The sequence below is a fragment of the Astatotilapia calliptera genome, chromosome 20, assembly GCF_900246225.1.
Source record: "Astatotilapia calliptera chromosome 20, fAstCal1.2, whole genome shotgun sequence".
In the NCBI taxonomy this organism is placed as follows: Eukaryota; Metazoa; Chordata; class Actinopteri; order Cichliformes; family Cichlidae; genus Astatotilapia; species Astatotilapia calliptera.
Window position 1 is genome coordinate 2,857,231 of NC_039321.1, and position 72,089 is coordinate 2,929,319.

The 72,089-nt window shown below is 41.9% G+C and overlaps 2 protein-coding genes and 1 long non-coding RNA gene across 3 annotated transcripts; all 3 read right to left on the reverse strand.

Moving 5' to 3' along the window:
• Nucleotides 1–23,363: 23,363 nt before the first annotated feature.
• LOC113013340 (uncharacterized) lies at nucleotides 23,364–27,505 on the reverse strand. Its single transcript, XR_003270815.1, has 3 exons — nucleotides 27,138–27,505; nucleotides 26,595–26,628; nucleotides 23,364–23,701 (listed from the first exon to the last, which is right to left on the reverse strand). It is a non-coding gene; the product is annotated as an uncharacterized LOC113013340 (long non-coding RNA).
• Nucleotides 27,506–44,538: 17,033 nt separating this feature from the next.
• LOC113013370 (uncharacterized) lies at nucleotides 44,539–49,207 on the reverse strand. The gene is made up of 4 exons (XM_026154220.1): nucleotides 48,477–49,207; nucleotides 48,002–48,373; nucleotides 47,664–47,697; nucleotides 44,539–45,152 (listed from the first exon to the last, which is right to left on the reverse strand). The coding sequence occupies exons 1-4, from the start codon at nucleotides 48,891–48,893 to the stop codon at nucleotides 45,112–45,114; spliced, it is 864 nt and encodes a 287-aa protein (XP_026010005.1). The 5' UTR covers nucleotides 48,894–49,207; the 3' UTR covers nucleotides 44,539–45,111.
• A 12,753-nt stretch (nucleotides 49,208–61,960) lies between these two features.
• On the reverse strand, nucleotides 61,961–64,161 carry LOC113013730 (uncharacterized). The gene is made up of 4 exons (XM_026154871.1): nucleotides 64,142–64,161; nucleotides 62,471–63,211; nucleotides 62,189–62,398; nucleotides 61,961–62,105 (listed from the first exon to the last, which is right to left on the reverse strand). Exons 1-4 carry the CDS (start codon nucleotides 64,159–64,161, stop codon nucleotides 61,961–61,963), a joined length of 1,116 nt encoding a protein of 371 aa, XP_026010656.1.
• Between the last annotated feature and the right edge of the window lie 7,928 nt (nucleotides 64,162–72,089).

Genomic DNA, 72,089 nt, shown 5'->3' on the forward strand with positions numbered 1-72,089 from the left:
AGAGCAAGATCATGTAAACTTCTCTAAGCTGGTTGAAGTTTTGAGCCATGGGTGGACATGACTCAAAAAGGGGGGAGAAGATCATAAACAACTTGATCCAATTTCCTTTTAAAAATCTTTTTCTGCAGGGACAACAGGAAAGGAGAAGAGTTGTAAATGCAGATGTTTCACCAGTTGACTCTAACCCCCACAGGATGCCTACAGTGAGAAGATTTGAGGGGTTGATGGGAGTCATAAAAAGGAGTGTTGACCGAGCTACAGCTTTGAAAATAGCTGAAAGCCACATGGACAAACAATAAAATCAACTGATGTGTTTGAATGCCTATGTCTGTATACAGTTGATATGATTTTCAGAATGTTGATTCTTCTTGTTTGACTGTTGACATTCATTTGTTTACTTGCAAGTTGCAGTTTACTGTGTATGAGATCAATGAGAAGCAGGTTAACTACTTACATGTATTAACTGTGAACTTTTGAAGCAATAGGAGGTGAATGACGTGAGGAGCTGTGTATGAATGAAATCTACACTGACACTGTCAAAAACAAGGGTGCATAGGTTGAAATTTAAGTATACAATGACAAAAAGGGGGGAATGTTAAGTCAAATTGTTGAATATGTCATTGTGTTTCTTAAATTTGTACAGTCTTAGTTCAAGCAGTAGGATCAAAGCCATTCCTTTTATCCTGACCACCTCTCCAGCCACTCTGTGCTGGGGGAGGTTTTATTGTAGACACATCCCTTGTGAAGATTCTGTTTGTTGTTTGGTAAACTTCCTGCCCTTTTATGGCTTCACCTGTGTTGTGCATGGTGAACCAATAATAAGTGTCATGGGAATAAATAGCTGCGAGGGAAACTACTCTTTGAAGGATTTGGGCTAGAGACAGGTGATGAGCATTAAGCTCCACCGCCTGGTTCTGACCAAAGCTCTCCCTCGTTAGCGAGTTAACCCTCTTGAGGCAGGCGTTGCTGATTTGCAACAGTTAAAAACTAACAACCTGATTACCCCACATACATATTTTATGAGGTTTTTTTAGTAGTTTTACCACTGCAGGACTTGGTTGTGCATTAGCAACAAAAAGTTAAATTTGAGCCTGAGAGGGTTAACCCTCTGGGGTCGCTGGACGCTGGCGTGTCAAAATCACATGACCAAAAGTGCGGACTTCAAGCTATATACCAGTTTTTGAATTGTGTCGATGGGCCACGTAAAACCAGAGTTATGATAAAAAATACACACAATGTTTTTTTATGAACAAAACAGTGGTGTTTACAGCGGGAAGAACGGTAAAAACGGCATTTTCTACAGACAGTGCTAGCAAACACTCTCCGCTTGCGAGCGAAAAAAGAAAAAGAAAAAAAAAACCTTCCCTATTGGTGTTAGAGTTTATGTCAGAGATTTACAGTTAACAAACAGTCAGATGAATAATCAACACTGAGACACTTAAGATTGACAACGTGCGGCACGGGTGAAAAGCTCAGAGCAAATCACACCGAACTGCAGTATTCGTTTATTTTTATAGGTTACATCGTCAATATGCAAATATAATCACATTTCCTGCTACGCAGGTCCTGATGCTGTCTGTGTGCAAGCTGTGTGTGTGTGTGTCACAAAGTATGTGTGTTGCAAGTCAATTTCTAAGAATAATATAATGCAAGTCAGCTTCTGCGGATATGTATTTCTGTGCTGGTCTCTTGCGGTAAATCCCAGTGTCACAGGGTCAGCTTCCTGTTTCTACAGAAAACTGTGTCTGGTGAAATATGTGTAACATAACTTTTGAAGCATAAGCAAATAAAACAATAAAAACTCCCTAACAGTTTACCATGTCAGCCAATCAAAAAAATGATATGGCAACATGTGACATTTGGTTGTTTAGGCAGAAGGGGAAGTTTTTAGGAGTGACACCTGCGACGGAAAGCAGGCGAGCGAAAGACAGAGAGAGAGAGCGAGTTTTCATATGTGAGACATTTCATGTGTTTGGAGGCTGTAGTTAGTGTGTTGTGTAGTTATTGTTTTGTCTTGTGTGTCAGTTATACTGCTGAATTTCATATTTGCTCTAAAAAAGCCGTCAAAGGCAGATTCCAGTGTAAACGCTGTTCCCACATGGAAAACTGGACTGATGCACCTCCTGCTGTTAGACCTGCAGGGTTTAGGCCTGTGCTGTTCTCCTCTGTCTTATACTGAACACAAACTACAGTTTTTGGACTTGCACAAATAATTTGTGTGCCTTCTTATTTGATGCAGCACAGCTGATTGTTCTGTAAATAGATTTAACTATGATAATAGCAGTAGGTACAAAATTTTTATTTTATTTATTTAACCTTTATTTAACCAGGAATATCCCGTTGAGATCAAAGACCTCTTTTTCAAGGGAGTCCTGGCCAAGAGGCAGCACATTTCAAGACAAATACATACGAACAAACAAAGTTAAAATTACACAAAACAATTACACATTATTGAGGCAGCCTGTAGGCCTTTGAGTTTAGTTTTAAAAACATTTAAAGACAACAATTCAGTTAGTTTCCAGTCTTTCTGTAACATGTTCCATGAAAAAGGCGCAGAGTGGACAAAGGCTTTCTTACCCAGCTCTGTGCGGACAAGGGGAACAGACAACAGCAGCTGATCATTTGAGCGCAAGGAGTAAGAACCACTATTTGTCCTTGTGACCAAAGTACAAATATAAGGAGGCAGCAATCCAAGCATAGCTTTGTAAATAAAAGTGTACCAATGCCCCTGTCTTCTAATGGCCAAAGAAGGCCATTTTACTCTTAAGTACAAATCACAGTGATGGGTCAGGTATTTACAATTGGTAATAAACCTCAAGGAAGCATGATACATCGTGTCCAACATTAGAAGACATGAAGAAGAAGCGTTCATATACAGAATGTCACCATAATCTAACACAGATAAAAAGGTTGCAGTGACAAGACGTTTTTTTTACTGCAAAAGAAAAGCACTGTTTATTACGGAAGAAAAAACGAAGTTTAAGTCTCAGTTTCTTTACTAGTCTCTCTATATGTGGTTTAAAGGTGAAGGAGTCATCAATCCAGACACCAAGGTATTTATATTCATGAACTATCTCTATGACATTTCCTTCAAGGGTGGACACCACTGGAATAGGCTCCGGGACCTTCTTTGACTTGGAAAACAACATTAGCTTAGTCTTGTCAGCATTGAGAACTAATTTTAGCTGAATAAGTGAATGCTGGAAAGCAACAAAGGCTTTCTGTAAAGTTTCAATGGCCTGAGCAAGAGATGATCCATAACAGTAAATAACTGTGTCGTCAGCATAAAAATGCAAATTTGTGTCTGAGACATTTTGACCCAAGTCATTGATATATAAAAGGAACAGAAGGGGACCCAAAACTGAGCCCTGTGGCACCCCCTTGTGGACAGCAACAAATTTAGAACAAAGACCTTCAAGTTTAATGCACTGGGTTCTATTTTTCAGATAATTTGAGAACCACGCTAATGCATGTTCTGACAATCCAAGGCTGAGCAGTCTGTTTTTTAGGACTGCATGATCAACAGTGTCAAAAGCTTTTGAGAGGTCAATAAAGAGTGACGCACAGTACAATTTCTTATCAAGTGCCACAATAATATCATTTATCACTTTCATAGTGGCAGTGTTAGTACTGTGTTTTTTCCTGAAGCCTGACTGAAATTTGGAGACAATATCATTAGAGTACAAAAACTCTTTCAACTGGTCACAAACTAGAGATTCCAGGATTTTGGATAAAACACACAAATTTGATATTGGCCTATAATTAGTCAACACCGATGGATCACCTCCTTTCAATAAAGGCAAAACGAAAGCTGATTTCCAAACCGCTGGAATTTCTTTGGTTTTAATTGAAAAATTAAATAGAATTGAGAGTGGTTCTGCAATAAAATCAGCTGCCAACTTCAAAAAATAAGGTTCCATCAAGTCTGGACCAGGAGGTTTTCTGTGATCCAAAGCCTTTAAAGCTTTATGCACTTCATAAACACTAAAAGGTACAAAGTTAAAACGGTCTCCAGAAAACATAGAGAGTTCTGGGCAAGTATTTGTTAAAAAAGTTTCTGCAGAAGCAAACAAGGAACCCACTGATAGAAAGTGTTCATTAAAACAATTCAAAATTTCAGTTTTATCATTAATTGAGACTGAATCTTTTACAACAATTTAGGAAAGGTTTGAGTCATTTTATTGGCGGAAAAAGACTTGATTACTTTCCAAAATTTCTGTGGATCATTGAGGTTCTCAGTGGTGACAGACAAAAAGTATTCAGATTTGGCCTTTTTAATAAGAGAAGTACATTTATTTCTAAGCTGTTTGAAAACAGACCAATCAGTGGAAGTATCTGTTTGTCTCGCCTTGTCCCATGCTCTATTACGCTTGTGTATGCTATCTGCGAGTGTCTGCGAAAACCAAGGATTTTCTCCACCTTTAATTCTAACTTTCCGTAAGGGGGCATGTTTATTAACAATTCCCATAAAACTTTCCTTAAAATATGTCCAAGCTAGCTCTACATCTGGTAATAGTCCGATTTTTTCCCAATTAACTAATGACAAATCATGATGAAAAGCCTGTTCATTAAATTGTTTAAGATTCCTTTTGCACACTATGCGTGGCTTACATTTTGGAATTTTAGCATTTCTGCAAACAGCAACAACACAGTGATCACTTAGGTCATTACAGAAAACACCAAGTGAAGAGAATTTATGAGGTACATTTGTTAAAACCAAATCAATTAATGTAGACTTTTCAGGGCATTTAAGATTTGGCCTGGTAGGAAGATAGACTAGCTGGGTAAGATTAATTGAATCGCAGAATTCTTTAAATTCACCAGAAGTTGCATTTAGCCAGTCCGAGTTCAAGTCTCCAGCCATTAGTAGTTCGGTATAATTTAGTTTAGCCAAAAGGTGCTTTAATGAAGATAATGCCTCTTTTGAAGCAGATGGGGGCCTGTAACACCCAGCAATGGTTATCGAAAAAGTATTAGCCATATCTACATTCAAGGCCAAAAACTCCATTTGTTTGCATATCGATTGGGACAGAACAATCGAAGCATTAAATCTTGATTTGACATAAATAGCTACACCGCCTCCTTTTTTTGGCCTATCAGTGCGATATACATTGTACCCATATATGTTAATGTCTTCCTTAGTAATAGATTTAATTAACCAAGTTTCAGAAATGATAACAACATCTGCATCTGTAGATTTAACCCAAATTTTGACCATGTCCATCTTCGGTAGTAGGCTGCGCACATTAAGATGAATATATTTGACACCAGACATTATTTTAAAATCAGAAGGAGTCTGGGAATATTGCAGTTCAGGGCCAGGATTTGGTTGCACATTTCCTGACAAAAGTAGAAGCAAGACAATCAACAACCTCTGTTTCGCCTTTGATTTGGGTTCAATGCTTTGATATGTTGAACCCGAGCTGAAACCTCCATTAAATGGGCAAATGAAATAAGTATGCAAGGCCAGAATAGACTGAAGTTTAGGTAAGTCTCTGGGCAAAACATGCATGAAACTAATGTCATGATCCAACTGAGTTGATAACTGCTCTGATTTTTGCAACATTATAGAGCGTGTTCCTTTTTCAAAATTCTCTTGTAGATAAAAATCATTTTCAGAGGTTCCCCTGCTATGTGTCCATAGGCAATTGCTTATCCGAGGGTCCAAAAAGGCCAAGAGGCAAATTAGAATAGTAAATACTGCCATCATCCACAATTTTAGTACTTAACAGAAGTGAACAGTACAGACCTCTGGGTGAAGCAAACCAGTTAGCTCCAGGAAAATGGCACCGGACCAGACCTAAGCCAGTTAACTCCAAAAGGATAGCGCTGGGCCAGGCCTAAGCCGGTTTACTCCTGGAGGACAGTGCAGGGGCAGATCTTAGCCAATTAGCTCCTGAAGGACGGTGCAGGGCCAGGCCTAAGCCAGTTAGCTCATGGGAGATGGTACAAGGCCGGACCTAGGCCAGTTAGCTCCACAAGGATGGCACAGGGCCAGGCCTAAGCCAGTTAGCTCATGGGAGATGGTACAAGGCTGGTCCTTAGCCTGTTAGCTCCACAAGGATGGCACAGGGCCAGGCCTAAGCCTAAGCCAATTGACTCCTGGAGAACGGTGCAGGGCCAGACCCTAGCCAGTTAGCTCCTGGAAGATGGAATAGAGCCGGGTCTAGGCCAAATAACTCCAGGAGGACGATACAGGGCCAGGCTAGGCTTGTTAGCTCCAGGAAGATGCATCCATCAACTTCCAAAGCATCTACCAACCACACGTTTTTCCAAACAATCCATGCAATATTAACTGTCTGGTTAAAAAATACGTTAAAAAAAATTAGTTAAGAAATACGTTAAGAGATAGATTAAAAAATCTTTTAAAAACAACTAATTAGACGGACACGTAACACGTAACAAACAAAGAGCATGCTGCCATCTTGGACAATCTATGTCTCTTTGTCTTCACTGCAGGCACTCTATAATGACAACCTGATGGAAGCAGTTGAAAATCATTAAAGAGACGATGATCTGAACACAACAAGACAGAGGTTGCCTTCCTCAGCACCTGCCTGTTATAAAAGTCCACAAGCTGGACCTGAGACCTCCCTGAAATCTGACCAGCCACTTTAACCAGGTTGCTAAGTCTGGTTTTATTATTCAAGAACATATTACTGTACCAAGCAATGATACAGAAAGTTAAAACAGATTCAATAAAAGTTTTATAAAAAAAGAGTCATCATTTCAGATGAAACATTAAAACCTCTCAACCTCCTTAAAAAGTCTTTGTTGAACCTTTTTCACTGTAGCAGCAAGATGTGACTCAAAGGACAGAGTCTTATCAAGAACAACCCCCAAATATTTATAACTGTCTACTGTCAATGTTTTGGATACTTACTAAAACAATGTATGAAAGTAATTCGAAAGTGGCCACTTTCATGAGTAAATCATGTAAGCCTTATATGATTTACTCATGAAAGTGGCCACTTTCATGAGTAATCACATATAAGTTTTTACTATTTCTTTTCCGTATGGGAGGCCTTAACAGAAAAGTTAGCAATAGTTCTTTTACTATTACAGCTACATCCACTTCTGTCCTGCCTAGGCTGCTCACTAGGGCTGGGTATCATCACTGATTTCTATAATCCATTCGATTCCGGTTTTCTTTTTTTTTTTTTTTTTTCTTTTTTTCTTTTTTTTCCCGCCTGTCCCATTTGGTTCTTTAGCCATCAGAATTGTTGTCTGAAGACCAACAAGGATACCCAATGGATTTATTTTGCCAAATGGATCATCGTGGCATTGCCGTATTGGTCCATTTGGTCGATCTTTGTTTTTATTATTTATTATATTTTATTTTCAGATGTTACAGACGGGACAGACATGAGTGAGAGATAGGAAAGGGAGAAAGAAAGAGGAAGGAAAGGAAAAACAGAAGGGGAGAGGGACAGTGAGAAAGGGGGGGAGAAAAAAAATAAAAAATCTCCTGGATCACCTGTTGAGAGAAGAATAGAAAACAAGCAAAAAAAACCAAAAAACAAAGCAACATACTAAACACAACACCATCGCATTAATCTAGCTAAGTGTAAACAGCAGTAAATACTAAATATTCAATGTTGTTGTGCAGCACGCAGGACAGATGTGCTTCGAAGTAGCAGCCAAGAAAGGTGTAATTTGGGTCTACGAGCAGTGAACACCCGTGTGCATACCTGTGTGGATCAGCGCGCTTGTATTCCAAAGGTTTCTCCATGTAACGATCTGCTAGGGAGTGTGGGGGGGGGGCCACAGCCCCGTCCTCCAGGGTGTGAAGCAGGTGTGGAGGAGATCAAAACTCCAGACATCCAGAGGCCCCCAGAACACAAGAAACCAAGGAAGACCAACAGAGGGGCAGCCGCGCCACTGTTCCAGTAAGAGCTGAGGAGAGTCCCAGATGAGGGTTCACTCAGCAGCCGCGGAGCAGAAGCCAGGGGGAGTTGCAGTGACGCGCCCGTGAGCTCCGCCGGCCGCCAGCTGTGCCTGAGTGACCGAGCCCCAGGCCGAGAGGCCGGGGGCACCCCACCCCCGAAGGGGCCCGAGCGAGCCCCAGGCTCCAGGCCCCGATAAGCGGCCGCCAAGGAGTGAGCCGGTGTGTACCTGGACGCCCACCCCCAGACACAAAGAACCACCAACGCACCGACACCTGAGGGAGTCCGCCACCGGCAGGGGAAGTGGTGGTAGGTGGAGATAGGCCTCCAAACCTTGGAGGGCCTGAGATGTCCCCAGAGAGGTGGCGTCTGATACCCAACCTGACATATAGACACAGACATACAGGCACACACAGACACAAACATCCATTCCCCCCCTCATGCTCTCATATGCACTCACTCCACACTCAACCAACGTGGAGACAGACATAAAGAGACGCTGTACACACGATCACACTCCCCAAGCGTACTCTACAAACCGGGTCTAGGTACCCTTGCTCCTGGAGGGGGGAACTGCACCCAGACCCAGGTGATTCCGGTTTTCAAAGTCCCGATTCGATTCAACTTAGCCTCAGACAGTCAGAAATATTATAATTCTGATCATTTATCAGTACTGACTTCATCAGAATTGTGAACATCACAGCAGATGCCTTTGTGTGAAAGTAACTGAGAATAAAACAGAAAAACATGAAGGAGATTTTCCTGGTCTGGCGTTTTATAGCAGATAACCTTAAAAATATTCTGCAATGTTCTGCATATAAAGTTTAAATTTCTTCAGTATTGAACAACAGAAAAAATAGGCTTTCTTGTCCGAGGTCATTTAAGTGAAAAAAAGAAAAGAAAAGAAAAAGACAGCAGCCACAGCGCTGTAAACAACGGTAGACTGGTGGGTAATAAGCGAATGAATAATACAGAAAACAGAGATTGGAGACGGGAAACTGTTCTTGAAGTACAGAGAGAGAGAGAGAACTAGCTGTGCATGGAGTGTGATTTTAATAGTCGTGGAAGCAAAACAGCAAAATTCATGACGACATTGATCAAATGTGAAGCGCAGTTTGCTGCTTCTTTTGCTGCTGGCTCGGTGAATTTTGGTTGGAGAGACAAAACCTGCAGCTCAGAATCAGCGCAAAAAGAGGTAAACACAGCGCGGACTGGACGCATCAGGATCGCTGAGCTCCGACAGCGTGTCCGTCTACGGGCCGTCGGGTGAGAAAGCCGAGAAAGACAAAGTTGATTCTGATGCGTCGGGTCTGTGTTTACGTCTTTGTGTGGAGTCCGTGTACCTGCTCTCATCTGCTGTTTGGTTGTTGTTGAAATGGTTTTGTGAGCTTTAATCTGAGAATCTGGCGTTTCTGGCCAAACACAGTTATATTTAAAAGTCGATTCAGGATTTAATGAATTGATATCGCTTTATTCAAGCTACTCACCTCCCACTTCCACCTGCACTTTCAACTGGACCACGGCCAATCAGAGAGGTCCCGCCCCTTACTATCTCTGATTGGTTTAGTCCACGATAGGGGCAAAATGTGTCTGTTGTTGACCACAGGGAAGGTTGCAGATTTTATTTTTTATTTTTTTTTTGCTACCTGAACAGTTGGTCGCACAGGTGCAACCAAATATTTTTTTTTTAGTCGCACCACTGAAAAATTTGGTCGCATTTGCGAGTTCAGCTGTTTGGAAAAACAGCCGTTCACTCTCACACACTGAGATCTGTCAGTTAAAAAGTCTAAAATCCAACCAACGAGATTAAAATCAACTGGTTAAGAAGTTTATCAACCAACAGATGTGGCTGGATAGTATTAAAAGCTGAAGAAAAATCAATAAATAAGAGCCGAGCATGAGCTTTGGCGCCATCAAGATGGCGATACAGGAAGTTCAACAGAGTGACCACTGCATCATCAACACCTCTACGAGGCCTGTATGCAAATTGTAGTGGATCCATAAGCTTATCTACTTGCTGCAGGATCTCCTTCCTGACAAGTTTTTCAAAGGACTTCATCACTAAGGATGTTAGAGCGACAGGCCTAAAATCATTTAATGATGTAGGTTTTGTGGTCCTAGCAACTGGAGAAATAATTGATTTTTTTCATACCTCTGGAACCTTCTATTGCTGAAGTGATAAAAAAAAAGATGTAATAAACAATACTGCATAATTGCTCAGCACATGTTCTAAGCACCTGGCCACATATATTATCAGACCTGGACTTTTATTAGTCTTACTCATTTTAAAAAGATTTTCCACCCTTCTTTCATTAAAGACTAAAGCTGGGGGGATACACGGGATTTCTCTATTAAGAAATCACGTGTATTCCTTAAATTATAATTGTCATTAAATCTCAAATAAAATCTATTCAGCTCATTGGCTAACTGAGAGTCTGAACTAAAACCAGGGAGACTTGTCTTATTACAGTCACTGTGACAGTGACCAGTCATGTGTTTCATGCCTGCCCAGGCAACCCTTAAGTTATTGCTACCCATCTCCGCCTCTACCTTATCCTTGTATTTTATTTTGGCTTTTTTAATTTCTGATCTAATCTCCTTCCTAAACTCTCTCACTTTCAAGATATTCCCTTTAATAAAAGCTTTTTTCCTTTCATGAATCAGCCTCATAAGAGCTTTGGAAGACCATGGTTTGTTATTAGGGAAAAATGCACAACCTTTGAGGGGATAATCATGTCTCTGCAAAAGGAGATATAGCTGCAGACAACGTCAGTGAGTTCATTAATATCTCTACATGATTCTAAACACCGACCAGTCTGTACAGTCAAAGCAGATCTGCAGGGATAAAGAGGCGTCGTCACTCCAAACCTTTATGTGGTGTCTCCCCACCTTCTCTCTTCTCAGCACAGTCTTGTAAACTGGCAGAAGATGCACCATGTTGTGATCCGAGGATTCGAGGGCGGGGCCAGCCACAGATGTATACGCACCTTTTATGGAACCGTAACATAGATCCAGAGTCTTATTGAAGCGTGTGGGACAGTTCACATACTGATAAAAACTGCTCAGTGTTTCCTTCAAGTCGTAGCGATTAAAGTCCCCAAGAACAGAAGATCCAGAAGAAACTCCCGTGAGTATGTAATTTTTTGTGAGTAGCTGTCACGGTCCGGGGCAGCGGCCGTGTGGAGAGCGGAAGGAGGACTCAAAACGGTTAGTTATGTCTATAACTTCTGTTCCCTGAAGGAGAGGAACGAGGTACAACACATAAGTATGGGATATCACGCCCTCGCGTGTCCTGGCTGAAGAAACCTTTATTCACGCCTTTACGGCAGATGACGTGTGATGGCACGCGCAAGGCCCCGCCCGCACATATAGCCGCTGCCATCACCGTCATCCCTCAGTTCGATAGCCGCTCTTCACCGAGCCAACTGCTCAGTGGGGCCACCCTGTGTTGTACCTCGTTCCTCTCCTTCAGGGAACAGAAGTTATAGACATAACTAACCGTTCCCTTTCAGTCGATTCACTCGGTACAACACATAAGTATGGGACCTATATACACGCCCCGCAGAGCAGCCACCGAACCGGAACGGGACCACCACATCCTTAGTGAGTGGTAGACCCAGCAGAAAGGACAGCATGAGCCACCGAAGGGGCTGTAACGTCCAACCGATAAAACCGCACAAAAGTGTGCGGCGACGCCCAATTAGCCGCTGCACAAATATCAGCCACAGGCACCCCTCTAAAAAGAGCCCATGAGGTCGCCATCCCCCTGGTGGAATGAGCTCCCACCCCGTGGGGCAACGCAAAACCTCCGGTGCTGTATGCCAGCGAGATAGCTTCTACAATCCAGTGGGACAGCCTCTGTCTGGACAGAGCTCTACCTCTATTCGGATTAGCGAAGCAGACAAACAACTGGTCACACAAACGCACATCCCGAGTGCGCTCAATGTAGGTGCGTAGCGCACGCACCGGACAAAGAGAATGCACCCTCCTCCAGATTCAAAAGGAGGGGAGCAAAAGCTCAGCAACTCAAACTCCATCGAACTATAAGATGCAGGCATGACCTTGGGAAGATAGGCGGCATTCGGACGCAATACGACCTTGCGGCCATCAGGAGAAAACTGTGTGCAGGCAGGATGCACAGACAGCGCATGAAGGTCCCCCACTCGCTTCGCCGAGGCCAAAGCGAGAAGTAATGCGGTCTTATACGAAAGAAGTTTCATATCTACCGACTCAACGGGTTCAAACGGAGGGCCACAAAGGGCCTCCAGCACCAAAGACAAGTCCCAAGCAGGGACACTGGACTTAAGCACGGGCCTCAGCCGGCGAACCCCTTTCAGAAAACGCACGGCGAGGGGATGCGCACCTGGTGTCACCCCGTCAAAACCGATATGACAAGCAGATATAGCCGCTAAATAAACCTTGATCGTCGAAAACGAAAGGCCTTTATCCAACAGCTCCTGCAGGAATGTCAAAACATCCACAATAGAGCACTGAAATGGGAGAGTGTGGCGGTCCTGGCACCATCGCTCGAAGGCTCGCCATTTGTAAGCGTACAAGCCTCTAGTAGACGAGGCCCTGGCGCTCTGAATCGTCGCTACCACACTAGGTGGCAGACCCTTAGCAACCAAGTTTAACCTCTCAGCAGGTAAGCATGAAGGTGCCACAGATCCGGGCGCGGATGAAACACTTCCCCCCCCGCCTGAGAGAGGAGATCCCTGCGGAGAGGAAGCTGCCAAGGACTTGCTGCAAGCAGGCTGATTATTTCTGCATACCACGACTTCGCGGGCCACCAAGGGGCCACCAGGATCAGAGAGAGGGAATGCCGACGCACCCTCTCCAGAATTGGAGATATCATTTCCACTGGGGGAAATGCATACAGGAGCACGTCTGGCCATTGGTGCGCTAGCGCGTCCAAGCCCAAGGGTGCATCGTGGTCGATTATGGAGAAGTACAGGGGGCAGTGAGCATTCACCCTGGAAGCAAAAAGATCTATTTGCGCCTCGCCAAATAGATCCCAAATCTGAGCCACTATTGAAGGGTGTAACCTCCATTCTCTCACCAGAGGACCCCCCCTGGAGAGAAGGTCCGGCCCCAGGTTCAGGTGGCCCGGGACATGGGTGGCTCTTAGAGTCAGAAAATGAACACTGCACCATAACAGCAGAGAGCGAGACAGCTGCAACAGGGGAAGAGAGCGTGTTCCTCCCTGCCTGTTTATATAAGACACCACTGTTGAATTGTCCGTCCTGACTAAGACATGCTGGCCCTGCAGGACTGGACGGAAACGCTTTAGAGCTAAGAACACTGCTAACAGCTCTAAGTGGTTGATGTGCAGCTGGCGCTGAGCCGCGGACCAGATCCCTCTCACTGACGCACCCTCGCACAGCGCTCCCCACCCACTTAGGGAAGCATCTGTGGACACCACCTTGCGAAACAACACCCTCCCAATCCGAGAGCCCTGGTGCAGTAGCCCGGGCTCCCTCCAAGGACGGAGAGCTAGCATGCAAGACGCAGTTACCGGCAGCCTCCTCCGGAGGTGACGCGAAGCACACAAACGGTGAGAGAGAGTCCAGCGTTGAAACGCTCTCATTTTCAACAGCCCAAGCGGCACTACGGCGATCATAGATGCCATCATGCCCAACAAGCGCAATATCGTCTGGAAACGCAGTCTGCGTCCCAGCTGAAATTGAGCGAGGCAGCGATGAAACGCGGCCACTCTGTGCTCTGACAACCGTGCGCGGCTGGAAAGAGAGCATATTTCCAGACCGAGAAAAGCGATCTGTTGACCTGGGATTAGCGAGCTCTTCTGAAAGTTCACAGAGAACCCCAGTGTCTGAATGTGTGACAGAACCCGCGACAGCTGCGTCTCCGCCTGTTCTCTGGAGCAAGCCACGAGAGCCCAGTCGTCCAGGTAGGCCAAGATGCGGATGCCCCTCTTCCTGAGGGGCGCTAGCGCTGCCTCGGCACATTTCGTAAAGGTGCGGGGAGCGAGCGACAGCCCGAACGGCAGCACTAGGTATTCGTAGGCTACGCCCTCGAATGCAAACCTCAGAAACTGCCTGTGTTTCGGGTGTATAGCGACATGAAAATAAGCATCTGTTAGATCGATTGTCGCAAACCAATCTCCCGGGCCGACTGCACTCAGGAGCTGTCTGAGTGTTAGCATCTTGAACCTGTACGTTCGCAGGTACGTGTTCAAGACTCGCAGGTCGAGGATGGGACGAAGCCCTCCCCCTTTCTTCGGAATGACAAAATAACGGCTGTACCAACCTTTGTCCGTCTCCGAAGCGGGGACCACCCGTATTGCTCTCTTCTGTAATAGCGCCTGTATTTCCTCTCTGAGTACCAAGGCTGCCTCGGGGTTGACAATCGTGTTCACGACTCTTTGGAAACGAGGCGGCTTGACCCGGAACTGCAACCGGTAACCCATGGCAACGGTTTGCAGCACCCACGGAGAGGGGGCGCAAGCGCGCCACTGAGGGAAGTGAGCAGCCAGCCGGCTGGCCTGCAGCACTGACAGCGGGGCGCCGTCGCCCCCCAGTGTGTCTGCAGGGGACTGCATCCCCTGCCTGACCTGGCTCATTTCGCCTGCAGGTTGAGCATTTGAGATTGTTTGAGAGTAAATAACACTCTTTATTGATTGCAACATGGGAACATGTACATTTATACATTTTGTTGGGTGCACCTTTTCCGGGGCATAACAATGAAAAACAGCGGGAACACTCGATGTGGTCGCTTGAACATTCAACACATCTGAACCGTGTGCAGGGGTTATGTGCTTGGGAGACCGCGATAGGGAAGTGCAGCGCCTTCTGGGGCTGACAACCTGAACAGAACTTAAGCGGCACCTCTTGTGCGGCAACAGAGGGGTAAGAGCAGCGTCTCCCTGCTGCCGGATCCCTTCCCCACTCGCAATCACAGCTAGGAGGGCTGAGGCTTCTTCCTCCTGGGCGTTGGGTCCCGTCGGGGGCCCGGGGGAGGGCCTTTGCCCCAGGCCGACTGGCGTGGAGCTCGGGCCGGAGTACGTGCTCTCGCCGGCGGCCCTCCCACTCCAGCAGTGGGCGCCGGTCTCTTGCCAGCTGTCAGAGGAGCGGCGGGCCTGTGAGAGCTAGCAGTGGGCTTGGGCTGGGGCTGGCGTCTGGGGATGATGTCGCGCAGAGCTTCCGTCTGCTTCTTCCTCAGATCGAATCTAGCCTGAATGGCTTCAAGTGAATGTCCGAATAACCCAGCCGCAGACACTGGTGCGTCCAGATACACAGCTCTGTCTCTATCAGGGACGTCGGAGAGGGTCAGCCACAGGTGCCTCTGCGCCACCACTGTCGAAGCCATCCCTCTGCCCAGGGAGAGCGCTGCACAGCGAGACGCACGGAGGATGTAATCCGTGGTGACTCTAACCTCGTTAAGAAGAGGTGACAGCGGGCTGTCCTCCAGAACCAGCGATCCAAGCTCCGCCAGGCACATTGCTTGGTACGTCTGGAGCATGGTGACGGAGCTCATGGCTCGAGCGGTGCCGGCCTGAGCCCGATAAATCTTCTCCAGCTGCGAGGCCGAGAATCTGCAGTGCTTGGACGGCAGAGTTGCGGGGCCACCGACACCATGGTTATGGGACGGGGCCAGATAAGCAGCCAGAGACGGCTCCATAGGGGGTGGGTTAGCTAAACCAGCTCCCTCGGCGCCGTCCAATTCCATGTACTGTCCATAGCCGGGCACAGTGACGCGGGTAGACAGAGGTTTGTCCCATGACGCTGTTAGCTCGCAGAGAAAGTCTGGGAACATGGGGAGGCAGTTTTTGGCCGTTGCGGGCTCCGGTGGAAGGAAAAAACCCGCAAACCGCGACGGCTTCCGAGCTGGTGGAGGAGAGGGCCAGTCCACCTGCAGCTTCTCAGCGGCACGGCGAAACAGGGAGAAAAGAGAGGTGTCATCGTGGCCGACCGGCGCAGCAGCGGCGGCATATTGGGTCGACAATGAGCTCTCCTGCTCATCCTCCGACAAACCATGGATGTCCAGGCCGATGTCCAGCACGTCATCGTCTTCCTGGGGAGCGCTGGCGGGCTTCAACCCAGGCTGAAGCCCGTCAGCGCTCCTGCATGGTTCCGGTCCGTCATCGGCTAACCCGTCAACGTATTCCATGTGGTCAGCCCAGCTAATCGCGGGGACATCGACCTGAAAATTTTCGTCTTCGGACTCGGACGAAGCCGGGGCTCCAGACTCGGAAAGAAGAGGGTCATGCCGTGCGACAGCCGAGCGTCCCAGCACTCTTTCCACAAACGTCACCCGTCTTTCCAGGGTCGAGCGTCGGAGCTGGCGACAAAACGCACAAGCTTCGGGCTCCGTCAACGCTCTCCTAGCGTGGACGATCCCCAGGCAGACAGGGCAGGCATCGTGCTGGTCGCTGTCGTGCAAAGAGAAACCACATCCCTGAGGACAGGGGCGAACAGAAGATTTCTGCTTTGCTCGCTTCGGTTTGGAGACCATTCCCAAAACGCAAAGCGAAACGCTGCACAAGAAAAACTTGAAAATAGCGCTCCGCGGGCAGCCTACGCACCAGCTGGGCGGTGGAGGCTAACACCAACAGGGGCAGTTAAGCTAGGTTCAAGTTGGCAGACAACGGAGCTAACTAGCAGTAGCTAGCTAGCCCAACTCAGCAGAGGTGTTCTCAGCGAGGTGAAGAGCGTAAGAACTGAGGGATGACGGTGATGGCAGCGGCTATATGTGCGGGCGGGGCCTTGCGCGTGTCATCACACGTCATCTGCCGTAAAGGCGTGAATAAAGGTTTCTTCAGCCAGGACATGCGAGGGCGTGATATCCCATACTTATGTGTTGTACCGAGTGAATCGACTGAAAGGGAACGCAGCACTTATTCAGGTGTGAGGGTGATTTATTGATAATATCCAATATAAAGTGGGGATGGTAAAACAGAACTAAGGATGAACTAACTGGGAGAAACTACTCAAAGAAATAGCAAACCTGAGCATGAAGGGAGAACAGTAGTGATGTGACGTTCTGTATCGAGGCTTCGGAGCGTGTGTCGAGTAATGGAGGGGGCGTTTCCGCGAAGCGCGTACAGAGGCTTGCTACATATATGGGAGGAGCTGAAAATGATGACGTCCGAAGCCTCGCTGCCCGGCTGTACCACGTGACTGGTTCATGAAGTGGTTCGAACTTTGCCGCGAGATATGACAGCGATATAAACCCCTCAGACTTCATTCAAAAATGTGGGTGTTTGATGGAGAGTTGCGGTTAGAGAGAGTTTGGAGACCGTTTGGAGGTTTATGAGAGTGAGGAGAGAAAGTCAGGAGAGAATGGAGCCAGCTAAGAAGAGGAGGATGTCCTCCCCTGTGTGGGAACATTTTGATCTTATTCCTCCCAACAAGGTATGTAAATTTCTACAGAAGATGTATTGTCATGATACTGATGGTGCAATACAATTTATGTTGAGCTGTCTTGACTTTTGTACAAGGTGAAGTGTTTGCTATGTGCCAGGGAGCTGGGATATAACAACAACACCTCATCCATGCTTAGGCACTACAGAGCTTTGCATGAGAATAAGGGGGACACCGATTGTGGAGCAAGACCAGGTGAGCCATCAAATGCAATGATAATATAGCATGCAGTAATGTTACTAAATGATATAACAATATTATACAACTGTTATAAGTTACGTGTGTGATATTTATATTTGTGCTTTATCTTTATTGTCTTTCCTCAGGAGAACAATCTCAAATAGATGAAGACCTGGTTAGCATGGTGACTGAGGACTCCCAGCCATTTAGCATTGTGGAGGACAAAGGATTCAAAAGATTTGTTAAATCATTAAATCCTAGCTATGTTCTCCCCACTAAAAAGGTCATAAAAGCAGTGAAAATTTAGTTTTTACAGAATAAAATGTGAACAGGCAGGAGTGTGTAGCTGTCCATACCTCAACGTTACAAAAGCACAACTACTGTCCACACCCCAACCACACCTCACCTCACAGTAAATGATCATTTCCATTTCAAGCATTTCCAAATAATCATTTCCCATACTGCCACTATAAATATACACAGTATACTGCCATCACTACAATATACATGTTTTACACAATCCTTTTGTTGTTGACATTTACAGGCTGTGTGCAAAATGCCACACTCTTCAAATTCATGCCAGCTATTATTTTTACGTCCAGTAGGTGTCCTGCTAGAGCAAATGAAGCTTCAAGAAGCTTTGCGCTGGGATGAACCAATTGGATGAAAAGCTTCAGTGCTTCATGGGGCTTCATCTGCCCATCACTAGAGAACAGCAGGGAGAGCACGCAGGGGATTACACCAGGTATGAACACAGACGACGCGACGAGGAGCAGAGGAAATCACACACTATAAATACACAAAGAGACACTGGGAAATCACACACAGGTGGGGGAAACAGCTGGACCTGATTAACCTGACGAGACAGGGGAACACTAACACCAGGGACCAACAGAGGGAGCACAAACCCAGAACCCAGTGTCTAAAATCCCAAACACAAACCATCCCAAAACAGCCATGAATAATAATGAAAGTAATAACAATAAAGAACATAAACATAAAGTCACTGAGTCATGGTCGCAGGACCATGACAGTAGCAATGACTCCAAACAACTCTTAGGATTGCCAATAAAACTAGTGATGGGCAGATGAAGCCCCATGAAACACTGAAGCTTTTCATCCAATTGGTTCACCCCAACGCGAAGCTTCATGAAGCTTCATTTGCTCTAGCAGGACACCTACTGGACGTAAAAATAATAGCTGGCATGAATTTGAAGAGTGTGGCATTTTGCACACAGCCTGTAAATGTCAACAACAAAAGGAGTGTGTAAAACATGTATATTGTAGTGATGGCAGTATACTGTGTATATTTATAGTGGCAGTATGGGAAATGATTATTTGGAAATGCTTGAAATGGAAATGATCATTTACTGTGAGGTGAGGTGTGGTTGGGGTGTGGACAGTAGTTGTGCTTTTGTAACGTTGAGGTATGGACAGCTACACACTGAGCCTCAGTCCTGCCTGTTCACATTTTATTCTGTAAAAACTAAATTTTCACTGCTTTTATGACCTTTTTAGTGGGGAGAACATAGCTAGGATTTAATGATTTAACAAATCTTTTGAATCCTTTGTCCTCCACAATGCTAAATGGCTGGGAGTCCTCAATCACCATGCTGACCAGGTCTTCATCTATTGGAGATTGTTCTCCTGAGGAAAGACAATAAAGACAAAGCACAAATATAAATATCACACACATAACTTATAACAGTTGTATAATATTGTTATATCATTTAGTAACATTACTGCATGCTATATTATCATTGCATTTGATGGCTCACCTGGTCTTGCTCCACAATCGGTGTTCCTCTTATTCTCATGCAAAGCTCTGTAGTGCCTAAGCATGGATGAGGTGTTGTTGTTATATCCCAGCTCCCTGGCACATAGAAAACACTTCACCTTGTACAAAAGTCAAGACAGCTCAACATAAATTGTATTGCACCATCAGTATCATTAAAATACATCTTCTGTAGAAATTTACATACCTTGTTGGGAGGAATAAAATCAAAATGTTCCCACACAGGGGAGGACATCCTCCTCTTCTTAGCTGGCTCCATTCTCTCCTGACTTTCTCTCCTCACTCTCATAAACCTCCAAACTGTCTCCAAACTCTCTCTAACTGCAACTCTCCATCAAACACCCACATTTTTGAATGAAGTCTGAGGGGTTTATATCGCTGTCATATCTCGCGGCAAAGTTCGAACCACTTCATGAACCAGTCACGTGGTACAGCCGGGCAGCGAGGCTTCGGACGTCATCATTTTCAGCTCCTCCCATATATGAAGCAAGCCTCGATACGCGCTTCGCGGAAACGCCCCCTCCATTACTCGACACAAGCTTCGAAGCCTCGATACAGAACGTCCCATCACTAAATAAAACCATGCGAAATAAAAAACCCATCTTCGTTAAAAGAAGTTCCACAAAGCACAAGCCGATGCTATAAAAATAAAAGAATGAAATAAAATAAGTTAAAACACTGACAATGACAGACAGAGACAACCTGCTTCCTCTTCCCTAAGAGTATGTATCATACATATACCAACAAGACAGTGTACATCACTGTCACAACTGCATTTGTTTCCGTTCAAAGGCTTTATGTCTTTTACTATAATACCTGATGGGCTAGTCAAAATGCCCTGGCCGATTTTTTGTCCCAGTGCAGCCCTGCTAATGCAATCAAATGGCACATTGACTTCTGAGGAAATTTTAGATGGCACTCGTCATCAGAAAGGTCGCCGACTGTGTACAGAAACATCTGCGCCAAATACAGCATCATCAGAAAGAAGGAACATGAGAAGCTTGAGAAATACCAAGTGGTCAGAGAAGAACTCGAGAAGATGTGGAGGGTGAAGGTAACGGTGGTCCCCGTGGTAATTAGGAGCACTCGGTGCGTTAACTCCCAAGCTAGGTGAGTGGCTCCAGCAGATCCCAGGAACAGCATCGGAGATCTCTGTCCAGAAGAGCGCAGTCATAGGAACAACTAAGACAGCAGGACCCTCAAGCTCCCAGGCCTCTGGTAGAGGACCTGAGCTTGAAGGATAGGCCGCCAGCAGGGGTGAGCGGGAAATTTTTAATTTTGTATAAATTTTGTTTTGAAATTATGGTGCATAGTTCAGAATAAATGTTTTTTCAGAAAAACAGCCTCTTTTTAATAAATGTTTATTTCCAAGGAATTTCTAACCTTTACACCTTTCAGAATTTATTAGAAGATAACTTTTATGTAGTTAAAATAAGATACTCTATGATAGTATCGTATTTATCTATATAAACTCTTAACACATAGTTAATGTTAATAGGTGTTAAATTATCAACTCCAGACAGATTTGATATTTAACACCAAATCAGAGTTAATGTACCAACTCCACAAAAAGAGTTAAATTAACCACTGGTGTGGACCCACATGGACACTTTAATAGAGCTGAAATCAAATCTGACAGTGTTAATTTGGGCATGGATTTACTGTGTATATTAGTGCTCAATGATATACATGAAGGCAAAGGAGCGATGAATGGGAAAAAAGCCTGCATGGCCTTATATTGGCAGATGCCTATAATTAAGGTGAAGGTGTGTTCCCACTCAACCCAAGCATGAGCAAGCAAGTAGCCCATCTGGCTACATTTGTTCATTTGTTGGGGGGGGTGTAGGGGTTTTACATCAGCCTCAGTTCTAGAAAGTAAATTACCTGCATATTGAGCTTTTATCCTCAGGGAGGCGTTACAGACCAAAGAGTGCTGCAGGTCAGAGTGAATAGAAAAACAGCCTGACATGTGTTTAAAATAAAAGTAAAGGCTGTCATTTGGATTTTATTACTACATAAACACATAACTTAAAACATCATATATGCAGCACACATTGAACAGCACTGACTGAATATTATTGAAAAAGACGACTTTCATGTGTCTGATTTGGTGGTTTGAATTTATTTATTTATCTGCATATTCATTTTTAACCACTTTCTTCCTGTGGCAGTTGATAGCGTAGAGTAGCGGTCGCGAGACTTGAGGCTCGGGTGTGAAATTTATGGTTTTCAGAGTTTTTATCGTGAAATGTTTGTCTTGGCTTAAAGGCCCTAAAGGAAAATATTGGCTGACATTAAACTGGTCCATGGTGCAAAAAAGGTTGGACACCGCTGGGGTTGAGTTCTAGATAAGGTATCAATATAGAATTATTTCAACTTGAAAACCAGAAATGGTCACATGTCAAAAGTTGGAAGGAGCAATGAACAAATAATTGTTTTTATTTTCATTAAGTTAATAATCCACATCTGTACGTATGACGAAGTTAAATGTCACAGATGAAATAGTCAGGAGAGGATCAAAACTATTAAATCAAGTTTTAAAAAGAGACTTTTTCATTTGATTACATTTTATTTGATGGATTATGCAGAAAAAGTAGAATTGGGCTGAAAGAGCTATTGCTTTATAACCTATTCAGGTTGTGTATCATCTTTTTAAAAAGTAACTAAGTAACTAATTAGTTTTGAAAATAAGTAATCAGTAAAGTAACAGGATTACTTTTTTGGAGAAGTAATCAGTAATTAGCCCATGTCTGTGTGGTAACAAATGGGTTTTTCAACAGCGACAATGCTACAGAACACAATGCCTGGAGGACAAGGGACTTCTTCCAGGAGAATAACATCACTCTCTTGGACCATCCTGTATGTTCCCCCTGATCTAAATCCACTTGAGAACCTTTGGGGATGGATGGTGAAGGACTTTTACAAAAATGGACGGCAGTTCCTGACAGTAGATGCTCTTTGTGTTGCTGTCTTCACCACTTGGAGAAATGTTTCCACTCACCTAATAAAAACGCTTGCATTAAGTCATCAACAAAAACAGTGGAGCTACTCATCACTGAGTTCATGTTTGGAACTCTGAGTTCTGTTTTTGGGGGGTTTTATGGGTTTTTATGGAGGTGTTGCCCTAAATTTTTGATCAGCTGTAAAACAGCCTGTTTCAGTTTATTATCATGCTAAAAAAAATGTTTTGTCTCACTCCCATTTCTTCATGTTGCTTGTTGAAGGTCTGTTTCGAATGTTCTTAAGATCAAACCATACAAATTATGATTTTTTTTGTGCCATTTTTCAACTGGTCTTAAACTTTTGATTGAGACTATATGTCTCTTTCTCTCTACTATGTTAGGGCAGGGATAGCTCAGTAGGTAGAGTGGTCGCCCCATGATCGGAAGGTCAGGGGTTTGAATCAACTGAACAGCTACCCTGAGGTACCCTTGAGCAAGGTACCGTCCCTACACACTGCTCCCCAGGCGCCTGCTTAGTGGCTGCCCATTGTTTCACTGAGTGAATGAAATGCAGAGAAAAACAAGTAGTAGACTTTCTTCTTACTGTGCAGTAAGAAAAAAAAAAACCAGCTAGAAAACACTAAATACTATTTTAACACTATCACATAAAAACAGGTAAGAGGTAAGAGTCTTCTGATTGGATTGGAGATCGAGGTTCAACAATGTTAGGTGCCCAAAAAATTAGCTGAGGTGAATACTTGAATATACAGAACCACATTATTTTATTTTGTATTCCTGATGTACAGTGATTAAGATAGCTTGAAATCATGTATGGCAACCACAGAGTCTACGCCTGTTCCTCACTGAGAATCTTTAGGATGTGCTTGAGAACACTTCATGTAGTGGTCCAGTTTTCCCATCATCAGGATAAGATCTCTGTGAAAAATGACACAGCACAAGCTTCAATACAGTGTCACAGGGAACATGTGCTGCTATTAAAGCATAAGGTAGTCCACAAAATATCACAGGGTATTTGTTTTGTTTTTTACAGAGCACTTTATTTTGATGAATGTTATTTACTCCATTACACCACTCCATTTGCAAGTGTATTAATGTAAAAGCTGAATTATCAATAGGCTACATAAAAAAATAAAGCATAATACAAACATGGAAACATTTCTTTAGATTTATCATTCCAAACAGCAAAAACACAGAATGGACACTTTACATAGTCTGACAAAAATTGCATACAGAGAGACTGGGTGTCGTGCAGACTTGTAAACGTCTCAGTGGGACTCCAGAGGAGCTGGGGGAGGTGCAGGAAGCTACAAAGGAAAATGAGGTCGGGCTGTCTCTGATCAGACTGCTGCACCCAACACCTGAACCGAGGTAAGCATCAGAAAGCAGACTGCTGGATGGGCAGGATTTGTCAGTGGTCATTTGTATTGATTTTGTAGCTGCACCTCTTCATCTTCTTTCAGAAGTATTCATCAAATAACGGTTCGGTGTCTCTGATGTCTATCGGACAAAAAAACATTTTTGTCAGAAAACACAGAAGTGTTTCTGTAAAGAACAAAGTTATTTCAGTCACTCTAGACTGAAATCTGAACTCTTGTGTTAACTGAATGACATTAAACTAGACTTGAAAAATGCAAACAATTAAAATAAATAAATAAAAAACAAGTGTTAGCGTTTACTGAGACAAAGTTGTACTTATAGCTTGTTTTTACTTCTGTGCTCTATTCCAGGCACTGCGTGCAACAAAATCACAGTTCTGACTCACTGTGAGGAATTGAACATGTGTCAGTGTGGATGGTGATAGTCTTTGAAAAACTAAACAAACTAGAAAGGATTAAAAGAGTCGTTTTACGGACACTGTGAGCAGATCCAAAATCTAATCTGGATAGGAAGAGCTGGGAAAAGACCAGAATCAGAATTGGATCTTGGTCTGAATTAATGACTCTTGTTCATATTGTGCAATTGGACTCTGATCCGTATGTGGTTTTCTGATCAGTTCTAAAGCCTCCAAGTGACCATTTTCAGCGAAAGATATATTGAGTGACAAAGTTTCAAAAACTAACCCATTAAAATTTTTGTTTAACATTATTTAAATGATCGAATCGCATTCTGTGAACAAGTTCCTACTTGTAATGTTCAGACCACACGCAGTCTGGATTTTAAAATTCCCTTTAGACTACATTTAATCCCATTTTAGAATTTCAAAAGTAATTTAAGCCTCATTTTCACTCAGATATGTCACATAGACATATATACAGAAAAAGAATAGAAAAGCCCAGTATAGATATATATACACTAGGTTATTATTTGGTGGTTCTGCTCTGCAACTCCAAACACAAATAACTCCCATGTAACAATCTAACAATAACTAAATTAGAATCCAGTAATTAAAAGCCAACTGAGATCATTAAACAGGGATCAAAGGGGGGGTTGGCGAAGCAAACACAGTGTTTCCCACCACTGTTTACAAACTACTTTGCAATGAGCAAGTTTCCTGCACTAAGTATTAAATAATATCAGTAACAATTAAAAATAGTAGCTATGGTGATTTTTTTATGATACAGAAGTGAGGACATTGTTTAATGACTGTAATGGTTTTATAATAATTCCCAACTGTTCCAGAATGTTCTTTCCATTTAAACTTTTAATAAAACTATATTTTAATGAATATGGCTGTTACGTTGTCATTTCTCAAGAAAAAAAGTGTTTTAAAATCCCCCAAAATTCACTCTCACTGCTCTCTGAAAGATTAATTAAGACACTGTAGCCTGTTCAACAATCAAAAACACTAGTGGTTAAATTAAACTCTAACAGTTAAAATTTATAACACTAAAATAAGTTCATCCTTCATTAATTCAAATGGGACGATACATATGCTAGTTGCAGTGGCGGTCCTAGCCTGTTTGGCGCCCCGGGCGAACACTCCCTCTGGCCTGTATTGCCTGTATCTTTTGCTCGTTTCTCTTCGCTTCTTTTCTATTATTTCTAAACTGAGCACCTGATGGCTTTCAACGTTTCTTGTCCATCTTCCATTGGTTTTAATTTTGCCCTCCAGTATGAACACAAATCCACCAACTCGAGGATCACCACAACATGACCTAACAGACCTACACCTTAGTTCACAGATTCACTTTGTCTAAGGTTTATTTCTGGGATTTCACACAACCCAGGATTCAGATCATGAATACATAATGGGCTTGGATTCACATCATTATGAATGAAATGTGCTCTATTTGGAAGCAGCCCCTCCCCTTTCGACGGGTTGTGTGTGCGACTTTAAATCATCAAACTATAAATTGTTATTGATCCCTTTACCCCGAGTCCTAAAGTGTATATTTATTTTCTTACTCTTCTTATATTTATTGTTTACTTAACTGGAGCCTCGTCGTCTCGTCTCTCTATATATATTGGACTGTATGGTAAATGGCCTCTATTTGTATAGCGCTTTACACATCTAGTCATCCACACATTGGTGATGGCAGCTACATTGTAGCCACAGCTGCCTTGGGCGAGGCTGTCGGACACTGGCGCCACCGGGCCCTCTGACCACCACCAGTAGGCAACGGGTGAAGTGTCTTGCCCAAGGACACAACGACCGAGACTGTCCAAGCCAGGGCTCGAACCGGCAACCTTCCGATTACAAGGCGACCTCCCAACTCTTGAGCCACGATCGTGTGGCTCACCTATGTAGCGGAGATGACAAAGTTTACTTTGACTTCAGCAGCAAGCCGGCGCATCGAGGGCTCTCGCGCTCACTTTTCATGTTTCGAAAAAACATCGGTGCAAATTATAAGTCTGTATCATGATGTCTGGTGTTTTCGTGTTTGTTGTTTTGTTTTTATTTTGTTTTATTTTGCGAGTTGGTTATTAGATGCCGCCCCGCCCTCTCCTCCCTGTTACTTTTATAGTTTAGAAATTTACTGTCTGCTGTGTCATCTATGGAACGCCAGGACAGCCATAATGTATTAATGAAATACACCATTAAATAATTATTTGAATGTGGCAATAATTAATTAAAATGTGAAATAAATAAATAATTAGTTAAATGTGTCAATAATTACTTAATTAAATGTGTTAATTTTTTTTATTATTTCAAATTTTAATTAATTATTGCCACATTTAATTAATTATTTAATGGTGTATTTAATTAATTCATTATAGCAGTCCTTGCGTTCCATAGTCATTATGATAGTTTTGTAAATGTAAAACCAGCAAAAAGGTTTTAGTGAAAACAAGTACAGCAGAGACCTTGGGGGGCAAATGTGCAGATCACCGTCTTCACATCAGTGAAGAAACATAATGAAGTGTCTGATTTTCAGTATTTTCACAGTAAAAGGGAAGTTGAGTGATGTCAAGAGCTGTAAGATGAAATAAGGATTGTGGGTTAATTTACCTTGTGACAATGCTTGGAGTTCATACTTTTGTGCCTGCAAAATAATTTTATGAATGAATAAAAAATGTATTTCTCACTGAAAAAAGAAATGACAGAATCTCTGTGCACTAATTATTGGCTCTTCATTGTGTTTCTGCACAGTGTTAGTGTTCAGCAGATTCCTAATATGGATCCTATTTGCAAACTAGGAGGAAACACAAGTGTAAACTAATGTATTTTTCAATTTCCAGTTAACTTGCACCAAAATTACAAGTTCAACTTATTCATGGTCAGCTGAATCCAAACAAAAACTAGTTTCATCATTTTAGACCAGACTTGTTGACTCTAGGCCCAATAACGGCAACATAATTTAATATGTCAATATTTCAGTTTGCATTTCTGTTTAAAACAGGGTTACCTTTGGTCTGTTCAATAATGTTCATCCTGTTTGGTCCAACACCTAAAGTATATTTTGAGTTCTGGCTCCTTCAGTGATTGAGTCTGACGCCCCTGACTGAGTCTGGCAGCTGTAACATCTGGTACGTAAATAACACATCACTTTACCTGCTGATGTGCTGCTGCTTGATGATGCTGTCCCCCTCTGCTGGAGCTCCCCTCACTGATCCAGTTGATCTGCTGGTTGGTTGCTTCTGGTTTTTGATGTTTTGCATTACTGATCATTTGTTGAGCAACATTTAAACAGCCGTCCCAGTCTTTCCTTTTTATGTTGCTCGTGATTTCTTTAGTCAGAGTCTCATTTGCTTCTTTCCTCAAAAGCTCCTCCAGAACTTTTTTCTATTCTTCCAAAATCAGTTTGTAGTAAAAAGTTTTCTTGTTGCAACAACTGAATTTTTTTATAAACCATTTTCTCCACCCACTCCAAGTCATGAAGAAAGCAACAACAGTCATGCTGAGGAGCAGAGAGTAAGCAGCAAGCTGAAAAAGAAGCAACAAACATACAAAACATAACAGCATTAATGTGTGTGTGTATTTATTATACTTTCATAAATTAAAAAAACAGAACAATAACATTACATGTGCACTGTGTATGAAAAATAACAAAACATCCTCACCTTTGACCTCATTTTCAGCTCAAGTCATTTGAGCTGTTTCATTAGTTGTAGCTGTGTTGGGCCAAGATTTACAGAACAGCTTCCTCTTTTTTTCATCAGTGGTACAGCAACTATACCAGTTTGTAAAAAGCAACACAGCTACAATCCACAGCAGACTGATTAGAAACGCTCTGATAACGCGCTTTAGTACAATGCATAAAAGCGTGGATGGATGCTCCGCTGTGCTCCGAAATGTCTGGTCTATCAGGAGCACCAGGAAAAATACTAAAAAAACAGGCACGACCACCATTTCATTGCAATCAAAAGTGTGGCCTGAGCAAGCGCACATCTTTTCCCGCAGACAGTAAAATGCAAACAAAATCCCGATCCCTGTGCCAGTGGTGCCGATTTTTCCACTACGGACATATTGCAGGAGTTTATTCAACATCTTGAGCAGTTCGGTGCCTGCTGAGGCTGCAGCTTCTGACCTGTAAAATTACAGACACAAGACAAAAAGAAATATTTCCTGCTTTTCACACCAAGTATCACAGTCTCTTTGAAATTCAGCTTAATATCTCAGTCCTATAGCAGCTGTGAAGTGAGCAAGTCCTCCAGTCAAAGTGAAGATATGAGCTCTCTGCTCCCACCCTCACATAAGAACCACGAGTGCTGCTCCTACAGGTGGCAGGATGCAAACGCAACGTGACGTCATGAGAAGGAGTTTAAACAGCACTCTGTTCAAAACGTTTCCAAAGTCGTGTCAACAAATTTCATGTTTCCCAAACACTTTATACTATGATGAGGTTGTGTGTCACGACAGGTTTTTTGATGAATGACTTGGAATGATGAATTCTATTCACAGTTTGAAGCGTAGAGTGTTACAGATACAAAGTGAATTTATGTTATTTATGTCATGAGATGTTAAAACGTGTGGTTAACACAATTTAGTCACCACAGCCTGTGGAGTCTACTGTAAAGAGATGGAAATGGCACAACCAACTTTTTTATTCAGTGTTGAACAAAAAATGTCAAGCAAACATGAACAAGAGAGGTGAAGAAGAAAAAGAATGCAAGCAGGGTGGAGTGGGTGGAGATGACTGCCAGGGGTGATTTGTGGCAGAACAAGTGAAAGTTTACAAGATGGCAGTGAGACCAGCTGTGATGTATGGTTTGGAGATGGTGTTACAGAGAAAAAGGCAGATCTGCAGGAGGCAGATTAATGCTACTGTACTAAATTTAATACAGTCAGTCACGTTTGTAGGTGCTGTTTGATTTGGCATCATCTCACACCGGATACCCTTTCTGGGGCAACCACAACAGCACAAGAAGACAAATGTTTCCTGTGTTTCATGCAAATTATCATATTTTCTGTTAGCAGTGGTGCCCAGTCAATGGTTTTTGTTACAGCAAATGTTTGTAGGTCTGGTGAACCCACTGTGGCTTTGGTTTGTAAATCAATGTATTCTAAAAAATGCATGTAAAAATGTATAGAATAACTGAGACAAAGATCTCTAGTGTTTTGTGAACTTCTAAAATCATACTTCAAATTATGCTTGTGGTTTAATGTCCTTGAGACTTTGTGACTTCTGAAAAAAAGATATGAGAATGGGAGCACATGTTGTCCTAAAAATCTGTACTGTAAATAGCTCTGATACAGTCAGACATGCAGGATTTTGAACTGAGCACTGATGATAAGCTGGATGGTCTCTCTACTCTTTAGTCCAGAGCACGTGGCATCCATCTTTTCCAAAATGAATTTCACATCACAATTCATCTTTCCACAGAAAAGTTTTCAACTTTGCATCTGTTCATTTCCTGACATTCTTTCTTTACTCTCATATTATTCTAGATTGTTTCCTCTAAATACCAGTCCATTTGTTACCATGTTCACACCATGTTACTTTATCTAGTCAAAACTCTGTTTTCATAAAACCTTTCTGATTCCTTTTCATGCGATGTGCCTTCATCTCTGTCACTGCATATATCTAGACCACTTCCTTTCTTTACATTGTTTAGTAGTTTCATTGTGTAACTTCAGAGTGCAATCTGCAAATAATTTATTACTCCATCCATCAATTCTCTACAGTTTATCCTTTTCAGGGTCCCCGGGGGGCTGGAAACTATGTCAGCTGTCTTAAGGTGAGAGACAGGGTACACCCTGGACAGGTCGCCAGTCTGTCGCAGTGCTAACACATATCATTCGCACTCACATTCACTCCTAACTAAGTGCATGTCTTTGGATGGTGGAAGGAAGTCGGGAGAATCCACACAAACACAAGGAGAACATGCAAACCCCACACAGAAAGACCCCCGCCTGATGGTGGAATTGAACTCAGGACCTTCTTGCTGTGAGGCAACAGTGACGACCACTGTGCTTTATTGCTCAATAAATTAAAGGAAGTTCAATTATGTTCAGGTCTTTCAGATGATTTTTATTGGACTAACATTCATATGAATTCTTTTGTTCTTTTATTTCATTAAAAAATGACTTTTGTTGCTGGTTTGGTTAAATTTCATTTCTAAGGCTGGCACACAGCAGCTGGCTTAAAACAGATTTCACAGATACCATCTTGAGCCAACCACACACAGGAAGAGGGTTATGTTTCCTGTTTTTGTACCACGTGTGACAGGCACTATTAGCCCTTGTGTTGTGTTCATGGCTTTTGTTACTGAGGCACTGCATTTTTGGTTTTTAAATCAATCCAGCCATAAATATATATGCAAAATTACACAAAAATAACTGATACAAATGCCGCAGAGGAATAACCAATCACATGGAACATACCAAAGATTGTAGCCTGGTGCAGGGAACGCTTCCTGCAAGTTGCCCTGCACTGTGTTTAATTTCTTCTATGGTTAGGGCTGATTTACACTTTTACCTGATGAGCTGCTGTGATGTATTTTATTGTGTTTTACTGGTGTATTTTCATTTAGTAACTTGTAGGCGTCATAATTTGTTATTATAGTCAGAAAATGAATGTTTATTTCTTATAAACAGTATAACAGTATTCTGTTTGTTTGCAGGCAGAGAACTGACTGCTGTATGTTCTATGATAGTTTCAGCTTTCATTGGTTTGTTTTGCAAATTAATTGTTGAGATTCACATAGTAGTAGTTTTTCCTTTTTTGTTTCTAGTGCTGTGGTGGCTGCTACTGGCCACAGGCTTTATTGGTAAACTGGGAGTTCACTAACTTTTTGCTGTGACATGATCTGTTTGTATGTTTCTTTAATTTTGTGTTTAGGATTGTTTTTATAGTTTGATCACTAATACAATACTCTCAGTTTCCCAGCAGTGGTTACCTGGCTCCCAGCAGCAGAACTACAGCGGTCTTCTCATCCTCTAACAGTCTTTATGCATGCTCTGTCTCTAAACTTAACAGTAGTGCTACAAGGGAGTCCTTTATGTGAGCCAGTTTGAGTCAAAATGGGTACAGCAGAGACCTCCAGTGGCAACTGTGCAAACAGCATCTTCATGTCAGTATAGACACTTGTGGATAGGGATGGGTATTGATAAGATTTTAAATGTGAGATGTAAGCACCACAGATTTATTTAATTATTTGTGTCATGACGCTTTTCTTTCTTTTTCTTTTTTAACTGAACCTAGGAAGTAAACCCAGACGGCTTTAGGCAGATTTATGGAGTTTATTTACAACAAGCGATGTAAATATGAGTGAGCCGGGTGGCCAGGAACAAAAGAGAGTGCCGGACGTCCGAGCGGGTTTGATGTCCAAAGACAGACGATGATCATGGTACTTGCAAGAGGGCGGGCAGAGTCTACAGGTGAAAGGAAAGTTTGTGGTGCTGGATGAAGGGCTGGACTTGACCGGTGACTGGAAACTCCTCCACAGGTAAGAATTTTCTGGCTACAAAGCTCCCCAGAGTGGAGGTAACGATCAAGCAGAGATCCATCACCATAGCGGGATCATAGCAGCCTCTGAATGAGACCTGCCCAAAGGCAGAGCCTGAAATGATCCCTCCCAGAGCCACCCAGAGGGAGAGGAGGGACAGAACCGGCCAGCCTGGCCCAAACATGAAAATGTAGTTATTTAACTTTTTGTTTTATTTTGTCAGTAGTTTTCACCTTTGTACTTTATTAGGTGGAGACTTCCCTTCATAAAAGACATGGACAAAGATCTGTCTACTTCCTGGAGAGGGCTCTTCACATAATTCTGAAGAAAAGACCTTGTGATTGTCTTCAGGGTCATTCTTCCAGGACTCCTTTATCGTGCCGAGCACACCACAGTGTTCTTTTCTCTGATTAGTCATCTCTCTGATGGTTTCTGTTCACTTCACAGTCTAAGGATGACCTCGCCGCTGCTCTGCGCTCTTCTGTGGATGTTCGGGGTTTGACACAACTGGACGACTGTCTACGAAAAATGATGAATGGACTGTTACTTATATAGCATCTTCCTACTCAGCTGAGCACCCAAAGCGCTTCTCATTCACCCAATCTCACACACACACACACACACACACACACACACACACACACACACACACACACACACACACACACACACACACACACACACACTGACTTTCCACTTGGTAGACGACTCGCTCCACTTGAGCCACAGCCGCCCTCCTAAAAGCAGACACACATTTAAACCCCTCATTGATTAATGGTTATTATAATGACATATAATCAAGTTAAGCATCAAAACAGTAAAAACAATAATTTTTCTATCAGACACTAAAATCAACCATCTAAAGTCAGCTATCAGAAGCTAATAGAAGCTAACTCCAGCTGAGGCTACGCGATCTGTGTCATTCAGGGCGTCGTGAGGATGATTTAGGGCAAATAAAACTGAAATAAAAGCAGCAGAAATGAGTGAAGTCGGAGAGAGTTGGATGTGGTCTGTTAGCAGCAGACTCAGTGTTTCCACACCGAGCATGCTGAGCCTAAAATAACGAGAGGGGGGACTCGGGCTGGTCCGGGTTCAGGTTTAGGCTGGGGTTACTTCTGGGTCTGCAGCACAGGGTTGGCCCTGTAATCAGCTGACAGCTCTGGTTTCGCCTTCGATCTCTCTGTAATTTTCTTAATTGAAGCCACTTGAGGGGTCGAGCGCTCAGTTCATCCTCCTTTTTTTCCCTTCTATGTTGCCTGCATCCTGCTTCCTCTGTCCTTTCCTTTATTTGGTCTCCTATTTGGTTTCCTTTCAATATTTCTTTCTCTTTATTTTTCTTCTGTCCCCTGACTTGGTTTCATTTTCTTTCTTTTCCTATTATTTTGATTCTTAAGTGCATTCCTTTCCTATCATTCACTTTCTCCTTTCTATGTTTCTTCAGTCTTGCTTTGTTTACTTTTCTGCTCTTCCTTTCCTTTCCTTCCCTTTTCTTTCCTTTCCTTTCCATAGTAACTCGGGTGAGAAAGAGGAGGAGAGTATAAGGGTCAAAATAAAGTGATGATAAATGTTTTTGTTTTGTCGTTTTTGTTTGTTTTCCAAATTACTTGTGTTGTGGGAACTCTCCTCCATTACAGGGACTCAGCCCCGCTGTGTAAATTAGATTTATGCATGTAAACACAGTTTTTGGTTAGAATAAATCTTTGGAAAAAGAATCAAAGTTAACATAATGTCTTCTCAAGTCTATCAGCCATGTTGTGAGGGCAAAATCCAGATTACACATCGCATTGTGGGGACTTGATTTCCTTTAAGAAAATAAACAAAGTTATTTATTCATTTTTGGTGTGAAGACTGAAGGAGTAAGTCGTCAGGAAATGAATGGAAAACGGCGTAAAGTCCTCTGAAGTGATGGAAAACACGTGTTTGTGTGTGTGTGTGTGTGTGTGTGTGTGTGTGTGTGTGTGTGTAGCTGTTAGTTTAATCCTGAGTGGAGTTTACGAGGTTGAAGCCGCAGAGCAGAACAAATTCTCTGTGTCTCTGTCTTTATTTATTTTTACTTCTCTTGAGGTTTGCCTGATATCCAACACATCTGCTTGTTTGTTTGTGTGTGTGTGTGTGTGTGTGTGTGTGTGTGTGTGTGTGTGTGTGATCCAGAACCCAAACACACTTAGAACAGGGAGCACAGTTTGCAGCTCTAAGCTTGACGTGCGCCCTGCCCTCGTAGATTTGTTTCTGGCGGCGTCTGTTTTCAGTTTAGGAGCTGTAAAAACCTCTGACTCTGACCTGCCCATGAGCAAACAGCAGAATGACACAGTTAGAGATGAGCTCGTGAGCAACCAGTGAATCATTCACCAGCTACTTTCCCTCAGGCACTGGTGGAGGCCAAAAACTGAGCTAAAACATCAGGACTCCTTTACTAGGACTCATCAGCCTAACCAGATCATCCATTGCCCATAAGCACTGCAGTAGCATTACATGTTTGTTAAATCAATCAATCAATACACGAGTAGGGATGGATATTGATACGATTTTTACGATTCTGATTCCATTTTCGATTCTGTTTTCGATTCTTATTTTTAAAAAAGGAGAACACTAAGGTCGATTAGCTTAGAACTTTGTTTTATATCTTCTCTTTGAACAAGGTAGAAATTTAGGAGTAACATGGCCTTACAAACCCAACAGTGAGATCTTAACAGAGCCACAGCCTACGGCTCTTCAATGGGGCGTCACAGGGTCCCCAGGAAAAAAATTGTAAATGTAAAATAATAAAATAAAATATTCTTCTGTAGCAATAACAAAGCATAACATAAATTATTCAGTAGCAATTACACAAGAATATCCAGTAATGTCCCTGCCTACAATTAAACACTTACTGAAAATCGGGGCATCTGCTGCGGCAAATGGGTGCAAGCCTTTGACCACAAACTGAGTCACTGCTCGGTGACATTCGTCTATCCTGGCCTGAAAGGAGACGCTACCGGTAGACTGCAGCGAGAACTGCCAGACTCTGTCTGTCTCTCTCATCATGGTCACCTAAATGCACAGTGATGGCAGGTTTTGTAATAATTTGCTCTGTTAGTTGATTATTTACCTGCTGCATTAACAGGAGAGGACGTGCAAACGTTACCGCTGCTGCTGGGTTGAGATTCACAAGTCCGGAGCGGAATTAAAAACACGACATTCATTTAAGGTCATCGTGTGTTTTGTGAGCAAATGCTTTTGCATATTCGTAGTGTTTCCTCCCTTAAATGAAATATCTACTTTACAAGTATTGCAAGTTGCCCTGTTGTCATCCGTTCTCGTAAAGTATAACCAAACTTTTGAGCGTTTGAGCTGCTTAGTCGCCGTGTTTCCTGCCAGGTAAACGACGTACCGCAACGTGGTGACGTCATTCGGGGCGACTGGAATCGATAAGGGAATCGTTTGCAAAAATGGCAAACAACTCCAAGGAATTGAAACAGTGGGAACCGGTTCTCAACAAGAACCGGGTTTCGATACCCATCCCTACTAGTGATGCGTGAATCATGAACAAATCGTTCAATACTCGAGAATCACTTTACTGACTCATGAATCATGATTCACAAGCCCAACTGACTCACTGACTCATCCCTGTTGCTGTTAGCAGCAATATATCTAGCTTATAATTAAAATTGTGGAGAAAAACACAACATCCAGTATCGTAACAAAAAAATTTCTGCTCTGAACTGGAAGAAAAAACCCTGAGTAGAAGCTCACATCAAGAAAATAGCTCCTCTGTTCACAGTAGCATCGCTCTGCTAACATGCTAACAGCACATTTGAGCTACTCACCCCCTACCTCCTGTGCTGAATCATAGAGCGAACGAATCACTCACTCACTCACCCCCTCCCTCCTGGCTCACAGCTTCTTCTTGATTGGCAACCAATGTTAAGGAGCATTACCACCCCCTGGCTCACAGCTCAGTGGACATTTAGATGAGAAAATATATATTTAACACATATACTAATAAATACTAATAAAAATAAAAATAAAAATAAAATAAAAATAAATAAATGTTTATTAAGCAATTTTGATAGGAAATTGCTTAATTTTAGAAATGTTTTTGCTCTTTTTTGCTCTATAAAATAGTTGATTTCTTTTAGAATCATTCATCTTAGCAGTAGGATTTACATGAAAAGAGAAACAAATTAAGTTTGAGTGAAAATGTACATTTTTTGCACTCTCTGGTCAACTGACTCAGTGAATCAAATGACTCAAAAAACCCGATTCACTTTGGTGAGTGACTCATTAACACTCGATTCAGTAAAAAGAATCAAATTTACGATCACTAATCCCTAGTTGTGGATCTCTGTGTTTTTTGCTATTGTCACAGTAGTAAAGTCAGCTGAGCTCTGTAAGGTTAGATGTTGTAAGGTGAGATAAAATGTGTGATTATGTGGGTGTATTTACCTTGTGTCACTGACTGTAAGCACAAAATCTTGAACTATTTTTATACCATGAAGTTAAATTTAAGAGAGGAAAGAAACAATTACACTGTCTCTGTGTTTATGCTTTTGAGCCAGGCAAAGAGGCTCCCATCTGAGGATAATAAAAATCAAATTCCCTAAAAATAAATAAATAATAAATAAATAAAATAAATAACAAAAAAAATGAAATAAAATTGACTATACATGTGGTTTCTGTGAACATTTGTGGTTTTTGAGCTTACTTGTAAAATTAAAATATTCATATACATGCATACATGCACCATGCAAACACACTTCAGTGACATGAGAAGGGTTTTAAACAGCACTCAGATGTTACGATCATTTGGACTGCTGTGCAAAAGCATTTCAAGCTTTCTTTTGGGCTCTAATCCACATCCACTTTATAGCGTAAAGAGATGATGTGTCAGAACCAAAATGTTATTAACATCAAAGTGCTGTATAAGTTGGACATTATTAAATTGAAACACACCAATAAATAATTAACAATTACATTTATTAAGGTTTTATAATTGGATAAATTTAATTGACTATAGATTTCATTATTTATTTATTACATTTTTATGTACTTCAGGAATGTATTGACAGGTGTCTTTCTCCTGTTGATGAAACAGGAAGCTTAATGAAGCGTAATTATTTCAAACACAAGACACTCCTGGCTATTCTTCTGACACATCATTAAATTTTAGTATCTTATTTTCTGAGAGGGCGAAACCTCAGTGAAACACAAGAAAACAAAACAGGCAAGGTCGAACAGACAAAGATCAACAGGTAGGTTTTCTATATCTATTTTAGTCTTTTTTGCAAGATTTTCCAACAGCTAGCCTTAGTGATAATGAGCAAGTCAATGTAAACACGTGAGAACAAAAATTACCTTTAAAAACATCAAACTGACTCTAAACTACTTTTCATTTTAAGCGTTGATCCATGCTCGGTCATCCAGTTAAGGGACATTTCAGCGATTTCCATTTTAAGACTGCAAACCTGTATGCCTTTTCTCTTGTTTTATATATATTCCTCCTGTCTGTATGTATCATATGGAGAGCCCTCTTCACACACTAAGGTCAATTATGGAGTTCCACAGGGTTCAGTGCTAGGACCAATTCTGTTTACATTATACATGCTTCCCTTAGGCAGCATCATTAGAAGACATAGCATACATTTACACTGCTATGCAGATGACACCCAGCTCTATTTATCCATTAAGCCAGATGACACACACAGTAATGTTTACAGACATAAAGACCTGGATGGCCGCTAACTTTCTGCTTCTTAATTCAGATCAAACTGAGGTTATTGTACTCGGCCCTGAAAATCTTAGAAATATGGTATCTAACCACACTGTAAAAATGTTTGTGAAATTAACAGTAAAATTGTGTAAAATCTTGAGATAAAAAATGTTTAAATAGAAAAACAAAAAAGCAATGTTTAATTTACATCAACATTTTGTAAATAATACATATATACCTGTAAAGTCCTGAACCAAATAAAAATGTTAATTTTACAGTAGGAATATGTTTTAAATATCAAATGTCCTTGTTGAATTTACAGTTTACTGTTTTATAAACACTGAAAAATTGTAATTTAAAAGACAACACATACAACTGAAACAGTAACAAAATAATGTTAAAATGACATAATTTGTTAATTTTCTTTTAAATTCAGAAAGTATCTGTATTACATTTTACAAATTCATTCAAACTCACTTACAATGTTGGTCACATACAGACCACTTTCTAAGTGGGCCAGACCAGTACAATTTCTGTAAAGAAGTTATCAGAGTTATCTTTGTATGACAGTACAATTTCAACAGTACAGACAAACTGCTGTAGTAAATAAATGAAATCATTCAGCATAAGTCTTTAGTCTTGAACTGTAGTAAATAAATGTTAAAAATGACCTAAAAGTTATGGCAGCCCACTGGCCAGACTGTCATGTAATTATAAAATAGAAAGGATTTGTTGATTCATAGAAAATGTCCTGTTTTTTTATAGACAGTGAAAAGACAGGAACATTTCTTTCATTTAGTTGTTATTACTTTGCTGTAGTATGAATGGCTATGGGGGAGGTCTTTTTCAGTGGGAGAAAAATCCAAAACTTGTTAAAATCCAAATTTCCAAAGCTGGCCAGTGGGCCAGTCTATGCTGGGCTGATTATCTTTCAAATAGACAGCTGGTCATCTCCTTCATGTTAGTCGTTTCTTTAATTTTGCACCATGTTCAATCAATTTTAGCCAGATTTAGTAAAAGTTAAATTAATCATTTGCTCAAATATTTATTTTTTCTTAATTGCCCAAAGTGTGCTAGTATTTAAAACTACACGAGCTCTACCTTGGCAAATCACTGAGCGTGAGAGTTTGTTTCTGTTCTTTGATTGGACTACTTAAATTATTGCGGGAGTAGCAAGCTTGGCGGCTCGTGCCTTTACGCGCTCAGTCTGCGAGCAGAGTGGTGGAGATGTGTATACGTTGAGATATTCAACTATTTTAGCACAAGCAAAAGTTTTGGTAAGCTAACATTGCATTTTCTGTTATCTTTAAATACATGAGAGTATGTTTTCCAGTAATAGTATTAATGGCGTCTGACCGAGCGATAGGCTAGTCCTATTTTTTCCATGCTGTTTTCAAGCAGTGCTTATTGAAAGGTCATAGGAGGTTAGTAACCTAAAACAAATGTGCTGTCGACAGCTACAATGATTTCGTGCTCTTTTTGCAGCAAAACGCTGAAGACGTTGAGGGGTTATGTGCTGCATTGTAGAGTTCACAGGAATGACCCCCATCATTTTTTCAAATGCGTCGGTAGTGAATGCAGGTGTACATTTATGCTTACGTTAAAACCCGTTTCTATCGGGTTCACAATGTACCTGCACCCCCTATTGCTGGTAGCGCCATTTTTACAGACTTGAAATGTGCCACTACACTCTGTGAGCGCCAATTTCACACAGTGAAAGAACTTATATCCCACTTAACACAGCATATAGTGGAGGGGCGACCTGTGGCATGTCCAGTAACTGGTTGTAAAAGTATGTTCTCTGTGAAATCATCATTTACTGCTCATATGTCCAGAAAACATAGAGAATGTTCTGTTGAAAGCATAAGCGACATGTATAGGGGGACACTTCCTCAGTCTTCTGCTGGATTTGCAGGTGAAGATGCTCCACATAGCTTAAATGAGGCAACAACAAATGAAGGCACTGAACTGCCACAGAATTTCAGTGAGGCCTTCCTCAGGAATGTGTGTTTGTTTTACCTAAAACTGCAAGGACAGCTGCTCCTTCCAGCTTCAACAATACAGACAATTGTTGAAGAGATGCAAAACGTGCATGGGTTGGGCCAGCATTATGCTTTAGGTAAATTGCATTCACTTTTAAAAAATGACTTGTGCCTAACAGATGACACTATTGTTAAAATCTGTGATTGTATTAAGGAGTCAGATCTGTTTTCTACCTGTCATAAGGGCCATAATAGATATAGAAAACCTTTGGCAAACAACCCCACTATGGGGCTGGCTGTCACAAAGTGTCAGGGTGTCATTGATGGTTAATTACTTTTTATTACAATTAACTGCAGCAGCAAGTCAGGCTTACAGTTTTTGTATTTGGTAATGTTTTACACAGAAGACTCTTCTCACACAACTCCAACACCACAGGAAGACAAATGTTTCCTGTTTTTCATACCAACTATCACAGTGTCTGGTTACCCTTGTGATGTGTTTATGGGTGTTTTTTACGCTGCAAATCTTTCCAGGTCTGGCTGACTCATTGCATTTTTGGTTTTTAAATCAATCCAGCCACTAAATTGTATTTAAAAATACATGGATGCATGGAACAGAGCCATGTTTACCACTGCAGCATTCTCTGTTATTTTGTCAGCAGTGTGTAAACATCTGGGAACCAAGGACACCGGTTACTGGACCATTGGGAGAGGAGTATTGTCCCATTGTTTTCTGACTGTTTGCCATTTTGCCTCAGTCCATTTTATGAGGTTTTGCAAAGAAACAATGTTGGTGTTTCTGAATTAAGCTCACATAGAATAGAATAGAATCATCCTTCAATTGTCCTACAAGGGGAAAAATTTGTTGTAACAGCAGCAAAAAGACACATATACAAACAGAACAGGAAACAGGACATGGAACAGAAGCACACACATTTTTTATATATTTACATCATGGACAATAGTTACCAAAACAGAACTGTACAGTTATTAAAATTAAGGTACAGATAAGTGGATAACCCACGTTGTAGTGTGGAAACAGAGCAGGATACTGAAAGATGTTTCAATGGTAAGACTATTTAGAATAACTTGAAATATACAGATTGTGTATCGTACCAGACTTCCTTTCTGCAGGCTTAAACCTGCATTTTTAGATGTATTTAGTGCAGTGTGGCTGAAGTGTCTGAAGCTCATTGGCATCCAGTGTTGATTTTTGGCCTTATGTCTGTGCGCATTGATTTCTCCTGATTTTTAGAATCTTTTGAAAACATTTTGCACTGTAGAAAATGAATTAGACAAAACAATTTGTAGACAGGGTTTTTTGCAGATTGGTGAATCTGCTCATCTCTAACAATTTCTAAAGCCGGTTTAAAGAGACACGACTAGGTCTCTTTAAACCTAGTCGTGTTAAAAAAAACAACAGCATGTAGCTTCATACTTGATGTGTTTTGTTGAATACTGATTGGCTAATCAGTGACATATAAAGGTAAATGGCCTGTATTTGTATAGCGCTTTTCTAGTCCCTAAGGACCCCAAAGCGCTTCACACTACATTCAGTCATTCACGCACACATTCACACACTGGTGATGGCAGCTACATTGTAGCCACAGCTGCCCTGGGGCGCACTGACAGAGGCGAGGCTGCCGGACACAGGAGCCACCGGGCCCTCTGACCACCACCAGTAGGCAAACACGAGGTTAGTATCTTGCCCAAAGATATTTGGCATGCAGCCTGGGATCGAACCACCAACCTTCTGATTAGTGGCTGACCTGCTCTGCCACCTGAGCTACAGCCACCCCGCTAAACATCAAAGATTTAAACCTACATCACCCATCATCAGTGCAGTGGCCATTTGTCACTGTTTCAACACTAGAAATACAAATGAAAAACTAATGACACCATTTAGCAAATTTAAGCCATTCCTGTTCTTAAAGCGCTGACTTCAAATCAAATCAAATCAAATCAAATCACTTTTATTGTCACCTCACATGTGCAGGCACACAGCACATGCGAGTGAAATTCTTGTGTGCGAGCCCCACAAGCAACAGAGATGTGCAAACACAACAACACAAACGAGCAAAATACAAGAATGGCTAATCTGAAACTAATAAATATATGTACAATATATAATAGTATATGCATTTCTGGATGTGTATACTAAATATTGTCCTACGTGTGTGTGTGTGTGTGTGTGTGTGTATACACATTTTTACAAATTAAATAGTAAAAAAAAATAAATAAATAAAATATATAAAATATACAGAGTTGAATATGTGCAAAACAAGTGGCATTTATATACAGTGTGGAGTGCATAATGTTAAAGTTCCAGTAGTGAAGCTGAGGTGTCTATGAAGTGTTCAGCAGTCTGATGGCCTGATGGAAGAAGCTGTCTCTCAGTCTGCTGGTACGGGACCGGATGCTGCAGAACCTCCTTCCTGATGGAAGCAGTCTGAACAGTTTATGGCTGGGGTGACTGGAGTCCTTGATGATCCTCCCCGCTTTCCTCAGGCACCGCTTCCTGTAGATGTCTTGGAGGGACATCTACAGCAGTGTTGAGCAAGTTATTTTGAAAAAGTAATTATTATAGTTACTAGTTACTTTTTCAAAAAAGGTAACTGAGTTACAAGATTCTAAAAGAAATTAAATACTTGAAAGTAACTATTGCGTTACTTTCAAAAAAAATATTTAACCCTCTGGGGTCCAGGATGTAATTGGCCATTTTTTTAAACTACTTTTGATGTTTCCTCTACATTTCACCTTTAAAAACTGTTTATTTGCCTTGTTTGGTATCATTCTGTTCAGCACAACCTCACGTGTCTGAAAGTACAATTATGTTTTCAATTTGACATACTGTATTAACACAATTGGTCTAAAATCAGACAAAAAACATTAAATCCGAGTAGAAATAGTTTTTTTTTACTGTAACAACCACAAACGTGTTTACTGAATCATATTTCATAACTTTAAATGCAAATATAAATTGTAAATTTTAAAATCATATGCACAAGTTTTGCAAACAACAAAGTTATTTGCATCCATTTACCTTTTACTGTGAATTTAACAAAGGACCCAAGATGCGGATATGCAGTGAAGTGAGAGAGCTTTATTGACACAGAACCCGAGTGATAACAAACAAAAGGGGAGTGTGGCAAAAAACACAACTTAAATTTAAACCTAAACACGAGAGAAAGCAACTTGCAGGCAGAATTCACGGGATGACGGAGGGAGATTCACACAGAGAACCAGACAAGACACTGCACTAAACAGACAGACTCACAAGCAGACACAGTGACACCATGGACAGACAGAGGGAACACAGAGAAGTGGGAGCAGGCAGGCACAAAACAAGCCCCTAACGAATGGCAAACCGAACCCAAAGACATAACAGAATAAACAAGAACAAGGAATAATATGAAGAAACACAAAACACTGAGCTGTCAGACTCAGGACCATGACATTTACCCTTTTTTTTTATAACCATTTCAAACTATTTACAGAACAATCAGCTGTTCTGCATTCAATAAGATGCCACACAAATTATTTGTGCCACTCCCAAAATTTCTGTCCACTATAAAGGAGAAGATCACAGCCTGATACCTGCAGGTCTGACAGCAGCAGGTGTATCACTCTGGTTTCCCAGTTTCGCTGTGCAAGAAACTGCACAATGCTGTAAGTCTCTAAGTGTAAGTCTAAGTTGTTTCCTGCCACCTGTAGGGGTACACACATGTGGGTTGTATTTGAGGGAAGGAACAAAGAACTGATATTAATAAATGACTTTCTGTACTTTTGTCATTGGTTGTTTTCAGGCTGAGCGTATTGTTTCTTTTCACTCACTGTAATAAACAATAATGATTCATGAATGGGGATGTTGGGAATTTTGTTCAGCAGTTTAGCATATTATACATAGTCTGTTATTTTAATCTATTTATCTATTTATCTTTATTTATATGTCATTAAGCATGTTCATGTGAAAGCTGATTGGTCAATAGGCTCCAGAGAATATGAAGCATGTAAGAAACATTTCTTTAGATTTATCAAACACAGTCTGACAAAGATTATAAAGACAGATTGCATCACTCAGCTAACTTGCAAATATTTCAGTGATTAAAACCCCTAATGTCTCATCCTATGAATCTTAGACAGTTGATAATGCAGAGGTCAGCTGGAGCCAATGCGGGTGAGGGGACTCGCCCAGCACTAACTACCTAGAAATTGTCCATGTGTCCCCCGTGTTAAGATGATAAGATGACCACACCTGAGTAGCCTTGCAGATCAAATCCTATACTGTCCCAATCAGTCATGGGACTTTAGAGGCCTGAACAGCAAGTCTTGAGGGAAGGTGATCAGATGTTGTAATGTAAAGCATTGGAGCAATTTGCACTGATAAAGAGTTTTACTCTTTCACAAAGACTTTAAAAGTGAATATCCACAATTACAGGTTTTAGCTGCAGGAAATTTTAATAAAGCAATTTAGTGAGAGCAAAACAAAAGCAAAATCAAATAGTAAAAATCATAAAACATGAATGAAAACATCTGAATTACACTTATCTAATTAACCTACTCTGAGCTAATGCTAATGCTGACCCTTACGTCCCCCTCTGCCACTGAATGTCACATCTTCAGAGATGGAATCCAGCTTCACCCTTCGGGACATCCAGTCACATTACAAACATCTAATCATTCATTAGATCCATCATTCCAGCCACACTGTATCATCGTATCTCTGTCTAGCTGACGTAGAAGATTTAACACCAAGTTTAAACTTTAAAATCAGGTCATCATTTTTCCTTTGTCATTCATAACAGAATTCACATCACATATAAATATTCGGTCATCACTTCATGTTTCACTAAGGCTACGTCCACACGTACCCGGGTATTTTTGAAAACGCAGATTTTTCTATGCGTTTGCACCTTTAGTCCACACGTAAACGGCGTTTTTGGTCACTGAAAACGAAGATTTTTAAAAACTCCGGCCAGGGTGGATATTTTTGAAAACTCCGTTTTTGCATTTACGTGTGGACGAGAAAAACGGAGAAAACGCAGCGTCAAAGGTGTGCGCCTATTTTGACGTCACACTGTGCGCCACGTTATTGTTTCGGTGAAATGAATTTCTACAATACTGTTACTGTTAATTCTACTCTCTGCAGTGTTTAAATGCTTACATATACACACAGTTACTGTCCCTCCACACATACGACTCGGTTCTGCTTCTATGCCCCAGCTTTGTTTACTTTTTCCCACCGAGGCTTCTAGACTTCTGATTGGCCAACATTTCTGCACGGTTAGGAATCTAGCGCCACCTGCTGCTTTGGCATGTTCTTAGCAGCGTTTTCCTTCATTTCTGCGTTTACATGTGGACGGGATTATTTTTTAAAACGAAAATGGAAAATCTCCGTTTTCAAAAATACCCGTGTACGTGTGGACGTAGCCTCAGTTCATGTAATTCTATTTCAATTAGATTTGTCTTTAGCACATTTTCACATGAACATTCATTGTAACATAATCCCTTTTTAATTCAAATACTGAGGATTGCATCCTTTTTAAAACTCTGTTTGTTATTCACTGTTTATTTCATACAACTTTTTTATTAAATCGATTTAAAAGTCGGGCATTCATTGAGATCAGTGGATCTAGCCACTAACACACACACACACACACACACACACACACACACACACACACACACACACACACACACACACAACAATGACATTAGAACAGTCATTTTTACTACTCAAACAACTTTTCTCATTAATATGTCGATCAAACTTAGATTTTAGGGAAAAGGGGAAAAGTTCTGTTTTAGCACTCTGATTATTTTTAATCACATTAGGCTGAACATTAAGACTTTTTATCCCCTCTCAGCTGTGATGACAAGGAGCGCCCACTCTGTCAAGGTGTATAACTTGTCTGTGGTCGCTTGCGTTGTTTCTGGAGCTGCGTCACTGTGTCAACTGTGTTCTTTCAGGCGGATTCGTTAAATAACGGCATGGTGTCTGTGTTTTCTACAGGGTGGAAAATATTTTTGTCAGAAACCAAAGAATTGTGTCTGTACAGAGCAAAATGATTACATTTAAAACTGTAGTGAAAACTAAAATGAACTGTTTAACTGAATGAAAATAAACAAGTCTTGAAAAATGAAAATCCAAGAAATGAACATAAAACAAAGATATACTGGAAATGGTTTGACTGTTTAACTTGAGCCTGAGGAGTCATTTACTGAGCTGACTACAGGACAGTGGGTGTTTTGTGATCTTCTAAAATTCTGAATTCTGAACCCTGTTACAGGAAGCATGCTGAGTTAAGTACATGGATGACTAGAAGAGGAAAAGATTCATGAGAGGAGCTCTGATAACATGATTCACCATGGCAACATGTAAAAAAGAACTAAACCTACCAACGGGCTGTAACACCTCATTTTTTGTAGAACAATTCATTATTTCTGTCATTACTGGAATAAAATGCTTCCCCATTTTAAATATTTATAATTTGATTTCATTTCTGCCTCACTCATATATGATGGTCGTCTTACAACATCTCTGCTATAGAGATGTTTTACTGAGTTACTGTTAATGGTCCAGACTTCAACTGTACTAACTATTTCAGGTTTAGCTGAATCAGAATCAGAATCACTATACTTTATTAATCCCTAAGGAAATTACCTGTCCACAGAGTCACAGAGTTAAAAGGATGGAGACCACAGGGGCGATCGTGGCCCAAGAGTTGGCAGTTCATCTTGTAATCGGAAGGTTGCCGGTTCGAGCCCCGGCTCAGACAGTCTCGGTCATTGTGTCCTTGGGCAAGACACTTCACCTACTGCCTACTGGTGATGGCCAGAGGGGCCGATGGCGTGATACATACACAGGATGGTGATGAGTCTGCATACCGGCAGGAAGTTGAGCGGCTGGTACTCTGGTGCAGTCAGCACAGTCTGGAGCTGAACACTCTTAAGACTGTAGAGATGACAGTGGACTTCAGGAGACATCCCTCAACTCTGCTCCCCCTCACCATATCAGACAGCCCTGTGTCGACTGTGAAGATCTTCAAGTTCCTGGGTACAACCATCTCCCAGGACCTGAAGTGGGAGACCAACATCAACTCCATCCTCAAAAAGACCCAGCAGAGGATGTACTTCCTGAGACAACTGGGGAAGTACAGTCTCCCACAGGAGCTGCTGATCCAGTTCTACACTGCGGTCATTGAGTCTGTCCTGTGCTCCTCCATCACAGTCTGGTATGGAGCAGCCACTAAACAGGACAGGAGCAGACTGCAGCGGACTGTACGGGCAGCAGAAAGGATCATCGGCACCCCCCTGCCCTCCATCCAGGATCTGTACCTCTCAAGAACCAGGAAACGGGCAGGGAAAATCATCACAGACCCCTCACACCCTGCACACAGACTTTTTGATCTGCTGCCCTCTGGCAGACGGTACAGAAGCCTGCAGACCAGGACCCCCCGACACAGGAACAGTTTCTTTCCCCTCGCCATCTCCCTTCTTAACAGTTGACCTGACACACTGCTCCCACTGCCAGACTGCAACTGCACCTTATGTACATTCTGTAGTATTCATTCCACCTCATTCATTTCTGTATTTTATGTATATAAGTTTAGATTCGTTATTTATAGTTGGTTTACACAGGTGTGTGTGTGTGTGTGTGTGTGTGTGTGTGTGTGTGTGTGTGTGTGTGTGTGTGTGATTTACATTGCTGTGCTTGAGAGCCTCCATCTACCGGAACCAAATTCCTTGTATGTGTCTGCACATATACTTGGCCAATAAACTCGATTCTGATTCTGATTCTGATTCTGATATGGCCTCGCTTCTGTCGTTTCTTCCCCAGGGCAGCTGTGGCTACAACTGTAGCTTGCATTCACCAGTGTGTAAATGAATAGTGGAATTGTAAATTCAATCCATCATTATTATAAGATAAGACAGATCTTTTTTGGTTTTTATTGGTATCTCTCCCGATTGCAGCTGTAGGTTTTTACATTCAACATTCGTTGGATAGGAAAAAGGGGAAATAAGAGGACTGGGAGGTTCTGAAAAGTAACTTGCTTAATTTGCTACACTCTGAGCTTTGATAGTAACTTTATTATTGAGGAAATAAAACTGTTATTCTGGCAGTTCTGGTGCAGCAGGTGGGTAGGAGTCAAATAACATGCATGAATATTTTATACAGTAACACATTGTGGCCAATCTCTAAAGTGATTAAAATGAACTCCAACCATCACCAGCGCAATATTAAAAGCCTCATTATGAGCTATGAGATATAAGATATTTCAACCCTCTGCTCGCTTGGTAGATGCATAACAAGTGTTGCATGGAGCTGGGTCAAAGCAAGCCCTGAACCCTTAATGTGAGAGTTTCAGTGAAAACAGGAACAGCAGAGACCTCTAGTGGTCACTGGGAAGATCATCATCATCAAATCAGTGAAGGTTTTTAGTATATTGCAGTGAAAGCGACTTTAGTTGATCTTATGAGAGCTGCGTGGTGAATTAAGGAGTGTTGGTGTGTTTACCTTGTGCAACTTCATCAAGTTCATAGTTTTGAGCCTGCAAAAGAGTTTTACGAATTAGTAAAAACGCTATGTCAAATTATATGTGTAGATCCATCTGTTCAAATAAGGAACGGCTTAAGACATTTATCTTGTTTCTGCACACAAATGTATTTTAGGGTTTATAGTTAACTTTTGACTAAACTACAACATCATATGTTAAAGTTATTAATAGTGAGCTGCAGTCATATGATGGTGACCTGGGTGCCTGTGCAGATCAGAACGCAAGAAAAAATAATTCTGCCATTTTAGACTGACAGAGTCTGGCAGCTGTAACATCTGTATATAACAGAGCCTTTTACCTGCTGATGTGCTGCTGCTTGATGATGCTGTCCCCCTCTGCTGGAGCTCCCCTCACTGATCCAGTTGATCTGCTGGTTGGTTGCTTCTGGTTTTTGATGTTTTGCATTACTGATCATTTGTTGAGCAACGTTAAAACAGCCGTCCCAGTCTTTCCTTTTTATGTTGCTCGTGATTTCTTTAGTCAAAGTCTCATTTGCTTCTTTCCTCAAAAGCTCCTCCAGAACTTTTTTCTCTTCTTCCAAAATCAGTTTGTAGTAAAAAGTTTTCTTGTTGCACCAACTGTATTTTTCTTCAAACCATTTTCTCCACCCACTCCAAGTCATGAAGAAAGCGACAACAGTCATGCCCAGGAGCAGAGAGTAAGCAGAAAGCTGAAAAAGAAGCAACAAACATGCAAAATATAACAGCATTAATGTGTGTTTGCTGTAATTTCATTAAAAAAGCAGAATGAGCATAGAGCAAGAAAGTCCTCACCCTTGACTTGATTTCCACTTCAGCTTTTCGAGCTTCTTGTTCGGTTGTGAGGTTCTCAGATTTGCAGAACAGCTTACTCGTGTTTTCATCAATGTTACAACAACCATACCAGTCCGTTAAAACCAACAATGCTACAATCCACAGCAGGCTGATTAGAAACGCTCTGATAACGCGCTTGAGTACAAGGCATAAAAACGTAGATGGATGTTTCGCGGTGCTCCGAAATGTCTGGTCTATCAGGAGCACCAGGAAAAATACTAAAAAAAAAGGCACGACGACGATTTCATTACATTCAAAAGTTCTGCAAGCGCACGTCGCGGTCTGCAGAAGAACAGTGGCAATGAATATCCCGATGACTGTCGCGACGGTGCCGATTTTTCCAGGACCAACTGCAGAAAGCAGGAGGTTTTTCCACATCTTGAGCAGTTAGGTGCCTGCTGGGGCTTCAGCTTCTGTCCTGTAAAATTACACCAGGTATCACAGTCTCTTTGAAATTCAGCTTAATATCTCAGTCCAATTGCAGCCATGAAATGAGCCCTCTGTTCGGTGGCAGGATGCAAACGCAACGTGACGTTATGAGTTTTAACTGCACTCACTTCAGAATAATTAAAAGTTTCGTGTCAACGAAAGTCACTCTTGTTCTATTTCACTTAATACTGTGAGGAGATGGCGTGTCACCGCAGACTTTTTTTTTAATTAAAAAAATAAAAACGAAAAGTCCAAAGCACTCAAACAGCGAGCGGGTACAGATCAAGCTGAGGTGTAAGGTGACAAAATGTGTGATTATGTGGGCGTATTCACCTTGTGTGACTGACTGTAGGCACAAAATCTGTTTCCCGTTTTTCGTACCAGCTATCACAGTCTCCGGTTACCTGTTTGTTGTGTTCATAGTTTTCGTTACTCCTTAGCAATGCAATAGGCCTGGTTGACCTTTTACATTGTTGGTTTTGAAATCAATCCATGTCTTTTATACCATAAAGTTAAATTTAAGAGAGGAAAAATTAAAGTAGACTGTCTCCCTGCAAATGCTTTTCACAGAGGATAGAGGGTCCTGATTACCAGCGATTATGGGTATTCTCATAATATTCAACTGTCATAACACTGTGAGTTTCCTCCTCTCTCTAACTTTCCATTACTCTTTAGGCCTCGTATCATTTTTAATTTCTTTTACTTGCAGCTTGACAATTCAAGTTAAAATGGAAAAGGTCTTATATAAAAGAAAGGGACAACAATCGAAAACATGATAAGTTTAGTTGTTCATTCCTCTTTCATTTGCTGCAGTCTCAGTAAATCATGAATGCATGCATTTTTTGGGGATAATAAAAGTCCAGTTCCCTAACATTCAAACACAACATGATGCCATGAGGTGTTTTCAACAGCACTCACTTCAGGATCATTTGGACTGTCATGCAAAAAGCATTTCAAGCTTTTTGTTTAACAAGACATTTAATAAAGTTTTATAATCCTATAAATTCAATCAGTGCAACCAAGGTGCGTTGGCTTTAGGTACAGCCATTCAAACTGCAACTAATGCATTCAAATACAGTAGTTTGGCCATAGATCTCATTATTTATTCATGACCCTAACCCCCTTTTTATGTACTTCAGGCATGTATTGACAGGTGTCCTTCTCCTGTAGATAAAACAGAAAGCTTAATGACTTACTTTAACTTGCATCAGTCTCACTCGAGTCCCCACAGTTTAAATATCAGAGCACAGAGGGACAATGAGAACCTGTTTGAGCTCAGAAACCCCAACAGTAAAGATTGAGCCACAGTGGATATTAGAGTGTTATTGTGTTGAGCTATTTCTAGACAACATGTTTCATGCAAGTTTCTGTAATTGTATAGAGAAAATAATTGACCAGAGCAATATAGAGTGCATATTTCAAAGAAGCTGCAACAGTAGAATACTAATACATTTCCTTAAGCGCAGGAGAGAGATGGTGCCAAGATAAACTAACAGAATGTGATGCACAAATTTGTATAAATATGTGAGACAGGAAACATTTGGCGTGAGAACCTTGAACATAAACCACAAGTCTTCCGTTTTTGCACATTGATTTTCTCTTTTTTCTTGTTATTGCCAGTTATTGGCAGCATGTGTTTTTGCAGCTTGAATTCAGCTGTTGTTCCAGGTTACAAATTATATCAATGAAATAATTAGGCTAGAAACTAAAAAGTAATTTATTAGTCGCAAATTTTCTGTCAATGCAAAAAAAAAAGTGCATGCAGGAAAAGGAACATATGTGTTCAGTGTAGGAAATCCACAGTTACTAAAAACACAAACCATAAAACAGACTACTTTCAGCCACTCCCGATGGTGAGCTCCAGTGACTGTTTTTTGCACTCACCATCTGATTACTCACTTGAAACGCACTACAGACCCACTTCTGATTCATGGGGAGTCTCCCTCCTAGACGAGGACGTGGACTGGGAAGAGTTTTTCTGCTCTTCTCCAAAGACTGTAAATAGTGATGGCAGAAAAACCAGAACAACCTCCAATAAACCTGCCAGTAACACACACACCGCCACTATTTCCACACCCATTATTCAGCCATTTCCCACCAGCACGGGGGCCCAGCCTACGCCCACACCAGTGCCAGCCCCCAGGAGGAGGGCAGCTGTGACCCGGTCTACCTCCACACCTGCTTCTGTTTCTCAGGTGGGGGTGACTGGTGTCCAGCCACCTTCCGTGCCCGTCCCAGCGCCCAGGCTGAGGGCAACCAGAACCCAGCTTGACCCCCTGGAGGCTTGGAAGAGCTAACCGGTCCACCTGCTACTTCACCTCTTCATCCACCTCCTGATCCAGCTTTTCATGCCCTCGCACTATCACTGGTTAGGCTAGCTGAGGTGTCCTCTGCTCAGGCCCCAGCTTTATTAGCCCAGGCTGCACTGTTGTCCCCTTCACTAGCTCACTCTTTAGCTCAGCCATTAGCCTCACCGACCTCTGTTTATCCATTAGTCTCCTCAGTCCAGTCAGTTCCCTCACCTGCTGTTCAGCTTTCACTCCTGTCAGTTCACTCACCTGCTGTCCAGTCTCCTGCTGCCCTCCAGTCAGTTCAGTCACCTGTAGCTCAGTCTCCACCTGTCCTCCAGCCACCTGTAGCTCAGTCTCCACCTGTCCTTCAGTCTCCTGTAGCTCAGTCCCCTGTCCAGTCAGTCCAGTCTGCTCCTGTCCAGTCTGCTCCTGTCCCCCGGTCGCCCGTCCTCCAGCCAGTCCAGTCTGCCGCCCAGTGCCCTGTAGTCCAGTCGCCTCCTGTTTCCCAGTCGCCTGTCCACCATCCCGTTCAGTTCCCGGACCTGCAGCCACAGCACCCAGAGCCAGCTGTGAGCTCTCCTGCTCCTCAGCCAGGGGTTTCCGCACCCGCTGGCCCGGCCGCTCCTCAGCCAGAGGCTTCCGCGCCTACTGGCCCTGCCTGTCTCCAGCCAGAAGCCTCAGCTGCACCCACGCCCGGCCCGGCCCGGCCTCTGCCTCAGCTGCACCCACGCCCGGCCCGGCCTCTGCTTCTGCTCCGCCTGGTCCGGCTCCAGCCTCAGAGCCTTCGTCCTCGCCTGGCCCAGCCTTTTTGGCTTTCGTTTCGCCTGCTGCAGCTCCGGCCTGTGCTTCGCCTGGTCTGGCCCCGCCGTCGCCTGATCCTGCCTCGTCTGGTCCTGTGCCCACCGGGCCATGGCCAGCACGCCTAACACTGGAGAACCGCCGCTGCCTTCCGCGCGGTCGGCCCCCTGAACTGCTCCGTCGTCTCCTTCGCCGCCGCCGTTGCCTTCCGCACGGCCGGCCTCCCGAACTGTGTCCACGTCGCCGCCGTTGCCTTCCACATGGTCGGCCCCCAGACCAGCGCTGTCATCGTCGCCGTTGCCTTCCGCACGGTCGGCCCCCTGAACTGTCTCGTCTCGGCCGCGGACCACGTGGCCGCCCACCGGAACAGTCTCACCTCGACCGCCGCAGCCGCCCACCGGACCGGCTTAGTGGTCGCGGCTGCCTTCCACGTGGCCGCCCGCCTGGACTGTCTCTGTGTGGACTCCGTCCCTCCGTCCTGGGCCCCCTCCGCCCGCCCTGTTCTGGTTTTTTTTCTTTTGGCCGTCGGGTGCCGGCCTTTTGGGGGGAGGGGGGGGGGGTACTGTCAGGGTTCCTGGGTCGTTGACCCAGTGATTTCAGTTTGTTCATGTTCAGTTTAGTTCGCCACATTAATGTCCTCACTTCCTGTTTTTTCCCCGTGTCAGCTTGTCTCCCGCGTCATTAGTCAGATTATGTTCAGCCCTGTACTCACCTGTTTCCAATCATTGTCATCATTCAACCTGTGTATTTAAGTTCCTCGGTTTCACCAGTTCTCTGTCGTGTCACTGATGATGTTGATGTTCATGTGATGTCCTTCCCGTGCGTTTCCTCAGTTCAGTCAGCCATTCAGTTGTCCAGCCAGTCAGTGTCCGTTTACCTTCTGTTCATCCACTCCTTATAATAAATCCTCACCAGTCTTCACCCACCTGCGAGTCCTGCGTTTGGGTTCCTTCTTCCTCTCGTCCACGACACAACTCCTGACAGTGTCACTGTGCGCCTCTTCATTTATTAGGTTTATCATGTATAGGCTCAAATTGTGGTCATAAATATTTTGTACTTGTAAATCAGGATTTGTATGTGTAAAAAAGATTTGTGTGTGGGCAAAAAAATCATAATGATGTTTAAAAGATGCCAAAGCGCAACTGCAGGTTTTCAGATGAACTGCAAAAGAAATTTCCCTCGTACCGACCCAGTACTGGTAGCTTTTCTCATACAGATGACGCCTTATTTCTGTACCATTATTTAATTCCAAAGGTTTTTTTTTGTTTTTTGTTTTGCCCTTGTTGACATGTTAAAGCCTATATGACATTTTTATTTCACCGTTCATTAACCGCACAGAGAAGGCATCGTTTAAATATGTTCAAATATTCTCTAAGCAAACAGTATTATTAAAGTTCTTCATGACTGGGCCAAGTGTCCTCTTTTTTGGAAATCAAAATATGGTCACCCAGCATAGTGTGACTCATAGCAGTGGTCCCGGATCAACCCTGATTTTGAGTCAAAGTAATGCTAAAGTAATAATGGTATATCTGACCACTGGTATACCACAACTGTATCCTTTCAACAGCTTATGAGCCTTATGTGATATTTACATAGAAATCTTTCAGCTTCAAACTGTATTACCCTTCAAGGACCTGCAGTTCAAAAAAGTGCCCCTCTGACAGCCAAACCCATCTGTTCTATGACTGGATTGTTCAATTTGTGATTGACATGACACTGACCAATCAGCTGAAAGGAAGAAAAATAGGGTCAAAATTCGAACTTGTAAGTTGAAACTTGAGTGCAGAGTTTCACACAGATTTTACACTAGGAGTAGGTATGGGTGCATAGGTCGGCTGTGTTCTGGCACGCCTCACCTCAGGGACCGGCATAGGTGCTGGGACAGACTGGACACCAGTCACTCCCCCCGCCCCCCCGAGGAGTAGCTACAGGTGCAGGAGTGAGCTGGTACATGGCCGCGGTCAACCTGGGAGCCGTGACAGGCACCAGCAACTGCTGGGCCCACCTGAGGAGCCTGTACGGGTGAAGGGACTGGCAAACCCTCAAACGGCCTGAAAACCCGAGCAGGGACCAACCGGGCCCTAGCCCCCCTCACCCCAGAAACTGATGGGACGGGGCAGATGAGAGGGAGCGAGGGAACACAAGAGAAAAAGAGAGACACGACGGGCTGAGGAAACACAGATACACATGAAGGAGGGAAACACAAGGAGAGGAACAAGCCACAAGTGGAAATACAAAACAATTAAAATCTACACAGAAAAAACCTAGGCACTACACAATCAACTTAAGACTTTCAAAGAGGTCTTAAACACGAAACATAATACAAAATGACAAAAAAAACCCCAGAAAACTCAAACCGGAAAACTCAAATGACCCAGGATCACGACACATTGAGCTAGTCTAAGTCATTCCTTTTATTAAAGCACTAGTATTACCTTTGTTACACCCATGACATGTTACTAGGAAAAAGAAAAAATCTTTTTTCAATGTAGATGAAGGAAGACAAATGGTTATTTTACATCAATTTATTTATTTATTGAGAGCCATACAATATCTTCTCACTTCTTAATCTGAACAAGAGGTCAAGAACAATAGTCATCAAAATATTCACAAGAAAGATTATTTGGCAGCGTGGTTCTTGTTTTTAAGATATTTATTCTGCCTGCACAACAACACCTACTCGTGTTTTTAAGTTTATGACGTGTGGTGACATCACAGTGATCTTCGTAGATGATTGTTTTCCCAGAAAACAACGTGGTTAAGAGATGATGTTATCTCATGAATCTAAATGTGGCTTAAATATTTTCAACATTTGCGCAATGGTGAGTGGATTTTAGAAATGCAGGCGAGAAAAAGATCAAGATAGTGTAAAGATTAAATGACAGGACATGATGATTTCCTGGCTTTAAATATATTATCTCCCCATGCTGGTGCTGCAACTTTTGCGTGTGTGTTCATTTCACACTTTGTAGAGGCAAAGAGTAAAACGAACACTGCAGATCTGTGTGTCTATTACTCGCTTTTCTGCAATATCAGGTTCATACAGGAAACATTTGGCCTAAGAAACTTGAATTCAAACCACAAGTGCTCCTGGTAATCTGTGCACAATTTAAAATATATATATAATAAAAATTATTTATTGCTACCAACAAGTTTATTTTCTGGGCCTCTTTTTTCAGATTAAATAAAAATGTCTTATTCCAGGTGTCACCGGTGTCAGTGAAAGAATTAGTTTCATTTATATGGAAACTACAGTAATTTTTCAGTAAGAGAAATTTGAATTTTTTTCTGACTGGAAAAGCAAAGTGCATGCAGGAAATGGTTTCTATGCTAATGCTGTAATTTGCTTCACGCTCCAGGTTGGTAGGATGGTGAGTCAAATGAAAATAACAAAAATAAAACTGTTTGTAATATAGTTAAAGCTTTATTTATGTGGAAATGACACACAGACAACATCTGTCATAATTTGCCATGTGGATTTCCATTAATTTTAGCAGGCACAAATGCAGAAGACAGGAATTAAACTTTGTGTTTAGTCTGGACTAACAGCTCAAAGTCCAAAAAACCATAAATGTCTAAAGAACAAAGCCTGTTAATCCAAAGATCTGAAATGATATAGAAATGAAAATTCACAGCAAACACAGTGATGGACATCTTAGAAATACATGGAAGATGAACAAGAAAAGAACAAGAAAATGGGAACAAGAAAAAATAAACAGAAGGTAAGCCAATTCAATTTATTCATGTAATGAAGGAGGAGGAAACAGATGGGGATCACAGATGAAGACAATTAACATAATGAGACAGGGACACATTAAACAGCTACCAATATAAAACAGGAAGTAAAACAAAACTAAAGTGACTGAAATTCATTTGACACAGGGGAAGACAGAAGGACTAGACGAGACAATGAATCACTAAAAGATAAGATACAAGACAGAAGGAACGGAATGAAAACACAAAGGGAACTAACTAAGCACAGCCTCAAACCAAAACACAGATTGAAGACTCAACATATAAATGGAAACCAAACAACCAAAGCAGAAAATAAAGTGACAAACAGACAAAAAAAACCAGACAAAACTCAAACATGAATCATTCTCAAAAATCAATAGGAATCATAAACCCAGGGTACAAGACACACAACCATACAACATTACAGTCCGAAGGTCAGACGCTTGTCATTGATTTTTAGCCTTGTTATTGCTGTAAAGAGATTTCTCCCAGTTCTGAGTTTTTAACTATAAACTGTAAATAAAAGTATTGATAAATTCTTTCCAATTTTATGTTAACAAAAATGATTTACATTTAAACTCATAGCCCATGCAGATTTTCACAGTGGTTAACTCTAACAATTTCCAACAATTTTCTCTCTGAGATGATCTTTTTGATGACATACCTTCAATCCTGGGATATTCCAGGTGTTTTAGCTTTAACAACTTCTAGTTTCTTTATCAGTGTCATGGATGGGACTATTATTTAAACCAGAAATAACCAGTATAAAAATACTGTCACGTGACTGAGTGGTCTGTGCCGAACTGAACTCAGGCGCAGGACAGAGACAGCAGGTGGTTTAACAATATTTATTAGACTTAAGCTCTGGAAACCTGGGAAACGTGAAACACTGGGTGAATCCGTAAACTGGGGGGAAGCTTGAGTTTCACAGCAGTGGGCGAGACTACCGAGCGGATGACATACGACCCAATAAAAAAAGGAGCCAGCTTGCAGGAGGAAACCTTAAGGGGAACGTCCTTAGCCGACAGCCACACCTTCTGCCCTGGAACCTACTGAGGAGCTGGTGATCATAGACAATCCGCATAGTGGCAGTGACGGGCAGCAGCTTTCAGCAGTGCCTCCCGAGTCCGAGTCCAGACGTGGCGGCATCACTGGAGATGGTGCTGGATGAGAGACCAGTGGGAGAGAGGGAGAGACCAGTGGATGCAGAAACATGTGAATTGTGCGCATACTCGACCCATAGGAGATGTGCTGACCAGGTTTCATGTTATTTTATGGGAAACTACGCAGCGGAGTGTGGATTCCAGTTCCTGGTTGAGTCTCTCAGTCTGTCCATTGGTTTGAGGGTGGTAACTGGAACTGAGGTTGACTTGCGCACCTAGGGCAGAGCAGAAAGATTTCCAAACCTGGGATGTAAATTGAGGTCCCCTGTCCGAAGAGACTTCTGCAGGAAATCGGTGGAGTTTGAAGACGTGGTCAATCATGAGTCTTGCAGTTTCCGTGGCAGTGGGTAGTTTTTCCAGGGCAATGAAGTGAGCTGCTTTAGAAAACCTGACAGAATCCATGGATGGCAGGCTTTTGAGTGTCCTTGCAAAGAAAGGTGGCTATATTGGTCGCTGATTTGTTTTTGTTTTTGAATGTCAGAAATGTATATTTGTGAATGTGGAGATGTTATATTGGTGTCACTGGTAAAAATTAAATAAATGAAATGGGTATATATTTGTTTTTTGTTAAGTTGCCTAATAATTATGCACAGTAATAGTCACCTGCACACACAGATATCCCCTGTGGAGCAGGGAAATTATTTTACTGCTATTGTTAAATAATTGTCATCATTACCATTGCATTAATAATATAATCTGGAGTTTATATTGCATTCAGGGGTTGAACAGTGTGTGTCTTTCAGAAAAGCTAAAAGTCACAGGCTGACAGGAAACAGGCTTGGAGAGTTTTGCAGAAGTGGAAGTTCGGACAATCTATTGTGCAAGTGACTTGGAGCCATAGAAGGAATTGCAATACATGCTTACAAAACACTTACAGTGGGGCAAAAAAGTATTTAGTCAGCCACCGATTGTGCAAGTTCCCCCACCTAAAATGATGACAGAGGTCAGTAATTTGCACCAGAGGTACACTTCAACTGTGAGAGACAGAATGTGAAAAAAAAAAAAATCCATGAATCCACATGGTAGGATTTGTAAAGAATTTATCTGTAAATCAGGGTGGAAAATAAGTATTTGGTCAATAACAAAAATACAACTCAATACTTTGTAACATAACCTTTGTTGGCAATAACAGAGGTCAAACATTTACTATAGGTCTTTACCAGGTTTGCACACACAGTAGCTGGTATTTTGGCCCATTCCTCCATGCAGATCTTCTCGAGAGCAGTGATGTTTTGGGGCTGTCGCCGAGCAACACGGACTTTCAACTCCCGCCACAGATTTTCTATGGGGTTGAGGTCTGGAGACTGGCTAGGCCACTCCAGGACTTTCAAATGCTTCTTACGGAGCCACTCCTTTGTTGCCCGGGCGGTGTGTTTTGGATCATTGTCATGTTGGAAGACCCAGCCTCGTTTCATCTTCAAAGTTCTCACTGATGGAAGGAGGTTTTGGCTCAAAATCTCACGATACATGGCCCCATTCATTCTGTCCTTAACACGGATCAGTCGTCCTGTCCCCTTGGCAGAAAAACAGCCCCATAGCATGATGTTTCCACCCCCATGCTTCACAGTAGGTATGGTGTTCTTGGGATGCAACTCAGTATTCTTCTTCCTCCAAACACGACGAGTTGAGTTTATACCAAAAAGTTCTACTTTGGTTTCATCTGACCACATGACATTCTCCCAATCCTCTGCTGTATCATCCATGTGCTCTCTGGCAAACTTCAGACGGGCCTGGACATGCACTGGCTTCAGCAGCGGAACACGTCTGGCACTGCGGGATTTGATTCCCTGCCGTTGTAGTGTGTTACTGATGGTGACCTTTGTTACTTTGGTCCCAGCTCTCTGCAGGTCATTCACCAGGTCCCCCCGTGTGGTTCTGGGATCTTTGCTCACCGTTCTCATGATCATTGTGACCCCACGGGATGAGATCTTGCGTGGAGCCCCAGATCGAGGGAGATTATCAGTGGTCTTGTATGTCTTCCATTTTCTGATGATTGCTCCCACAGTTGATTTCTTCACACCAAGCTGCTTGCCTATTGTAGATTCACTCTTCCCAGTCTGGTGCAGGTCTACAATACTTTTCCTGGTGTCCTTCGAAAGCTCTTTGGTCTTGGCCATGGCGGCGTTTGGAGTCTGACTGTTTGAGGCTGTGGACAGGTGTCTTTTATACAGATGATGAGTTCAAACAGGTGCCATTCATACAGGTAACGAGTGGGGGACAGAAAAGCTTCTTACAGAAGACGTTACAGGTCTGTGAGAGCCAGAGATCTTCCTTGTTTGAGGTGACCAAATACTTATTTTCCACCCTGATTTACTAATAAATTCTTTACAAATCCTACCATGTGAATTCATGGATTTTTTTTTCACATTCTGTCTCTCACAGTTGAAGTGTACCTCTGGTGCAAATTACTGACCTCTGTCATCATTTTAGGTGGGGGAACTTGCACAATCGGTGGCTGACTAAATACTTTTTTGCCCCACTGTATATATCAGATCATTTTATATTAAGCTTTTAAGTAGAGGTTCTTGGTTAAAACATTTATTTAGTAGAAGACATACACATAGTCTCAGTGAGCCTCTGGTCTAGTGAAAGCTCAGAAGTGCAACAGGTGAATTGAGAAAGAGCATTTGAGGACGAGACACAGACAGTTAAGAGGTGACACAAAGAGCATGTGAGGTCAACACATACACACACATTAGTCAGATTTATTTAGAGGAGAGATTAGTTATGTCTCGACAAGAAAGAGGAACAATTCACTTTAAGATAACGGAAAGTACCAGCCATGAAAATAGAAGATGATCTTCTAGGTAAAAAGTCATTCTGGTGTTGATCTGATCTATGTATAAAATGTATCTGTGACGCATGAAGGGGCGTCAGTAAATCAAACCCTGATGCTATAAAATATCTGTTCATGCTTTGATTAAGTCGAGGACTACTGGCTGTCTGCGTACAGAGTGTCTTCCCACGCGTGTATTCATTAAAATCATTGTTGGACCAAGATCCTCTGGACCAAGAGTGGTTTGTACTCTCCCTCCTCAATTTTGAACCTTAACACCCCCTAAAATAACTAAAACTAAAAACAAACTAAAAACTACTTCCAGAAACATTCAGCTTTGATATTAATGAGTTTTTTTTTGCTTCATTGAGAACATGGTTGTTGTTCAATAATAACATTATTCCTCAAAAATACAACTTGCCTAATAATTCTGCACTCCCTGTATATATATGACTAGAAAGGGCTGCACCTGCAAGGAGAATACATATATTTCAGCATAAAAATATGTAGCATTAAGGAAAATAGAATACATGTGTGTGAAAGGAAGATTAATGGATTTATGTGAGAGTGAATATACATGGATATGAAATAAGAATAAAGGTGTGCGAGATGACAATATATATATGTGAGAGTGAAAGTATATGTGTGTGAAAGAAGAATGTATGTGTGTGAGAGTGAAAGAATGAGTTTTGGCTTGCACGGCCCCTCATACGTTAGCACAGTTAGCTCATTAACACATTAGCGCTGTGCAGCCCAACGCACGGGGCGATCTGCACTAACTCGCTAACGTAGATTTGTCATGTTAATGCGCTTATGGCGTTAACGATTTTAACGAGATTAACGCTGACAGCACTAATACATCCATCCATCCATCCATCTTCATCCGCTTTGTCCGGGGCCGGGTCGCGGGGGCAGCAGCCTAAGCAAAGAGGCCCAGACCTCCCTCTCCCCAGCCACCTCCTCCAGCTTATCCGGGGGAACACCAAGGCGTTCCCAGGCCAGCCGAGAGATATAATCTCTCCAGCGTGTCCTGGGTCTGCCCCGGGGCCTCCTCCCGGTGGGACATGCCTGGAACACCTCACCCAGGAGGCGCCCAGGGGCGGGGTATGTTACACCCCGGCCTAGGCAACCGGCGTGCAACACAGGAAAAATAAAAATAAGGGAAAAAAAACAAAACAACTACTACAGTTTTCCACAAAAATATCCCAAAACGAAAGTATCGACAGCTATTTACATCAAAACACCAAACTATTTACAACCGGGGGGGATCACAACCATGACACACTGAAACACAGGGCTTAAATACCTAGAGGGAGCAATCAGGAAAATGGACAACAAGAGGGAAACACAGCTGGGGCAACTCAGAACTGACGAGACAGGGAAACGTAAACTGAAAACACTAAGATAACACAGACTTTCAAAGTAAAACAGGAAACACATAACAGTCACGCCAAAAACAACACACTGACAACACCGAAACGTAACAGCTCCCCCCACCCATATCTATATACATATATATAGATATAAATACATATACACACACACACACACACACACACACACACACACACACACACACTTGTTGTTGGACAAAATGGGAGACATTTCTGTTTATTCTGTCTTCATTGATAAAAGACTGCACATTAAGAACTCCAGTACTTGTATCTGGTGAGGCTACATGTAAGTTAAACATATAACTACTACTGACCATCGTGTTACTACTAAACCTTCATGTTGAACTTAAAGTCTCAAACTTAAATCTTAGTCTCAGAGATTTCAGTTCTGCTTGATTTGGTAATATATGTGGTTGGTGTGGGAACAGCAAGTACACAGGTCAGAAATATGAGCAGGAGAACAAATTTCCTTTTTTTCTAAGAAAGATGGAAGATCATTTGGAAGTGTTTTTGATATGTTAAACAATTAAATTGTTCTATTTGCATTAACAGTCACCTTGCAGCCCATTGGCTGTTGTTTGACAACAGTGCATTGTTTTGACCTGCATTATCCAATCACATTCAGTTTCTACAGAGACTGCAAGCTGCTAAAAGCTGCTTCCTGTTCGTGTTGGTATCTGATGTTCCTCTTTGTTACTTTTTTATTTTTTACAATAAGCTCACCATAGTACAAATTTAGAGTTACATTTGAATATGTGGAAGCCCTGTGACAAAACGTCCGGAGGCCAAGTACCAAAAATCAAACCCACGTGCAGAAAAGCCAAAGCGGAGGCTGAGGAAAGGGTTTAACAAAGGTTTATTAACTAGCACAAGAATGATGTTTACGATGGCACTTGACTTCAGGCTTGACACGTGGGGCGTGAGGGTCTTGGACAGGGGAGAGAGATAAAGCAAGGGGACAGGTCCAAGAAAGCAGCGGCAGCTGGCTGGTGATTAGGTACGTACTGGAAGAGAGGAGAGCAGTGTTAGAGCAGTAGCCAATGAGGAGTTGTGGAGAGGGTGGAAGCTATGAAAATCTTCGTCTTACTGTGCAGGTGGGAGATGGAAGCGTTGAAGGAGAGGTGGTGCGGTCCGGTGGGTTTGGTGGTGTGTGGCAGCTGTCCTGAGCGGTGAAGATCCTGTAATAGTGTAAGGGCAGGAGGGCAGGCAGGTGAGGCAAGGAGATGATTCTGAAAGCAGGCGGGTTAACCAGATTTCAAAGATGAGTTGTTCAGTGTGATGGAATTTCCCGGAGTAACTAGAACACAAGATGGCAAGGTTAGTAAAGCACTTGAGAATCATGGACATGAAGCGCTCCAGGGACTCCCACCAAAAGTGGCGCTTGATCACGGCAGTGGTACGGGCAGTTCCAGGGTGACAGGAGAATCGAGAGTCGCATGCCCATGTGATCACTGGAGCACGAGCAGCCGAAGGAATGAACCAGCGTCCGGGAGGCCGTGTTCCTGGGTCGGGTTCATCCTGGAGGGCCAGAAATGCCACTTGACAAGCCGCGGGCAGCACTGAAGCATGTACGGTCTGGTCTGTGTCTGGAGCAAATTTCCGGGAAAGAGCATCAGCTTTAGCGTTTTTATGACCTGGGTGGAAAGAGAGGGAGAAGTTGAAACGGTCGAAAAACAGAGACCATCGGGCTTGGCGGGCGTTAAGCAGTTTCGCTGTTCTGAGGTAAATGAGGTTCTTATGATCAGTGAAAATAACGAACGGGTGCTCTGCTCCCTCCAGAAGGTGGCGACATTCCTCCAAGGCCAACTTTATGGCTAACAGCTCTCGATCACCAACACAGTAGTTGCGTTCGGCAGGCGACAGGCGCCGTGAGAAAAAGGCACAGTGCTTTAACTTGGCTCGTGGCCCAGTGCGTTGCGAGAGAATGGCACCAACAGCAATGTCAGAAGTGTCTACCTCTAGGACGAATGATTTATTAGGGTCAGGGTGTTGCAACACCGGGGCAGAGGTAAACAGGTCCTTGAATCTCTCGAAGGCAGCTTCAGCCTCAGGAGTCCAAAGAAATGGTCTCTTAGTGGATGTGAGCGTGGTGAGTGGTGTAGCTAACTTGCTGTAGTTGCGTATGAAACGTATGAAAAAAAAATGAGGACAGGAGAAGACTAGAAACTCAAGAACGATTCCAGTCCTCCCAAGAACTGGTAAATATTCATTTAGAGATGAAAATTGTACCAGTTGCTTTGTTCTGCGTTATCCATAAAGCTTCACTTTGGTCACATTCCCTACCTCTTCAAAGAAACTGAAGTAGAGCTTTGCATCAGAACATTTATGTGAATTTGTGGCAACGAAGTAATTGTTAATCTTTTGTGAATTCTGAGTAGGTGATTACCTAAAGTCAAGAGAAAAACTAAAAGCATCACTGACCTGTGATACATCAGAGCTACAGACAGATGAGGAGGAAGAGGGATTTAGGAAAAGAAATTAAGCCAAGGTTTGATTTTTAGAGATTTATGGCAAGTATCAAACTTAAAAAACAAAAACAAAAAAACCCCACTTGGCTAGCCATTGATCAATGGCCTCCTTGACTCCGCGCTCAAACCAGCGTTCCTCCCTGTCCAGGATGTTACATCCTCATCATTGAAGACTGTCCACTGGCCTGTAGGTGTAAACAGACTGCAGAGTCCTGGCCTGATGAGTTAGCTCTTCTGTGTTGTGCCATCTGCTTTGCCAGAGGTTGTTTGCAGCCATTCCCCAACTCTCTGTGAATAGTACTCGTGGCCATTAATCAATGGTCTTTGATCAGTAGTTGTTGATCAATGGTCATGACAATTTGCATATTAATGATCAAAGAACTGACCTCACAGTCCATTGTTCATTCGGTGGTGCTAGTCTCAGTCATTGTGCAAATGTTTATAAGATTGGGGAAACCTGCTGAGCCAGTCTGCTGAGACTTAATAAGTCACCTGGATGACTGATGAAATGTTTCTCTCACTGAAAACGCAACGTCCAGATGAACAGAATCAACTTTTTGGGATTTACTTACCTGGATGATTGAGCACGCATCAAGACTAATTTGTACTTACTCAAGTACACCATTACTTTTTGAACTTGAATAAATAAATAAATACATTTTCCAATCAAGACTTGGTCATGTGATTGGCTCATTCAGCACAAGGCAGTAGAACTATATATGTTTAATAATGTTATGAAAAAGGTAGGAAAAACAAATGCTTTGGAAAACCAACCTGTATCTACATGAATAGATACAGGTTGGGATGGCTATAGCTCAGGAGGTACAGCAGGTCATCTGCGAATCAGAAGGTTGGTAGTTTGATCTCTGGTTCCCACAGTCTGCATGCTAAATGTCCTTGGGGAAGATACTAACCCCAAGTTGCTCTCTGATGCATCCATCGGTGTGTCAATGTTTGAATGTTGGTTTGGAAGCACTTAAAAGCATAGAAAAAAAGGATTGTGTAAATGTGGTATGTTGTATAAAGCGCTTTGAGTGCTGCCCGAGAGTAAGAATCAGCCCATTTACCATAAATTTAAACCAAACATCCCCAACTACTTGTTTTTCTTTAGGATCTTTTACTTTTAATGACAAACCTAGATGTTCAAACAGTTTATGCTTTGGGATGCATTTCATTTGTTATTTGAGGCATCAGCATGTTGAAGCAAGACAGGGAACACACCCACACACATAAAATACCAACCTATTGCTCCCACAGTTTTAGACCATCAGCATGCTACTTTGAAAAACCAGCAACATGTTCAAGCACGACAGGGCGGCATTTTTTTTTTTTTTTTGAGATGTGTGGCCTCAGGTCTTCAGCACTCTTGTGGAGCTGTGGAAGGCCATGCATCTGGGGTCTTTACCTGCCTCACTAGGGGCATTATAGCAGTCTATCACCCTCGTTTTCAAGAACATTCGCTGTCTTACACACACAGAAAATGCAGTGTTTGTTTGTGTATCTTTCTTTTTCTTATCTTTCAAGTGCTGTGTATGGTTTGAGTGTGTTTCGTTGAAGATGCAGCATGTCTCTCTGTTTCAGCCTCAACCCACCTCCTGCCTCTTTTCTCTCTTTCTGTCTCTTTTCTTTTCATATTCCACACAGATAATATTATGAAAACAAGATTAAAAGATGAGCCTACAAAGAGTGGATAGTGCCATAGTGCTCCTCTTGTGAAAGAAAATGTGTTTGCATGACAAAGCATTCAGTCTATGATTCGGTTTGTTAGAACAGGTTTCTTAAAAAAAAGGCCATGGAAGTGTAACATAGTTAAATAGAGTTCAAGTTAAATCCCGCTAAATGGGACATTGGCACCACCTACTGTTGCAAAAGTCACCCTGCAATATTTACAAAGGGTAAGAAATTCTGGGTAATCCTCAGAGCAATGGAGGATTCCCGTAGAGGTAAGGAATGTGCAAATGTCGTGGACAAAACAATCATGTTACCTGTAACAGTAATATAAGTTGATCCAGTTATTTTTGGTGTCCCAGCGCTCTGAGTATAGTTTTGTATTCAGTTCATGTTAGATTTGTGATTATAGTTCTTGTGTTATTCATATTTAGCTTTTAGTTGAGGTTAAAGGCAGGAATTATTTATTATTGTTTCCTTGGTCGCTATGTTTGGGTTCTTGTCTAGTTTTATGTGTTTTAGGTTTAAGTTTGTGTTATCATGTCTAGTTTCCATGTTTCCTGTTTTATTTTGTGAAAAGATGGCGTAACATGACCGACTTTTTATTAATGAAACCATGTTGAAACTAAAAATCCAGATCAGGAATGGATAAAGATGAAAAGCCCCGAACAGACAAACAGTAAGCGGTTACAGATCATTCTTCTTTATCAAAGTACTACTCCAATACATATCTTACAATATAACTTAATTCGATAATAAAACATAAATAACTCCGGAAATAAATTTAAAATGCCCACATATTGTGTACAGCTATCTAAAATGCATTGGAATACAGTAATCTAGTCATCGTTAACGTTATGTCTTCGTATAGGCTACTTGTTTATTTATTTTTATCATTATTAGATTTTAATGGGTTTCAGGGATGTATTGACAAGTGTCCTGCTCCTGCAAGAGAAGATCAAATACAGGTTGAGCCAGCTGTCATTTTCCTCACACGTCATTTGTCTTTGTGAATCCACGTTAGCTAGTAACCTATTTATTTCCTGTCCAAGAGAGAAAAAAAATCAGAGGACACGGAGGAACACACAAAGATCAACAGGTAGGTTTATATTGTGAAGATATTTTCACCTCCACCAAGGTCACATAAATCCCCAGCATTTAAATATGAGAACATAGAGCACCGGTAGAACCTGTGTGTGCTCAGAAACCCCAACAGTAAAGACAAAGAGTGTTAGCGTGTTGAGCAGGAAACATACAGGGAGGTCCCCATCAGTGTTCAGGGGTCCTGTTGGGACCCAGCAGAGGCCAGAAAGCACATTTACCTTTACCAGTATAGACACACTATTTTATATGATTACATGTTAAATCTCAGTTAGGTGAATTGATCCAAAATTGATAAAATCATGCCATAAATAAATCTGAGTGAGGGATGAAAATAATACTTAGACTTTAGCTGTTGGTCAGTTTTCCTTTCAAGCAGTGGCACATTTGTCTAACAGCAGCAGCTCAGTCAGGTTTGAAAGTGATGTTTGATCTGGCAGAAATTTACCCCGGATGCTCTTCCTGACACAACTCCATATCACAGGAAGCCAAATGTATCCTGTTTTTCATACCAAGTATCACAGTCTCTGTTAACCCTTGAATTGTGTTCATGGATTTAGTTACTCAGCTAATGTTTATAGTTCTAGTCAACATTTAATTAAATTAAATCTTATTTACATACACTTACAATCATACAATTTTACAGTTTTACCCGTATTTAATAAAGTAGAGTTTAAATTTTTTTAGGTTCTACCGTTACCTGTTGAGTTTCATATTAATATTAAACCCTTGTGAACTGACTGTATGGCTACGGCTCCATCCTATTGCAATAGGTGCCTCCCACGGGTCAAAATAGCACCAAATCACAACGACAGTTGCCTCAAGGCACTTTATATTTTAAGGTATAAAGTGTTGTAAGCAGTGTTTGGTGTAATGCGTTACTAAGTAAAGCGTTACTGTAATTAAATTACTTTTCCACTGAAAAAGTAGAGTAACTAATTACTGTTCATTTTTAGGTATTTTAATTACAGTTACTTACAATGTACTTGCGTTACATTGTAAAATAATTAAACTCGCTGAATATCATAGTTTAATTTCAATAATTTATCTTCTAAACATAGAAGTAAACTCTTAACATCGCTGTAGTGCAGGTGCACGTCATTTCGCACCAGTTTACAGATTTTATTGATTTAACAAAAGGTGACCCGGAACAACCAAGGAAGCAAAATCGCGCAACTGAAGGAAACCTGGAAGACAAAATACACAGCGAAGTAGGGATGGGTACCGGTATCCAGTGCCATGATGGCACCGGGGCTGTCATAAACGGTAGTAACCAGACCGAAAAGCAGCGCACATTTCAGTGCTTTATTTCGGTGCTTTATTGCCAGCTGTAAAATGAAAGACCAAGACAGACTTTTAATTCATTTGAAAGCCTGATGCTTCGCCTCGTCCACCCCAGCTGTGAAACTCAAAAACCAGTCTTACTTGTTATCATCTATCGCCCACCTGGGCCTTACACAAAGTTTCTGATTTCTCAGACTTTATATCTAATTTAGTTCTGAGCTCAGATAAAATAATTATTGTGGGTGATTTTAACATCCATGTAGATGCTAAAAATGACAGCCTCAACATCAGAATCAGAATCAGAATCAGAATACTTTATTGATCCCTGGGGGAAATTATTTAATTATTTAATTATTTAACATGGCATTTAATCTGTTATTAGACTCAATTGGCTTCTCTCAAAATGTAAAAGAACCCACCCACCACTTTAATCACACTCTAGATCTTGTTTTAACATATGGCATAGAAACTGAACATGTAACAGTGTTTCCTGAAAACCCTCTCCTGTCTGATCATTTCCTGATAACATTTACATTTACAATAATTGATTACACAGCAGTGGAGAGTAGACTTTATCACAGTAGATAGAGATGGTAAGCTCGAAATAGATGTTTCAACACTGTCTTGAGCGTCTGAAGCGCAGGTTCAAAACACCCAGATCATGCGAACATGACTAAACGAGTTTTTGGAGCGCGTCACCCCATTTTCAACAGGTGGCGTACAGACTGCTTCTAGGCGCCGCCAGATACGATGCTATTCTCTGTTTTTTTTGTTGTTTTTTTTTCAACTTTCACCAGAAAACTTTATTTGGTGCATCAGGTGATGTCATCCTCACTATGATCCATTACTCACATACTGTGCTGCCATAAGGAATATATTTATACTGTTAAAACATATTAAGAAAACAAATCCAATAATTACAGGTGATCTCTTAACATTTTTAGTGGAAAATCAGTTTTTCGCTTTTCCTTTTTTTAAAATTCTCCCTTATGCTTCTGGTTTGAATATCTCAGAAACACTTTAACCAAAACACCAGACTCACAGGAAAACTTCATGCCAGTGTTACAGGATGCAGCATTCATTGCAGAATAAACAACAGGAAAGGTTGTTCATGGTTCAGAACATTATCAAGCTAGAACAACTATGCCAGGTTCTAGCTTGATAGTACGAAGAACAGACTTGGTGACACGAACACCTGGAAAGTTCAAAAATCAGCTAAACACAACCAAAGTTGAGGGCTGTGCACAGAAGGAAAGTCGACTGACCCCACGAACGGCGGTAAACCTGCGTGGTTACTACAGTAAACACAGCATCATTTCCTAATGTTTTTCTTTTTAAATTGACTTATTGTGAGCAACACGAATGTTAACATTATTTTTCTTCAAAATAAGTATCGATCACAATTGCTGGCTGGCTGGTGTAATAAGTAGCTTTGATTGGAATTGTGCAGGGCTTGTCTCCCATCTCCACAGTAACACCTGTGGAGATGGGTTTCAGATTGTTTGGAAGCCTAACCTAGCCTTTATAATGTCTGAATTGGTTAAATTCAATTCAATTTAATTTGTACAGCACCAAATCACAGGAACTGTGCTTTATAGGTGTCGAAGGCCAGTGTCCTGCAGGTTTTAGAGATTACCCTGGGTCAACACACCTGAATGAAATGATCAGTTTGTTACCAGGCCTCTGGAGAACTTCAGGACATGTTGAGGAAGTCATTCAGCCATTTGAATGAGCTGTGCTGGATCAAGGACACATCTAAAACCTGCAGGACACTGTCCCTCGAGGCCTGGAGTTGCCCACCCCTGCCTGCACTACATAAAATCCATACAGGTTATTGAGTGAGCCCAGGTACCAACTGGGGATAATGAGCAGCATCTGAGTCCTCAAGAGAGCAAAGGGAGAGAAAAAGAGAGTGGGAGAGAGAGCAGCACCACATGCATGTATAAATACTCAGCTCCACAGAATGTGGATATTACCTCTAATATTAGAAATGTTGTTGTTGTTGTAGAAAGATCCAAATTCATCACAATTGTTTACTGAAAGAAATTCAGTTGGTATGGTTTTGGAGGGATTCAGTTTATCAATGAATGAAAATAAAAAGCAGAATTAGACCAGTTGATTAGCTGGGAGATGATTGGCTGGCTGATTTGATTTGATTGTTGTAGCAGTAAAGTGCATTTTTGTAGTTTTCAAAATGTAATTTATTGCCATGACCATGATGCCAAGTCTCTCTTGGAAATGAGATTTTAACCTCAAGGGAAATTTTTACCTGGAAAGATAAAGGACTAATAAATTCTTTCATCGCTCCTGTAGATTCTTTTTGGCATCTTTACCTTTGAATTGTTTCTCCGGGGAGCTTTTGGTGGGCAGCATACATTACAGTTTGACAGGATAAATGTGGTCAATAATCTGGGAAATTGTATTAGAGAAGTTCTCCATCATTTCCTCACATTATGACCATAATGATAATGTACACGTTGCTATCACTGACATGATACTTGTTGATAATTTGGTTTGTATTTTTTTTTTTTTGACAGATGAACAAAATACTTCTGAAAATATGCAGTAATGATCAGAGACAGTCACATCTTGAACATTGCAACTGTGACATTGAAAACTCTGTGGAAAAAAAATCAAATCGAGGATGTCCCCTTTGGAATGTGTGTTTAAAATCAAAACATTCTAATAAATGGATAAACCGTTTGGAGTCAATCAACTCTGTGCATCCCGGGTGGTAAACACTGGGGCTTTACAGTGTTGACAGCTGAGAGTTAGTAAGTTATACATGAGGAGATAGTAAAACGAAGAAGAAAGATGGTGATTAGAAAGAGAAGTTTGTAAGAACTCAGCCACTTTCTGGCTCCAAATGGTCCCTGATATAAATGCATTTGTATAGCCCTTTACTCAGTCCCTGAGGACCCCAAAGCGCTTTACACTACATTCAGTCATTCACACACTGGTGATGGCAGCTACATTGTAGCCACAGCTGCCCTGGGGTGCACTGACAGAGGCGAGGCTGCCGGACACTGGCAGCACTGGGCCCTCTGACCACCACCAGTAGGCAAACATGGGGTTAGTATCTTGCCCAAGGATATTTGGCTGGAATCGAACCACCGACCATCTGATTAGTGGCTGACCTGCTCTGCCACCTGAGCTACAGCCACCTTCTCATGTGTCTATGTTTTGATGGCCATGATTGAGCAGCAGATGCAGGTGCTCGAAAACATGATCACTCAGTCTGGGATCATTGTTCACTCCCTCCTGCTTCAGCAGTGGTGCTACACAAGATGGGACAGGGGGACGTTACCTAGTCTTTCATAGAGGAGTTTCAGGCAACGATGGCTTCCAGAGGATTGGGTATTGCAGCTGCTGCCCCTCTTATAGGGCAAAGCCCAAACGGTAACAGTGAGCCTGCAGCTGGTATCGAGGGGCAGCTTTGTGGATGTTTAAAGGGCCACACTGCAAGAGTTGTATGAATTTATGGGATTTACTTACATGGATGATTGAGCATGCATCGAGATGCCCTTTGTGGTCACATGGCTAGTGGGCTATGCCGACTATGAAGTGGCACAGTCAGACATGGGAGGAGCCACTCAGTTTTATCAACCTCTTAAAAACATGGGGAGATGGTGAAACCGCTTCTCTGGTAGAGACCTCAGACCCCAACAGCTAGTGAAATAGGGGGAAAGCATAATAAGTGTGACAGGAGTGAGCTGTTTCTGTCAGCCTCCTCTGGCGCTGCCCAATGAACATTCTGTTAGCTTTAGATAACTTTTCCCCTTTACAAAAAACCCATCATTTAAAAACTGCATTTTGTATTTCCTTTGTCTAATATTAAAATCTGTTTAATAATCTGAAACATTTAAGTGTGAGAAATGTGTAAAAAACAAATCAAGAAAGTGCTGTAAAAAAAACTTGTTTTTTTGTACTGAAACATTTAAGAACTTTTTAGGGACCTTCAGCACAATTACCAGGATGTTTGCCTTCAGTTTATTTTCCTTGATGTGCACATGCAAAGCCATCGCCATCACTTTTATTTATATGTATTTATTTTGCTTTGTTGTGCACATTTTTCATCATTTTATTTTGCTTGAACACAGTGAGATTTTTCCATCTGCATCCGTTTTCTTTTTTGTGGAATTGTTTTAGGCTATGTTGATGTTTTGCTTCCCTTTTTTTGCATTTAGCATTTTGTGATATCAAATGGATCAAATATTGTGGCAAAAATAAAATGTTTAGGAAAATTCTTATTCATGGCATTTAAACCTAAAAAGTGAAAGGTTGTCATTACACTTTAAAAGCAGCTGTAAGAGAAGGAGGAACTTGGAGAACCTGTAATTCAGACAGCAGCCACTCGAGGTCGCTGCTGCATCACAGTCCTTTCACATACTGTCATTTTACTTACTGAAGTAAGTATCTAGTTCGAAACCACGTTTCTGTCCTACACCATTATTTTAGGGTCTTTAT

What these genes read in the sequence shown, in the direction of transcription:
- LOC113013370 (XM_026154220.1), bottom strand. Translation starts at nt 48,893, where the DNA reads ATGTGGAAAAACCTCCTGCTTTCTGCAGTTGGTCCTGGAAAAATCGGC. An exon ending in AAGCAGCAGCACATCAGCAG is followed by an intron (nt 47,698 to 48,001) that starts GTAAAAGGCTCT and finishes ACTCTTTTGCAG; the next exon opens with GCTCAAAACTATGAACTTGA. An exon ending in ACTTGATGAAGTTGCACAAG is followed by an intron (nt 45,153 to 47,663) that starts GTAAACACACCA and finishes TCCACCCTGTAG; the next exon opens with AAAACACAGACACCATGCCG.
- LOC113013730 (XM_026154871.1), bottom strand. Translation starts at nt 64,161, where the DNA reads ATGCGTGCTCAATCATCCAG. An exon ending in ATGCGTGCTCAATCATCCAG is followed by an intron (nt 63,212 to 64,141) that starts GTAAGTAAATCC and finishes ACGCAACTACAG; the next exon opens with CAAGTTAGCTACACCACTCA. An exon ending in TTCCATCTCCCACCTGCACA is followed by an intron (nt 62,106 to 62,188) that starts GTAAGACGAAGA and finishes CCTCTCTTCCAG; the next exon opens with TACGTACCTAATCACCAGCC.